The 69,259-nt window shown below is 45.3% G+C and overlaps 2 protein-coding genes across 4 annotated transcripts; one reads left to right on the top strand and one right to left on the bottom strand.

Annotated features, from left to right (window-relative positions):
- The first annotated feature begins 2,041 nt into the window (after positions 1-2,041).
- LOC117428989 (cortexin-1-like) lies at positions 2,042-9,822 on the top strand. Its single transcript, XM_034048071.3, has 2 exons — positions 2,042-2,197; positions 8,337-9,822. Exon 2 carries the CDS (start codon positions 8,817-8,819, stop codon positions 9,078-9,080), a length of 264 nt encoding a protein of 87 aa, XP_033903962.1. The 5' UTR covers positions 2,042-2,197; positions 8,337-8,816; the 3' UTR covers positions 9,081-9,822.
- Positions 9,823-11,118: 1,296 nt separating this feature from the next.
- On the bottom strand, positions 11,119-68,195 carry LOC117401413 (fibrillin-2-like). 3 transcript variants are annotated; one of them, XM_059015266.1, is made up of 65 exons: positions 68,070-68,195; positions 65,986-66,325; positions 60,719-60,801; positions 59,969-60,067; positions 53,577-53,672; positions 53,104-53,199; positions 46,675-46,872; positions 45,702-45,827; positions 43,240-43,365; positions 41,422-41,574; positions 40,248-40,454; positions 39,646-39,789; positions 38,906-39,025; positions 38,344-38,469; positions 37,832-37,954; positions 37,091-37,366; positions 36,696-36,749; positions 36,275-36,400; positions 35,840-35,965; positions 35,549-35,668; positions 35,301-35,438; positions 34,799-34,849; positions 34,555-34,680; positions 33,664-33,891; positions 32,992-33,117; positions 32,619-32,747; positions 31,455-31,580; positions 31,071-31,196; positions 30,859-30,981; positions 30,228-30,353; positions 29,770-29,895; positions 29,318-29,440; positions 28,692-28,814; positions 28,057-28,182; positions 27,672-27,794; positions 26,607-26,729; positions 25,997-26,158; positions 25,607-25,675; positions 24,946-25,071; positions 24,227-24,352; positions 23,650-23,799; positions 23,196-23,267; positions 22,976-23,101; positions 22,427-22,552; positions 22,203-22,328; positions 21,895-22,011; positions 21,247-21,375; positions 21,012-21,131; positions 20,441-20,566; positions 20,051-20,200; positions 19,694-19,759; positions 18,950-19,075; positions 18,419-18,538; positions 18,191-18,313; positions 17,966-18,097; positions 17,407-17,532; positions 17,099-17,305; positions 16,704-16,829; positions 16,500-16,622; positions 16,247-16,363; positions 15,816-15,944; positions 15,260-15,379; positions 14,935-15,166; positions 14,304-14,499; positions 11,119-14,095 (listed from the first exon to the last, which is right to left on the bottom strand). In XM_059015266.1, exons 2-65 carry the CDS (start codon positions 66,156-66,158, stop codon positions 13,718-13,720), a joined length of 8,661 nt encoding a protein of 2,886 aa, XP_058871249.1. In that variant the 5' UTR covers positions 66,159-66,325; positions 68,070-68,195; the 3' UTR covers positions 11,119-13,717. The 3 variants fall into 3 exon arrangements, with proteins under 3 accessions (XP_058871249.1, XP_058871251.1, XP_058871250.1); XM_059015268.1 differs by having other exon boundaries at positions 65,986-66,196; positions 68,070-68,176; XM_059015267.1 differs by having other exon boundaries at positions 65,986-66,265; positions 68,070-68,174.
- Between the last annotated feature and the right edge of the window lie 1,064 nt (positions 68,196-69,259).

Genomic DNA, 69,259 nt, shown 5'->3' with positions numbered 1-69,259 from the left:
ATCATTGCAATTGATTCGAATGAGCCACCTGCGTTCCATGACTCCACTAATGATGCTGCCATCACCAACCCTCTCCAGGCAACGAGGTTTACTAGCACAGGGCTGGTAGTGCGTGTCTGTGAGCTGCTTTGTACAGGACAGGAGCTCAAATATTTTCTTGCCTTAGGCTTTGAAATCCATTTTTGCACCCTTTTCATTCCCAATGAAACTTGCTTTAGCACAGGTGATTTATTTTTAGTGCAGTCTGGGGGTGTATGGAGGCTCTGGCTGATTGCATGGTAAGTGACACTTAAATTTTTCAATTCCAGAGAATCGCTTGCCCAATTCTAATGACACTTGCTAAGGAAATTCTTGCCTCTATGTCTGGTATTTATACTCTAGTAGGCTCACATACTACATGATTACAGTTTGTTTCAGCTATCTTACTGATTACAATAGAAATTAGTTATTCAGCTGCAACCAACCACTAACTACCCTATTTTACAGCGTTATTGTGATTTACCATTTTTCTCCTTTCCCATATATTTCTGCACATGCCTTATCATTCTACATCTAATGCCAAGTTGCCTTAGCAACTCTACTTAGTCACCTCCAGCAAACTGGTTTACTGTTTCCCTACAAAGCTATTGAGAGTCATAATCTGGGTGTGTGTGTAAATCTTACATTTTTACATAGTGATCTGTCTCCTATGCATGTAGTGGTCATTAAATGATTTTATTACATGCTGCACAATCACATTATTTATATTAACGCTACCGATACTGTAAATCACTACAGCTGGGCACCACATGCCCTCCTCGTCCAATCGGAGCACATTTGGTGTCACCTCTCACCTGGACCAGCGACAAGGCAGACGGCAGGACAGATGGTCCAGCAGCAGCCCCCCCCCCCCCCCCCCCCCCCTCCGGATAAGACCTGCTGCAAGCGGGAGGCAGTGCGGTGGCGGGCCGGTCGATGATACAACAATTTGGTGCGATGATCAGTGAACGTTTTAATGTTAAAAAGACTGCTGTACATCACACAGGCATGAGGGCGCACACGCACACTGTTCACAAACATGTACCATATCGCATCTTCCATCACTTTCTCTCTTGTGTTAATCAGTAACTCTCTCTGTGTCAAGGGGCAGAAGCACCAGAACGCACTGGTTCTGTAATAGGCTGGCAGATGGGCGAAGCGCTGTTTAACAGATGGGAAGCCCGGTCTAATTAAGGGGGGCAGCGGCTAATGAAACGTGTCAGTGATTTGCAGCCGGTGCTAACTCTCTCCTCCCGGGGAACCCCGCAACACCGCCCCTGCACGCACACGTGCATGACACCAGCACCCGCACACGCGTGTGTGCACACGTAACCGAGCACCTTCACACACACACACACACACAGTCACGCACTTGTATTCACATACACCATGCCACTGTACCCTGATGGAAGTTTACTACAGTAAGGTCGCACTGTAATTTTGCAATTTTCTTTGCTGTTACAATACAGATTTACCACGGTTAAATGTGATTTGCCATGATCTCTGTATTCATTGGGTAAGCGTTTACCTTGATAAAGATACACGCATGCACATTAGGAAGGCAAATGCAAACATATGCAATACCTTGAGGTAAGCATTGGGCCACATGAAAACATGCAGAATTTGGGTGTGGCATATTATTATTATTATTATTATTATTATTATTATTATTATTATTATTATTAGCATTGCAAGTTTATTTTATATTCACAAAATAAGACTATGCACATTGTAATATTGAGCTAAAATGAGCGATTATGTGTTTAAAAATATGTGTTCATAACAAATATTTAAAATAAACAATTTGACCGTACTGTAAAGAGGATATATGTGCATGTATGATTAATGCATGACCAAAGACCGCATAATAAAATACGGCCTTTTTAATGTTCTAAAATAATACGTTTATTCTGATTTTGTATTGGGCACTGTGTTGTAACAGAAATGTAGCGGTTTCTTTAAGGGGCTGGCGTTTGGGCTGCTCTTTCTTGCTGAACAGATGACCCCCCCCCCCCCCCCCCCCCCCCGTGCAGCACTGTTTGCACAGAGCTCGTATTAAAGCGCTGCCCTGCACACTGAGGCTGGAAAGTTTGGAGACTTCTGGATACCTAACCTGCCCAGCGAAGTTCTGCACGTCCCAAGACAGTTTTACCAGTACTGAACCCACGCCTGATCCAAGGTAGGTACCGATTAACAGTGCGGATGATAAATACTAGAAATTTTTTTTTTTAATTTTTTTTTTTTTTTGGGGGGGGGGGGTCTGTTATTAAGTAAGCAAGTGCAGGTAAACAGCGAAGTTTATATGATTATACAGCTGTTTCTAAGGACTTCAGGTTTCGGAAAAGACGCTGTTTGGGACACAAATGACAAGCGTGTTTGTGTCTGATTTAAAGCGCATGCTTGGCGAGTTACCTTTGCATGTGCGACATTCGGTTTTATAACTAGACTGCAAATGTTATTTATTTCATATTGTAATAGTAACAATTGTAAACATGCTGGTCCAAAAACATATGTCTGTTTATTAGTTTAACTTAAGAATTCGGGTTCATTACGGATATGTGTGCTGTCAGAATTCTATTTCAGCAGAATACCGTGCTTATAAATCCGATCCAACCGCACACCAGACTAATGCAGATCAGTATTTGACTTCTTAATATCCTCGATGAAGGTTTTATTGAGTTAATATTAAGTGCATAATCATATGTATATATTTTTTGTACAACAGCTAATAAAAACCCCTTGTGTATGTGTAACTAAAGCCTTGTTTTTGTAACGCAGCACAATCGACTTGAAAAGCTGGAAAACATTTAGCTCATCCCCGCCAGCTCCCTCCAGTATAAAATACGTTATGGAACACTATTTTCTACTTGTACTGCTAAGAATGTATTTTTGAATAAATCTGCTGGCTCACCAATGATAGTAAATCTCTTCTGTTTTGAATGGGCGGGCTCTGAGTACTTCGTTGTCTTATGATGCATTGGCTTTGCTTGATCTCAGATCCCTAGCAATACCGAGTTTCCAATGTATTGACTTTTGCAAAGTTTCAGATCCCTGCTGTCTCTAATGTATTGCATTTTCGCTCTCCTATCAGATCTCCAATACCGAGTTCTCTGTAATATAGTGTGTCTGCTGGCTCTCAGATACCTAATACAGTTTTCAATGTACAGTATTGAATTTGCTGGCTCTCAGATCCCCAATAACGTTTTCAATGTACAGTATTGAATTTGCTAGCTCTCAGATCCCTGGTACTGACATTTTTTCTATACTGTATCACATATGCTGCTGTGATGTATTTATAAATATCACACTCCTGTGTCTTAAAATACAGTGTATTCATACACTCTTACCTTGCTACACTGCGAGTTACCAGACATTTAGCTTGCTTCTCTACACTGCACAGGGCACGGGTATCCTGCAGTAAAGTTTAATAAGGGCATGGTTGTGAACAATGCTGAACAATGCCACACACGCGATCCCTCAGAGACAGAGGCACAATGAGATGCAGTCGCCGTTTCAATACAGTGTAGCTAACACAGTTCCAGAACAGAGTTCTTGTCTTGTTTTTGATCCCTGGTGGCTGGCAGTCAATCACTGCAGGCTGAAAATGAGTTATATTTGTTCTATTATCCCCTAATGCTGAATTTTTAATGCTGTGGGAGCAGGCGGACGCTGAACAACAGATGTGAGTGAGAAGCTATAGAGAGGGCTTCTACAAAGTGTTCATTAAAATGCACTGAATGAGCTGGAAGTATCATCCTTGGTTGTAAAACAGCTGGTTTGCAGAAGGCTTATGTTGTTGTTGTTGTTGTTATTATTATTGGAAGACATGAGATCATCAGATGCAGGTCTCACATTGACCTAAATGTGTTGCCATGGGCGACCACTTTTTATTTGATTTTTTTATAGCTGTTACCACCCACTCAGAGTTGAAAGGTCACGTTGTCACATGATTTGAATGGACTGAAGAAGGCTGTTCAGTCCCCGGCACTTAGGATTCCCCAGGCAAGCCCAAAGCTGGGTAAAGAACAGTTGGACAAAAATCATGGAAGGAAAAAAAGACTCATTGCGTACCAGATTTACCCATTCTAGGTTTTAATACGAGCTTAATTATAGGTAACAAGCTCAGGTGTGTCTTATTTATGCCTAGTACAATCAGGAATGGATCAAACTGCTATGGGAGTCTTGTTGCCATCCCTGAAAATGATAATAGTTAGATATGAAAGCAACAGATTACAGAACTAGCATTTCACTGTTCATTTCCATGCAGGAGTTCAGTAAGTTCTTGCTCATTTTTTTAATGCTAAAGTAGAATCTTTTCACGTTCCTCAGTATTCCATTGAACTCCATTTGGGTGTGGTAGGGGAATTTCTCTAGTAGTGTCAAATTGTTACTAGACAGAAACTGTACTTGCATTGAAGGCCACTCGTTTGTGTATTGATCAAGTCTAGAAAAACCGAGTCCTCTAAACCGTAATGCATGATCATGTAAAGATGGTAAGCCAGAAGAAAGAAGTGATTTTGTTTATGTAGCTTTATCAGTAAGCATGCAATTCAATCTTAATTACTGTTCTGTGCTTAGCTGGATCAGCACAATGCTGCTGGATCTCGGATAGCAAACGCACTCAGTCAGTGTGTCGCTGGAAGTTGATCTGTCACGTGAACCCCTGTTGTATATTTTCACTAGTCTGTGCAATGTGCACATTCCCCCTCCTCCCTGCTACTGTGGTCTCTGCACTGTATTGAATCTGTAGATATAAAAATGAATGGAAGTTCAGGGCCAGGCTGTCAGCTTACAGCAGATGCCTTGTATTGAGCAGCCATCCCTGCTCTCTCAAGACCAGATGTCTTTATTTATTCACAATAATTGCTTTTATGATGCCACTTATGAGAAGCCATGCAAGCTGTAAATCATAGCTTATCCCTGATGCCTTCGTAGTGCTGTTGTTTAGAACAGCTCCCATATATAAAAGATAAGACTGGATACCTGCTTAATACCTTTTTTTTCCTAAATGAAAACAAAACAGCGATGCTTCAAATGAATAGTCCATTAAACAAGGATCTTTGCAGGGATGGGAATAAGACTCCTATTTCAGAGCAGGTTCACCCGTTCCAGGTTTTATTACAAGCTTGATTAGCCGCAGTGTCTTATTAAACTCCTCGTAGAACCAGGAATGGATCAAACAGCTACGCAATGGGAGTCTTATTTCCATCCCTGCTTTGGCATTCTCCTTGCCTTGGCAGTTCTGTATCATTAGCATTTGCTTCATAAAAAAATGCTTTGTGAATGCGGCCCTTTTGTGTGGCCAGTCTGTCCAGGAGTTTAGTGAAAAGGTAAAGAGATTGGGAGGGGTTCTGGGTTTGAATCCCATCTCAGCTACTGACTGGCTTCAGGGGAAACTGAAGGCACGCATTTACCGCAGTGCTTAACTTTGCAGCAAAAAAACAAAATGCTAATGTTTTACTAGCAAGAAACCACAACCGAAGAGATACAGGCTCTCTTAAACGAACCTCTGGTGTAAACTTAGCACTGGGGCAAATGCTTTCAGAGATGGAAATAAGACTCCCATTGCATAGCTGTTTGATCCATTTCTGGTTTCAGAACATATGAATATAATTCAACCTCTTTAGTCTAGAATTGAAGTTTATACAATCTTAAAGGGGACAGAGAAAATGAAACAGAGTCAAAATTTAGCACAGGAAGTATACGATTTTAGAAGGCTCTAGTTGATTTTAAAAAGTGTATTGTTTATGCAGATAGCAACAAACACACAGAATAGCTTCTTGGGTGAAGTTGTGCTGTAATAGCTAAAACCATAACCACAACAATTAAACCAAGAAACATATTATTATTAAAGTGATTCTGGCCAGACGTACTGTATGCATCAAGGAAGACTGCAATTCATTTAGTAGACCGTGTTCATTTCATTTGGATTAGAATTGACTTTTCCACACTCCTTGGCACTCCTTGCTGATAAGACAAGACTTTGACAGGCCTGACTGGGATCCTATTTTTAGGAGGCTCCTGATGTCCGGGCCTGGGAACCCCATAGCGATGAAACCAGAATTAATCAACACTTGCTTGCTGCACTATATTGAGTTCCTCTGTAATAAGCCAGGCTGGGGAGGGTCTGGAGAATGTGTGGCTGCTGCACCAGCTCATAGAAACGTTACTGTTAAACAGAAGCATTCAGAAAACATTTACCTCCAGTTAGCATAACCACATGCTCACAAAGCATAACCGCATGCTTCACCCAGAATGCAAAAAAAAAATAAAATGTATTAAAAAAAAAATAAAAGAAAGTTAGGACTTCCAGCCTGCTTTTGCTTGTTTGGCATTTCCATTTTCTAACACTAAAAATATGAACCAATAGGCACTAAAAAAGCTGAGCTGCATTTTTCCCCTCAAATTGATTTACTGACTGGTGTAAAATATTGTGCTTTCAGTACTTTACAGTGTGTCAGTATATTAACAGAGTCCTGGCAATGCCAGCTACAGCCCGTGGGCACAAAGCTTTTCTCTGAGCACACTGGCACAGAAATCGCTGACGTGCTGCAGGAGTCGTACCGATCTCTGTGATATTCATTGGCTTCGGGTACTGCTGCTCCCTGGAGGTGGGGAGAGGCAGTGGGATTTACTGTTATCTTTAAATAGAACACTGTCCGAGGGGTAAGACTGCTACACCAGCTCAGGTAGGGGTGCAATTGGGAGCCAGTGTCTAAATTGAATAGCAAAGAGATAAATATGAACCATCGTCAATGCATTATAAAACACTTTAATATAGGAAGAAGCAGGATAGCCTTCAAATACAACTGAAAATGTTAGGGGTGGAATGGGTGAAACTACAATGCAACAGGAGTCTTAATTCCATCCCTGATTTTTATTTTAGACTCCAGCCACCACACTACAAGTTAAACTTTCTTGTCCAGATCCACTTCCTGTGGGACACCGTTTTCTTCCTTATCTCCGTGTGATACCTGCAGCGCAGGAAGTAAACATCCTCACATTTAGCGACCTGCACTAGTATTGACTGATGTTATGCTTGGAAGAAGATGTCTTTTTAAAGAATGCTTTTAAAGTTTGAATACTAAATGACAGATCTGCGGAAATAACTGTGTTCAGGACTATTATCCTGAACAATTAAGACTGGGTGTCGTATCCGAGTGGATGTTGTTGCACATTAATAAACATGCTTGCTGACACGCAGCCATTGTACTTTGCTGTTTTCTTAATATCTGAAATAGCTGGGCTGGGAATTTCAGAACACAGTGCTGTGCCAGGGCCATTATTGAGGTGTCAATGTCATCATTATTGTTGTTCAGATTTAAATCAATCCCTGCACCTCCCTTCCTAGGGAAATGAGACGGAACCCAGCGGTCTGCTAGACTTTTCTCTGCTTACTGAGAACCTGGGGCTGGCTTCCAAAGGCATTTTATAGGACAAAATACATTGAAAGAACATGCAATGGGGATCTTTTTAATTATGTGGAATAGCTGAGCAGGTTTTATTTAAACGTTTTCTGGCCTGAAACCTGGGTTTGTGAAGCCGGTAGACAGCTGACAGAGAAGATATTTTTGTGAGCTAGAAGCTGACATGGCTTGCAAAACTTGGCCCCCTGAGATAAGCCTTTTGCTATGTTGGCAGAAAATATCTATACCAAAAAAAATGAAATGGATATGTACAGCAAAATAAGCATAGTCTATTAAGTAAAAATAATTAATTCAATTAATTCATTGATTTAATATATATAAAAAGTACACATTCTATTGCTGTTTATTTAATAAAATCTACTTGTGGTATGAAAAGGTCTCTGTTATTAGATTAAGAAGCGCGGAGTGGAAATAAACAGGTTGAATTTACTGCCTGAAGTGTCTCTTTCTGGGAACGGCTGCCGAGGAAGGCAGCGAGGCCCGGCCTGTTAGGTGACTGCCCAGTCTGGCTGAGTTATTACGAGAGACTCTTAATAAGAAGCTGGCAGCTTCACAGCTCTGCGCTGTATGGCGTGCAACTCGGAGCTCGTAAATCCAGTCTCGCACAACGCCTACAGCACAAAAACTTATTGATGTAGTCATTTATTTAGAACAAACACTATTTTTGTTTTTATTTATTTCTTTAAATTTTCCTTACACTCTGCTTTATACATTATGCAGCACATTTTTTTACTGGTGTCCTAATATGAGTAATTAGGTTTTGGATCATGGCACAGCTGTATTACCAAAGCCATTGACTTTACTGCAAGCGTGCGGATGCATTTCCAAGAAATTGTCACAGCAATGCAGTGAACGTCTGTTTTTTTTTGTTTTGTTTTGCTTTATTTTCAGTGTGCATCAGTGTTCGTCCGAGGAGTTCTCTCTACATTAAAAATCAAGGAACTGAAGCAGGAGTACAGCATCCCATCGGAGGATCCTCGGAGCAGCCTTCTCAATCTATCTGCAGGACGAGTGGGGATTGGGCAGGGAAGCAAGCCTGACCGCTACAGGAGATGACCGGACCTGGGGTCAGCTTCTAAACGGACTGCAAAATATACCTTCACAGTCAGGAAGTTAAAAGCACAGACCTTGAACAATCAGAACGGTCCTTACATATATGAAGTGTAAATATATGTAGTAAATGGAATAAGAAATTTCACACATGCATAGTCAATCGATACATGAATACCAAACAAACAGTCCATACAGTCTCTACACACCCAGCCAAGGAGGAGCTTGCAGCTGTAAGGCCGCTCCCTACACAGAGGCAAGCTGTATACACACAGCAGAGCGCGAGACTTCTGTAAGTTCTGCCGCCTGGCCCCCTGGACGATGAGCGATGCCCCCACCCTGGACTACGACCTCCTGTCCCCAGGGCCCTCGGACGGGGCCCCCACGGCCGGGCCCAGCCTCCCGGGGGACGCCGAGCAGAGGACCGCCTTCGCTTTCGTAGGCCTCCTGCTGGTTTTCCTGGTGGTTCTAGTGGTGCGCTGCTTTCGTGTGCTTCTGGACCCCTACAGCCGCATGCCCTCATCCTCTTGGGGCGAACGCAAGGATGGGCTGGAGAGGGGTCAGTTTGACTACGCGCTCGTGTAGCCCTTCCCCCCCCTCCCCCCTACATCCGCTCTGAAACCATATCTGCAATGCCTTGTTCTAATGCTGCGTAGCCTTCAGTTTCCTAGGTTGGCACAAGGGGGAGAAGGTGGGGTCTGTTGTACCTGCATTTCCAGGACTGGCCACCCTGCTAAATGCTTCTGAAATTTAGTCGAGTCTCCTTTTCTGTCTTGTTTTCGCACTGTCCAGTTTGAGACGCACCATATTACTAATATGCCACGTTTCCATCTAATCTGCAACCGACGTTAACATGAAGGTAAAGGGACGCCAATAAGTACCTGTTCGCAAGTTCTTTCACCTGCATTAAGTAATTCCTTGAATCAGCATTCTGCATTCTGCACTTTGTCGTTGAATACCTGCCTCTAGTGTCCATTGCACTGAATACTTATTGGATAATTTATTCATCAGAGCGAGCTGGGGAGATGTTTTAGTTGCTGGCTGTTTCCACCAAAGCAGTTAGAATTGGGACTTGAGTGGCATGGATCTCTGATCTCTCCTTTCTAATGGAAACGTGGCATTGGAGTCCCATTTCACCAGTTTATAACTAGGGCTCTTTGTTTTTGGTTTTTATTTTTAGTCCCTTTTTAAGTTAAATTGAGCCGACTCGGTTTCTTAATTCAACTCTTGGAAAAGCGCTGATTGTGAATCAAGGTCTCACTTGTTTTTTCTCCCATAACTTGAACGAGACTCATAATTACGATTAAATTCAATCTTTTTTTTTTTTTTTTTTGCATTATCAATGAAGCGAACTTGGTGCCCAATCAACGATTTTCCAAGAGTTTACTTGAACAGAGTCAGCTCAAAAAAAAGGGACATCACGTGATCAAAAATAAAAACCAAAAAACAAAGAGCCCTAAGTATCAGATACTTGCATTGCAGGAAATGCAGGGGCTAGAAATATGGTTTGAAATGCAGACAGTTTATTCTGTTAAGCAACGTGGCTCAGTGGTTAGAGCTGATTGCTGGGAGCTTGTGGATTCTGTTTCCAAGCTCTTTTCCAAGCTTTTGGACCCCTCTAGGGCCCTCTGAGTGTGTGGGGCCCCTGTGCAGTTGCCCTGGTTGCACGGACTATTCCTCCGCTGCAGCAGAGTATACTAATTATAAATCATAATGGGAAGGAAAATTGCATAGAATTGAATTGGGACATGGAATGGCATGCCTTAGGTGACCCTGATGGCTATTGTAACACTGTGAGTTTCCCTACTGTACAGCTTGATCAGACGTGTGTGTGTATGTAATTATATATATATATATATATATATATATATATATATACACTATATAATAAAATGTCTGTTTTTTGTCTCTGTAATGGAAAGCCATATGTTGAGAACCTTTTTTGTATAGGTGTTGTCTTCTGTCTGATGAACTTTACACTGACTTGAAGCCTATTTGAGGAGACGTTTGTTCTTGTGGGGGTGGGGGTGGGGAGATTTGTAAGTAGTATTTTTTTTACTCTGCCTTTTGTTAAGTTGGTTCAATACTATGAAATAAAGGGAAACTATATTTCTTCATCACCAACTGCCTGGGTTTCTAGTTCATGCTGTCCTGCTTGCATTGCTTTAAAATATCATTCTGAAAGAAGGCGGACCGTCGCTTTAAAATCCGGCTTTTTTATGAACAGCAGCAACATTATCACGGGACTTTTTCTTATTTTGAAGATGATTTTCTTTCATTTCAAATGTGCAGATATCTGAAATATGCCGGATTAAAGGCTTCCTGGTACTTCCTGTTTTGTAGGTCACTTTCACTTCATTTGACACAATGCAGTCGGATCAGTAAAGCAGTGTTTACGACTCCTGCAGGCTGAAACATAAGTAGGTGGTAGGAGGTGACATCACCGACTAGAAAAGGGATGGTCAATCTCAGAGTTAACATTTTCTTAAAAGTGGCGATTACTTTTTTTTTTAACTCGGCTAGTATGTTTTACCACTATTAGGAAGAGCGTGAAGATATCCTGTTTTATTAAGCAAAAGTTTGTCATGTGTTCTTGTAATAAATTACAACTCAGACCACGATGTTTAAAAATATAACCCACAATCCTTTTATTGCCAAAGATGTTTCCGATACAAAATGTAAAAAGAAAAATATGATGGGCAATAAAAGAGGCAGTACAGTTTCAAATGTATGTGCCCAAACTTAACGAAACCGCAGTAATCTCTTCATTTTTCCAAGAAATACACGATTGTTTATTTCCCGAATAAAAAGGACGCACGCTGAAGGAAAAGCCTCAGTATGACTTGTACAGCTCAACCCAGGCGAGTTTTTACCTTTTAAAAAACGAATAACAATAATTATTAAAATAAAATACAAATTGGCCAATTCACAGGTCTGGAGGCCTTCGTTCAGGTGCTTCCTGAATTTGATTCATAATTCTCAAAAATTCCGTTGGTGTCTTTTTTTTATTTTTTTAAAGAGACAGTGTTTTCAAGTCTGACACTGAAGCTGAGATACAGTACACACATTCTTTACTTACTAGTTAGTGGCAAGTAAAAAAAAAAGCTACAAGCATACAAGTTCACAAAATATATATATAAAAAAAACAGTTTACAAAAATTGGTTATACATAAATATAGCCAAGGCTGTTTACAGTGCAGAAACCACTGTGTTCAAATACCATTAGCACTGTAGGTTACTGAGCACAACAGAGTTAGCAACCCACTCTACTTTGCTGAATAGGCTTTCTCTGGGCAGGGGGTGAGGTTTGCATTACCACTGGGGTGTAGGTGTAGAAAGACAGGCCAGGCTTTTCAGCGAAGGGCCATCTGAGAGAATTTGAATACTGCGTTTAAAGCTGAGAGAGCAGAAAACCGCTTTGCACGGCACACCAGGGGAGACTTGGGGTTTGATACAGCAAAGTGGTCTCAAACTAGGTCTCCTGGAAGCAGGTTTCAAGCCGCTGTTCCTGAAAGTGGCTTCATGTTCCCTCAGGTTAAGAATAAACCCAATCCTTAATCTTAATTCAGGCCGATAATAAAAACTTAGATTTTCACAGCTTTGTAATATTACAAAACTAGTACAAAACACAACTTACAGAATTAGATTTTTGAACCATTTAAAAAAAAAAAAAAAAACAGTTTAATGCTAAAAAATATAATTTTCTGAGCAAAACCGCAGAATAAACACAAACGGTACCCCACTCCCTAAAAAAAAAGAAAGACTACTTCTCAGGCTAGCGCTGTATGATTCAGCAACCATGTTGACAACAACAGAGATCTACAGTTCATTAAAAAATATACAGTTTTATTAATTTTTTTATAAAGCAGGTTTTAATTGGCCGTTGGCATAAAAACACAGTTAAAAAAACAAACAAAAAAAAGTTAAAAATATAACAACAAACATTAAAAAACAAACAAAACAAGCCCTAATAGAAAATGTCACTCTTAGCTGCAATCAAAATGAAACTGTGAGGCTGCATTTCCAATCCCAGTGCTCAGTGGAGCTTCGAGTTATTTAGCACCATTGTTCTTTTATATAAAGAAACACACCTGATACAATACTATTCAGTGAGGTTGGACGTTTTAGTGCAGTTTCTGCATGCGTGCGTGTTTATCTGAATGGGTGTGTGAGAGAACTAGAGGAATAAATATGACTGAATGTTAATGGACACGTACGTGCGTGCATATTAAAATTAAAATAAATTAAAGCTGTTTGTAATAAAACTAAATGGGCCTTGTGGATCTTCTGTAAATTACTGTTGGACTGCATAGTAACCCAATAGCACCCTCTGCTGCACGAAAGCAGCGTTACAGCGGGTTTACAGTAGCAGTTTCGGAGCGTTTGAGCTTATACAGTGAAATGGGGTGAGGTAAAGATACACCACACGCAAACACAAAAAAAGGTGCACTAAAACTGTGGTTTGACAAGAGATGATGTGTAACAGTACGAGCCAGTTATTGCACATGTTAGGAACATTTGCATTTTAAAACCTGAAATGTAGTTTTCGCATTGCAGTCCTTCGTGTGAACATTTTTTTTTTTTTTTTTTTTTTTTTTTTTTTATAATACATTTTTAGATTACACAGAATACTGAATGGAGCAGAGAAACCTTTGACATTGCACCTTGAACCCCAGGGTCTGAACCCGCCCCCCGCAGCCCCCATCATTACAGTAAAGAGGGCAAAAATCTGGGCCACATATACACAGCATGAAATGGGAACAATGCACGTTTTCAAGAAATCAACAGAGGTAATCTGTTTTTCTGGCATTGCTCCTGTGAAATAGAGGACTTCCATTCATACAGCGCCCTTCATCCACAAAAGCAATGTAAGAATTGTACAACCGCATCATGAATTGAGAACATGCACCCCAACCCCCAGCCCCCTTAGATATTCCAGTGGGAACCACAGAAAGGCGACTGGGGGGTCATTGTAGCAGTAATCCCATTTTAACTAAACGGGTTGCCACTAGAAAGTGTGAATATTACAGTTAAAACTGAGGATTTGTGGCCCAAACCAAGCTGCCCTCCTATTATTCAACTGGAGTACTGAGATCCGAGTTGTAAAAATCTGATTTCTTTTTTTAAATTTCAGCTTCTCCGACGTGTTTCTTTATTCTAACACTTGTGTGTCTAACGAGCGGGGAGAGGCATGGCGGGGAGGGCGGCTGCGTCCTGGATCTCTAATGCAGGTGGATGTGCAGTTTGATTCGGAGCGCGTCCCCGATCTCTCCCAGCAGGTAGTCTGCGTCGTGCTCGTCCTCCAGCTCACGCAGCTCCCGAGGCCCGAACAGGGGCACGCTGGCGATCTCCAGGCGGTACGTCCCGGGGCTGGGGGTCTTGCGTCCCAGTCGCAGCACGCTCTTGCCGTCGCGCCGCTGCAGGATGCGGAAGTGGGCGCCCTGGTTGCCGTGGGAGATGACGTAGCGCACGTGGTGCTCCAGGGGTTCGATGGCGGGCAGCAGTTCCAGGATGGGCTCCTTGTTCTGCAGCGCGGCCAGGCTCAGGTTCAACGGGATCGAAGACTCTGTGTCCACGCTGGCCAGGCTCAGCCGGGGCTCCTGGGAAAGGAACACCGAGAACGCCCAATCAAAAAGCTGCCCATGTTTCCGTTGAACGGCAACGCCCAATCAAAACCGCTGCCCACATTCCCACAGAACAGCAAAGCCCAATAAAAACACTGCCCGCATTCCCACAGAACAGCAACACCCCAATCAAAACCCTGCCCTCGCACCAGCCAGGCGCAGCAGGGCGGGCTGGTTCAGTTACCTGCTCGATGCCGTTGTCGTCCAGGCTGCGTCTCTGCCGGCCCTTCTTGTTGTAGTTGCCGTTGATCTTGCACTCGTAGCAGCCCTCGGTGGACAGGGTACTCTCGTCATCCTCCTCGGGCTGGGGGGAGAGGTACTGACCCTGGCCCTGGCCCTGACCCTGACCCTGGCCGAACCCAAAGCCGGCGATGCAGTGTCTGTGACAGCAGAGAGGGTGAGGGGGTCAGCACTGAGAAACTTTGATACGGCCCAATCGCAAAGACAGAACATCGATTATGATTCTCTCCAAAACAGCACTGTTGAGTTTCAGGACTCTGCAGATTCAACTATGAATGACACTTTATCTCTGATCTCCCTCTCTAGGGATGCACATTCCCTGTGAAGGTCAACAATGAACCGTCTGTGACGTTTTCTATCTGGGCAAAAGGTCTGCTTAATGAGAGGCGCCCTACACACAATGCATTAACTTACAAATCCCCAAACTGATACTGCAGCTCGGAACTACTGTTAAACACTACTGGACTGTCAGATGTAGCTGTCAGTTGCATGCACAGGACCTGCACACAGGATAATTAGTGACGAGTATTAACTGTTATAATGCTAATGTGGCCCCCGCTCTCCGCGGCACTCACCCCTGCCCTGCTCTGAAGAATCCGCCAGGGCAGCCACACAGGTAGCCCCCGTCAGTGTTGGAGCAGCCGTAGCTGCAGGGGTTGCCCCCCATTGAGCACTCGTTCACGTCCTGGCAGCTCGCCATGCCCTGGTCAAAGTCGAAGCCAGACGGGCACACACACTTATAGCTGCCCAGCGTGTTGTAGCAGGAGGCAGAGCCACAGGACTGCTGGTTTGAGCACTCGTTCTCATCTGGGGGAGAGAGGGAGAGGCAGCTGTTAAGCGAGGATTTGCACAGCTAGCTTTGTATAGTCTTTGTGTAGCAGGTAGGTCGGCCCCACTCACCCACGCACTGGTTCCACTGGTAGTGCTGCATGTAGCCCTGGGGGCAGCCGCAGCGGAAGCCCCCCATCATGTTCTGGCAGCCGTGCTGGCAGCGGTGATTACCGCCACACTCGTCCACATCTAGAGGGGGGAGGGGAGACGGGTCAGGAATAGCCTGACAATCAATACAATTTCTATCGCCGTAAGATCTTCACAACATTCCATAGAAATAAATATTATGTATTGCCACGTGTAAAGATTTAAAACACTATCCGATAGGGAGGACATGCAACACTGTGCATTACGATCCTCGAAAGATCTGGTTACTGAATTCTAACAATTCCGAACGGAATTTTACAGTTTTAGAAATATTACAGTTAACTCTATGGAGTTCGAGAAGTTGCCCTGAAAAAAAAAACCCAAAACATATATGCATTATAAAATAGATACATAGATCGGAAACCTAACATGGTGCACACAGCGACTGGACGGGTTATATTACCTTACTGTAGTAAAGCAGTTGGGTTAAGCTTCAGCAAAACAAACAGTGGAGCTATGAAGTAGGAAGTGGCTGTACCTTCACATTCATGTCCAGTCCCGTCCAGTGAGAAGCCCTTCTCACACTCACAGCTGTAGCTGCCCGGTGAGTTCTGGCAGCTCCCCTTAGAGCCACACACGCTGGACTTGCCATTGCACTCGTTGTTATCTGGAGAAGAAGGAAGACACAGCAGCCTTTAAAGCCTCTGTTTGACCTGCAGGGTCTCTCTAATCGCTAAATCAAGATTAAGGCTTCCAGCAGCTCTGTCCTAAAGATGATCTACAATACGCTGCAATCTTGTCTGGAAAATAACTGCCTTCTCATCGTGCACAAATCAAGTTCCGACGCCAAACAAAATGGCCTGCGAGTCAACTCAAAGCATTGCATATGAACTGCGTGCTTTTCCATTTTGGCACAGGATTGCAGCAGCACTTGTGTGTGTGTCTGTGTGTGTGGCTCTCTGTGCTCACCGATGCAGGCAGTCTGGTGCTGGGTGAAGCCGGGGGGGCACTTGCAGTTGAAGCCCCCGATGGTGTTCACGCAGAGGAACTGGCAGTTGTGCTGTTTGGTGGAGCACTCATCCAGATCTGTGAGGGGTCAGGACCGATGTCAACGTCAGGGGATAGGCAATAACATACAAAGCATGGCGTTGAAGCTCAGATCTGAAAACTGCACGCTATACCAGGGTATTATAACTTGTCGTGCTGGCGCAGGGCTCTTTACCTTTGCAGGTCTTGCCATCGGGCTGCATGATGTACCCTCTTGGGCAGGAGCACTGGTAGCTGCCCTCGCTGTTCTTACAGATGAAATTGCAAGGCTTCGGAGACTGGGCACACTCGTCCAAGTCTGAAATGAAGAGAGCCAGTGAATGAAACGTGGACCTGGAGCTGTGTAAGAGAGAGAAGCCTGTGAGCCCGCCTTACTTACCCACACAGGAGGTACTGGTGAGGTCGGTAGTGTAGCCCAGGTTGCAGTGGCAGCGGAAGGAGCCAATGGTGTTGATGCACTGGCCGTTCTTGCAGAGATTGGGAAGCACACGGCACTCGTCAATATCTGAAACAAAAGCGACAGGGATAGTCGGAGCAAGCTCACTTGGATTGGAGCATGCTTCTAGAAAATCTGAAATTGAAATTGAACCGCACTGCATAGGAAGCCTGTCCTTGAATTCTGATTATTGGCACAGACTTGTTTTTAGCTCGGAGATTCTGGTGGCTGGAGTTGCAAAGCAAGCAACAGCTGTGTCTCCTAAAAATCAGGCCACTGCAAGATTCCAGCAGGCAGAATAACCAGAGTTAAAAAAAAAACAAATCTGTGGTTCTTACCTCTGCCATCGGTGGTGTAGCCTGGCCCCAGAGGGCACAGCTTCTTGTACTGGGTAGTGCCAGGCAGAGGGCAGATCTCGCAGTGCGACCCCCAGCCGCGGCCCCCGTTGCAGCAGCACTCGGACTTGGTGACAGCGTTGCGGTTGGTGGAGGACTGCTGGCACATGACCTGGAGAATCTCGGTGAAGCAGAAACCCTGACGGTTATCTGGGGAGGCAATTGCATTAGTTATTTAACATGACGAACGGGAGACGGCGAAGCGCTGGCCAGGAGCGTTCCAGTGTCTGCAGATGGGGAGTGGTACTCACCGATGCACTCGGTGGCCGTGGAGCTGGGCTGGAAGCCGTCGTTGCAGTCGCACCGGTAGCTGCCGACCGTGTTGATGCAGCGCCCGTTCTTACAGATGCCCGGTTTTGTGCGGCACTCGTTCTCGTCTGCCAGGAAAACAAGCTCGGGTTAGATTTCTGGAAGGGTTCACAAAGCTTAGCCCTCCTCCAATGTAGTGGACTGACCGCCAATCTCTTGACTTCAAAGCATGGTTTTCAGCACTCCATCTTGTCACACCTGGGCATCTCCCACCCTGTCTAACCACTGTAGCTACTGCCGTCGTACGGATCATTGACTGTTTAAGACGCGTAACCATTCGAGACGAGCACTACAAAGCTTAATGACTCTCCTTGCTTTCTCAATGCAAAAAATGTACAAACAAGAAACCTTATGCACACTATCTTACACTATCTGGAGAAAACTGAGACACACACACACACACACAGGCCAATTCCCAGGATGACCCAGGAAGGCGTGTCCTTTTTGAACCTCCCGTAATACCTCCTCTACCGTGACCCCTCCCTAGAGCCCCCAACTCACCCATACAGCCCTCTCCATCCGGTCGGCGCTGCATGCCTGGGGGGCAGATGCACATGAAGGTGCCGATGAGGTTCTTGCACATCATCCCCTGAGACACGCAGTCATCGAGTCCATCCGAGCACTCGTCCTGGTCTGAGGAGAGACGGAGAGAGGGACTGAGTTCCATGCAGCGAGGCTGGGATAAAGAGACGTTTAACCGACAGGCCTCCAGAGCGCCCCTCTTACCTCGGCACATCCGGTTGTCGTCGCGCAGCACGTACCCGGCCGGGCAGGTGCACTCGTAGCCTCCGAAGGTGTTGATGCAGCGGAACGCGCACAGCAGAGGGTTCTGGGAGCACTCGTTGATGTCTGCGGACAGAGAGACAGGCAGGGTCAGGAGGACAGCGGGACGGCTCAGCAGCTCCTCCAGAAGAGGCGCAGGACTGCGCCCTGCGGATCTCTGAACACACTCACCCTCGCAGGTCATCATGGGCCCGGGTTCGAAGCCTTCGTCGCAGGCACACTCGAAGCCGCCCACCACGTTGCTGCAGGTCCCGTTTCCGCACGGGTTACCGATAGAGCACTCGTCGGTGTCTGGTGGCAGAGGAGGGGGTCAGACAAGCTCCGATGCAACACACACACACACACGCGCACGTTCAAATCAGTAACGCACTAGAAAAGAAAGATCAACAACCAGGAGCTGTGCTTTTCTGTCCTAGTCACCGTTGTTGCTGCTTGTGCAATTACAAGGAGCTTGTCGGTGGACCGTTTGGATGTGATGTCTGAGCCAGTGGCAGGCTGGCCCAGATCAATCTCCAAATTGAACAGCTCTCAGATATAAGGAGCTTTGACCTGGAAAACCCCTCAAAGCGGAAGCCCTCTCGCTTCCAATAGTGCCGGCACAAGCAGAACTGGGATAATCAAAATCTTTCTCTCCAGTAGAGATCCCTGTTCCTATTCCAGTCTAAGCTATTCTGTTTCCACTTTGCAGACGGGAAGCCTCACCGACGCAGTTGACCCCAGTGTAGTCCAGGCTGTATCCGAAGGGACACTCGCAGCGGAAGGATCCGTCCGTGTTGATGCAGATCCCGTTCACGCAGATCCCGGGGTTATCCAGGCACTCGTTCACGTCTGGAAGGGAGGGCAAAAACAAGTACCTCCGTCAGGGGGAAACTCACCCCAATAAACCCGCACCAGCCCCTGGGTAGTGTGTAACTGAGCAGTGCTAGATCACCATACCCAAGACTGCTATAAACATTCCAAGGTTCTACCACTGTCTCAAGGCTACTGCAACCTTCACACTAACTGCTCTGATATAACTAATACAAAGTCTACTGCGCTGTCATTCTGCAGCAGGGGTGTCCAATCCCGGTCCTGGAAGACAATTCCACTCCAGGTTTTACAGGTAAAATGATATCATTCACTATTTCAGGGTCTGGACTGAGGTTTAATTGGTTCAATTAAACAATTTAGAATAGGGTTGGAACAAAGACCAGGAGTGGAAGGGACCACTTTGGCCAATCTACAGCCTCTGTCTTTCTTGCGTACGAGGTTGCTGTCCTCTCCTGCAGGGATATCATTTTAATTTCCTCCTCCCTTACAGAAATAATAAATAGGAACGGATACATGTGTTCAATTTTAGCCCAGTTAAAATGCACGCGTCTGGTCTCCAGTGTGTAAGGCTGCTGCCCGCTGTTCTTGTGTATTAAGGCTCTCTGCTGTAAAGTCAGGGTGCCCGAGGGTACCCACCTTCACGGGTGTTTCCTTTGCCAATGATTGTTCCATGACCGTATGGGCAAAGGGCATGGAACGCAACTGAAAGAAAGAAAAAAAAAACAGAAAGGAAACTTTATTAGAAAAAGGAACAACGCTGCAGTCTGGGAGAGCTAAAATCCAATAAAACGTTTTTATTAAACAACGCCAGCAAGACTATCTTCTCATTGCCTTACTCCTTTTTTTTGTCCATCCTCTCTTTCCTGTTAATAGGGGGGAGTATTGTACTGTTATTTCTGTTTTTGGAAAAAAAATGAACCGAATAAAAAAAAAAAGGACAGCTATCTGGCTAGCAGGTGGTTTGACTGTGGGGGTCCCTGGATGGGCACGCACCTCCTTCCTGTGGGCACAGGTCGCAGGGGTCTCCCCAGCCCTCGCCCGGCATCGTGCTGCAGCAGCACTTGTCCTTGGTGGTGTTGAAAGCTTTCGGCACCGAGCACTTGCCAGCGTCAAATCGAGTGAAGCAGAAGCTCTGCCGGGTGTCTGCAGGGGGAAGAGTGTGGAAAACAAACAGAGGAAGGATTAGCAAACTCGCTGTGCAGTCCCACGCGGTGGATTGAAATTTAGCCTGTAGAACATTCTGCATGTGAAATTCTGCACTCTGTAATAATTAGGAATGTGGGATCATGTTTAGCAGTAACATGTTTTATCTCCGTGTGATTTACAATAGCAGGATGCTCGCAGATCGGGTACTAATTGCAGTTGGAGTGTTGCAGGACTCACCGAAGCAGCGGCGGCCGTTGTCGGACAGCACGAAGCCGGGCTGGCAGATGCACTGGAAGCTGCCGGGTGTGTTGGTGCAGGACCCAAACAGGCAGATATTGGGCTCTTCTTCACACTCGTCGATGTCTGCCAAGGAAAACAGCACTGTTAGCAGGCAACCCAGCCTGTCACACCAGGGTATCTCACACCCAGTCTAATCACTGTAGCTACTGCCGTCGTACGGATCACTGACGGTCTCAGATGTGTAACGAGCACGCTTAATTGATTAAGAGTTACAAGCAACTTGCATGCAAGGAGAGCACTAATATATCTGAGAAGGCTACAAAATATAAAAACGTTATTAAGACTATTATTATTATTATTATTAGTGAGGTTTCTAATCCCACTCGATGTTCTGACCTCACTATGTCTAAGCCTTGTGTAGCCCAAAAAAAACTAATGCAATGCTAAGACTCCAGTGTTTTGGAAGCAGTAACTCTGCAATGAAAAAAAAACACCTTTCATTAAAAGGCTAGCTCCACGGCGCGCACAGCGAGACTGTGTGCGCCTGTGTGTCTGGCGGCGCGCTCACCGTTGCAGTTGTCGTTCTGCACCTCGTACCCGGGGGGGCAGATACAGCGAAACGAGCCGTCCAGGTTCTGACAGGTCCCGGGGGAGCAGGTCCCAGGGAAACTGACGCACTCGTTGATATCTGCAGAGGGAACCAGGAGAAGATCTCTGATTAGAAAAACAGGCATGGAACTTCACGAGCGTTCCAGTTGAGAGCAGCCCGTGTGACGCGCTCGTCTTCAAAAGGAGTGCCGTACCGACGCAGTTCTTGCCGTCCGCGGTCAGCTCGTAGCCCTCTTGGCACAGACACTGGAAGGAGCCCAGGTTGTTGATGCACTGCCCGTTCCGACACACCTGCCCAATGAGAGCGGTGCACTCGTCCACATCTGCAAGAGACAGGACAGCAGCCAGCGGTTATTCAGAGTGCATATCTACAGCATACACCAGTGCCATTTAAATAGCTTGCAAAACAAAATAAATGACGCGGATCTGCTGTGCCTGGTCACACATATCGATGCCTTTCATTCACATTTAGGATTGGAACTCTACTTCAGAACTGTCTGTGTCTCAGTGTTCTTAGAACATTCATCTGCAAGTCAGCTTTCAAACTTAAACAGCGACATTGTTTCTAGCATGCCATCTGAAGAAAGCGGAAGATGAAACATTGTAGCTAATTATTAAAACAGTGCGTTTTCAGTTGATCAATTGCTTTTCTTCTTCGTAAAGTCTTTCTAGCGATGCATGAGTATCCTGTTGGATCCTTGGACAGAGAGCTGTGCGCTGGGTTTCAATGCTCTGTATCGATGGATACATGTATATACTGTATATATTGTTTAAAGATTCTTCAGCGATAACAAGGCGCATCTGTTATCCACAGTGTTACTAGAGGCTAGTGCTCTCCGTACCCATGCAGTCGTTGTTGTGAGTCAGCTCGAAGCCAGGGAAGCACAGGCAGTTGTAGGAGCCCACTGTGTTCTTACAGGTACCGTTTCCACAGTGCTGCCTGTCGCACTCGTCAATATCTGCGGAGGGAGAGAGAGAAACACAATCACTATAAAACCTCCCTTATTGAGACCCTGCAGCCTATATCTACCTCCCCTTCTCAAACCCCTCAGCTTAAACCAGCCCCAGCCCGGCTCCACTGCCCTATCACTCCTCCTAACTGCCGGCTGCTGGTGTACAGAGCTGTGTGGCGGCTGGGCTGTGTTCTTACCCATGCACATGGTCTGGTCCGCAGTGGCCTTGAAGCCATTGTGACAGAGACACCTGTAGCTGCCCTGCGTGTCGATGCACTCGCCGTGGCTGCATGCGTTGGGGATCTCCTGACACTCGTTGCGATCTGCGGGGAGAGAGAGAGCGAACGGGAGAGGTAAAGACAGAGACCCGGAGACCCGGAGAGGAATGGGTTTGATTTGGGGTCCAGCCCCTGGCACTCACCCACACAGGCACCGCTGGGGGACAGTTTGAAGCCAGGAGAGCACTCGCAGCGGTAGCTCCCGGGGATGTTGATGCAGTTGGCGTTTCGCTGGCACAAGTTGTCCCCGTTGTTACACTCGTCAATATCTGCAGAGGGAAAGAGCAGGTCAAGACAGGCAGCTCCACTCTCGATAGCCTCATTGAACCCTTTCAGTCCTTATCTTAACACCGAAAGAAACGTTGACAAGCGACCGAGGTTTCTGTATCGTAGTGACAAAAGCCAAGTAAGAATTATATCAGCTGTGACTACAAACATGTTTTGACATTCCTTGACTGCAATCATACAAGTTATTTTTCAATATGCGGGGTTCTTAAACTACTGACGGGACATCTGTATTTCTCCTGTCCTATTCTCAAAAAAGGAGTTTTTTAATTATATTACTTAATTTCGTATTCTTCAGCTCGACAGAAACAATGCAGGCCTGACTGAGGGTTTAAGCACAGGCCCTGGTTAAATGGAAAAGCTCGACGGCTCCAATCCGACCCCGTGATCCAGACGCCCAGCCTCACCTTCGCAGACGAGCAGGATGTTGTTGTAGCTGAATCCCATGGGACACTCACAGCGGAAGCTGCCGATCTGATTGATGCACACGCCGTTGGCACAGATTCCAGGGATCTCACGGCACTCGTCGATATCTGCAGCGGCAGCCGTGAAAACAACATCAGTCACGATTAAAAAAAAAAAAAAAAAAAGTTTAATTTTTTTTTTATGAATACCACTGTGACTTACCAATTGGTTTTCCAGTGTGGATGTCAATGATAAAGCCTGGAGCCTGGTTCCCACAGAGAAGCTGATACTCGGCTGCAAATGAACAGAGACAGGGTTAGAGAAGAGGCAGAGAATACATGGATAGAATTAACACAATACAGGGATAGAATTAACACAATACTGGTGGCAGGACAGTAAAAAAAATAAATAAATACATGAGCGATTCTTTCAATAGATTAGCAAGTCAGGTTTCAGCTCCTTGAAAAAGCAGTACCTTTATACGGTATGCGTAATGACTTCTTTTAACAGTTTCATGAAACGCAAAAAGGGGTCACCATGACCTAGAATCTTAAGCGTTGACCTAGATGTCCAGGCCAAGTTGTGTATTGTTTGCTGACAGGGACCGCGATAGGCTGGAACTTGGAAGGAGGGTCGGTGGCTAGCTAGCGTGACTCTCATGGCTCGTGTCACTTACTGGTGGCGGGGGTGGGGCAGGACTCGCAGGGCTTGTTCCACGCTTTGCCCACGTTGTAGGAGCAGCAGCACATCTTCTTGGTCATGTTGAAGGAGAGCTCGTTCTCACACGTGTCGTTGAAGTTACGGTAGCACACGCTCTTCCTCATGTCTGCAACACAAGACACGAAGACAGGAGGGAGAGGGAGACAGAGAGAGACCTCCGTCAGGGACCACTAGACACACGGGCTTACAGACACACCGATGGCTCTGACAGGGTTCCAGTCGTGAGTGGACAGTTTTATAATAATGATCTTTACTTTACCTCTACAACCTCAGGATCCCCTTGTAAATGACGCCTTGGTCTCAATATGTAAATCTCCTGGTTAAATAAATGAATAAATAAATGGTTCTCTCCCTCTCCCGCCTGTACCCACACAATAGTTCTGTCTTCCTAATGCAATGGTCCTTTCCAATACACGCTTATTAAACCGCTTCCCACTGTACTCCCCAACAGCCCTTTGCAGTAGTTGCAATAGTGGATGCTATCTCCCAATACTGCCCACCCCTTTGTCCAGGGCCCCTATGGCCTTACGTACCCATGCAGTTGTTGCCCCCGTTGACCTGCATGTACTCCGGAGGGCAGACGCAGGTGTAGTTGCCCAGCGTGTTGTAACAGGTGCCAGGGCCACAGATCCCAATGTGGACTGTGCACTCGTCAATATCTGCAAAAACAGAACGTCCCCAACGCATTAACACCATATTCAGCTAGAAAAGTACCAGCGTGTCTGTAGCTACTGTTTTACAAGCTGTTAAACACTCCCAGTGAGTCCCAGTATCTACATGCTAGTGTCAGTCTCTTCCAGGGTACAGAATCATATTCAAATACGCATGATGAACAGCATAGCATATTATGCCCTGCAATAGAGATTATACATACAACTGCGTAAATCAGGGTCTAAAAGAATATCATTCTGCAATCAGCCAGTCCCCCTAGTCTCTCCAGTTTCTTCTAAATCCTCCGGCCCCCCTCTCTCCCCAGTTCCCCTCTCTCCAGCCCCCCTACAGCCTCCCTTTCCCTAGCCCCCCCTCTCTCCAGCCCCCCTCCAGCCTCCCTTTCCCTAGCCCCCCCCTCTCTCCAGCCCCCCTACAGCCTCCCTTTCCCTAGCCCCCCCCTCTCTCCAGCCCCCCTACAGCCTCCCTTTCCCTAGCCCCCCCTCTCTCCAGCCCCCCTACAGCCTCCCTTTCCCTAGCCCCCCCTCTCTCCAGCCCCCCTACAGCCTCCCTTTCCCTAGCCCCTCTCCGCCCAGCCCCTCACCCTCGCAGATGCGGGTCTCCTCGTTGAGGTGGTAGCCGGCCGGGCACTCGCACTGGAAGCTGCCGAAGGTGTTGACGCAGTTCCCTCCCTGGCACAGGCCTGGCAGCTCCTGGCACTCGTCGATGTCTGCGGCACAAATGCAGGGTCAGCTGTGACATCACCAGGACTGGAGAGGACTCTCCCTCCCAGTCACAACTTACCCTCTACTCATAACCAGGGCTGCTGTGCTTGGTTAATCCCAATGGGAGCAGGCAGGGGAATGCATTGTCCATATACTGGTATGTGTTGTAAGGCTACTTATATTCATTTTCATAGCGTAGCCCTAAGCATTTGATCTATTTAAGACACACAGTGTAAACAGGAGTAGGTCTAACTGTGTACATGCATTTCTTTCTTTCAAGTGAACACCCCTGTGGAGGCTTGATGGTCTATTCCACTGATAGCATTCAATATGGAGGTGACTAGTAAAACTGCAAGATCTGGGGGAGTATCCGTGACGTCAACAACCCGTAATACTATTTTACAGACATATGAAATATTTAGTTTAAATATATTACTGCTTTCTTTTCTATTACTGTAGTAAAATACTCATGGCAGTCAGACCGATAAGCTGTGCTGCTGAATCCCAATGACACGAGCCTTGCCTGAGCTGCGCACTCACCCTCCAAGATGACAGTGATGGGGTTGGGGCGGAATCCCTCTCCTCCGGGGCACAGCGTCTTGTACTCCGCTGGAAGGGAGAGGAATGGGTTGAATCGGGACACTTTTTAATGAGGTTTTTTTAAATGTGTGCTGTACAAGATTCTGCAGCACAGAAACAGATCATGTCAAGTATTCTGTTGCATTCTGTTATATATTTTTTCTGTGTGAAGCGCTTTGGGATCCTTGTGATGAAAGGCACTATAGAAATGTGAATGGTATTGTATTTGATATTGGAGAGTATTTCGCACATGAGGCAGTGCAGTCAGAGTGAGTCAGGTATTCTATTGCATACGGTGTAATAGATCCGATATGTAATAGTGGAGGGTATGTCACACATGTGGGTACGTACTGGAGTTGACAAGGGGGCACAGTTCACAGGGGTTTCCCCAGGCACCCCCAAGGGAGCAGCAGCAGGATGCCCGGGTGACCCCAACACCAATCTCCGCGCTGCAGGAAAGACCGCCGTCACCGCGTGTCAGTGTGTCCAGGAAGCAGTTCCCAACACGCGTGTCTGAGAGAGAGAGAGAGGGGGGAGAGAGAGAGGGAGGAAGAGGGAGGGAGGAAGAGGGAGAGGGAGAAGAGAGAGAGAGAGAGGATTAGCATTTAGACTCTCATTCAAACAAAACCCCTGCAGGATTGGACACTTTTAACAGCTAGCAGCTTCACTACAGAAGTAGTGAAGACCTTCACAGGCGAAATACTGTAACAGCATATCTTAATGTTCAATTCAGCCTCACTGCTACTTTTCTGATTAACGTGTGCAAAACAATGAACTGCACTTCTGTGACTTCTAGGCAGGTATTATAATAAGCTTCTGGGTAATAGGAAAGACAATCTAACAATACTATTTCGAAATGTATGTTTAATTCTGAACTCATCCCCCCCTTCCCCTTCCTCTAGCACTGTAAGGATGTATCAGTGCTGCACTACCAAACCCCTCCAGCGAGAGGCGCTCTTACCAACACAGCCCACCCCGGTGGGGTTGAGCTCGAAGTCTGGGGGGCAGTTGCACAGGTAGCTGCCCGGGGTGTTCACACACAGACCGTTGATGCAGTTCACAGGGTCGGCACATTCATTGACATCTGAAACAGAGCGAGAGAGAGACAGCCAGGAACACGGTTAGGGTACCAGTGTCGCCCATGCAGTATGTTATAGCCTATATAGCCTAAAACAAATCTGAATGTTATGCACAATGTATTCTGCTGAAGTTCAAGCATAACACCTGAAAGGTAAAAGCATGTCAATTCAAACATGGTCAGTAAGTAGCATACATATACACTGAAAAAGCTAAGTATAGAGATAGACTTGGCGGTCCAGTGGTTAAAGAAAAGGGCTTGATACCAGGAGGTAGCCGGTTCTAATCCCGGCTCAGCGGCTGACTCGCTGTGTGTGACCCTGAGGAAGTCACTTAACCTCCTTGTGCTCTGATCTTCGGATGAGACGTAAAACCAAGGTCCTATTGTAAGTGACTCTGCAGCAGGTGTTGATGCATAGTTCACCCCCTAGTCTCTGTAAGTCGCTTTGGATAAAAGCGTCTGCTAAATGACTCATTAATAATAATAATAATAATAATAATAATAATAATAATAGAGAAAGACAGGAATAATGCATGAGGGTGAATGGCATAGCATGACTAATCTGTTAACATTGCCACTAGGCTTAATGTTCTGTGAGCAGCTGGATGTAGAACAGGGTAATGATTCATGTGGGAAAACCTCCTCATTAGACCTGAGACATCTGGGATCAATTGCACAGATACAGAGGTCCCACGGAAGGATGCTCAATGTAAAGGGTAACCATTGTACAGGCAGTTAAACCAGTAACAGGTGAGAGGTGTCCCCCGGCAAATAGGAATCCTGTTCTTACATTCATGTTGCATTCTTTTGGAATGCAATATGAATGGCAAGTTCTGGATTGCTCTTCTAAACAAAATGGCTTAGTCAACAAGAATGGCTAAAGTAGATGTTTTTTGCATTCTTTTTCAGTGTGTTGAATAGTGAAGGGTACAGGTGGTCTGGACTCACCTGTGCAGTTTCCTCCGCTGCGGTCCAGCTCATACCCGTCGTCACAGATACACCTGAACATGGCCGGCAGGTTCTGACAGGTGCCGAACACACAGATGTTCTGGAAGGTGCACTCGTCGATGTCTGGGGGAGGGGGAGAGAGAGAAAGCACATGCAGGAATTCACTGAGCAGGTGAGCGCGACTGAAGGGCAACATCTGTTAGCATGCAGCCCTCATGTTGCACAGCTAAGCATTGAGGCCATCACTTTCAAGATATACACCATAGGAGGCTTGAAGAGTATACAGCTTCTCAGGTGTCTCGGTGCACAGGCAGCTGGTGTGATTGCAGCACGCTCTGCTCTGTTTCGGAAAAGCAAACTTGAAAAGGGCTTGCAAGAGACTCACCCTGGCAGGCCTTGCTGTCCTCGGTTGGGGTGAAGCCCATCTCACACTCGCAGCGGTACCCCCCGGGCGCGTTCAGGCACTGCCCGTTCTCACACAGGTTCACATTGTCCGCACACTCGTCCACGTCTGGGGGAGAGGGAGAGGGGTGGGAGTAAGCAAAGGCGGGTTTGAGGAAAGAAGCAATTTGTTGGTGCCGGGAGACTTTTACTAGTAAAAATAATGAAGTATTCCCACTTTTACGCTTTTGTTAAAAAGTTTACCTACAGAACTATTAGAAAACTCAACTCTTTAATTACCCTGTAATTACAAATGTGTTGCTATTTAGCTACGTGTATAATTACAACAAGAAAGATATAAGGTACTAAAACTTGACTCCAATTTCATTTGCACGTGTGCAGTTCAGAAATGGACTCCTATTGCGTAGCAGTTTCACCTATTCCAGGTTTTGCTACTAGCTTGATTAGCCACAGTGTATCGTTAACAAGCTCAGGTGTGTCTTACTAAACTCATAGTAAATCCAGGAATGGATCACACTGCTATGCAGTGGGAGTCTTATTTCCCTCCCTGCAGTAATTGTAATTACATTTCCTAAAGCTGTCCCACCCTTGCCCCCACCAGTAAGGGGCGCTCCTTACCTGAGCAGAAGAAGCCGTCCCCGCTGAAGCCGTCCTTGCAGGCACAGCGGTAGGAGCCGGGGGTGTTGTGGCAGTTGGCATTGGCATTGCAGTTGTGCTCTTCAGTGGAGCATTCATCCACGTCTGCAAAACAACACAAGAAAGATCAGCACAGTGCTAAAGAATTCCTTCACCCCAATGCAACAAATAAGTGTTGCAGAGAATGCATGCTTTTGCTAATGAAGTAATAATTTTCCTACCTTATTGCATACGTAAGGCTATGGCCAAAAGTTTAGCATCACCCTATAGAATTAACTAATTTTCATAAAGGTCGAATGAATCCTGCTGAATAATGTTACGTTAACATACTGAATTACATACCGCTTTATAGTTTTGCATATAAAAAGTGACACATTTTACATTTCAAAATCTATCATGAAACACTGTACTGCTATTATAGCTTCTGGCAGACTTTTGCGATATCATTTTGTAGTTTCTTTGATGATGTCTATGTCTCAATCCTAAAATTCTTGGTGATGCAAATCTTTTGGCCATAGCTGTATATTTCCACGCCATTGCTTCCCCATTCAGGTATTTTGATCTCCATGCTGCCCAAATCTAGCCCTCCCCATGCCCACCTCACTTACCCACACACTTGAGCCCGTCCCCTACCCAGCCATCGCGGCACCGACACTTGAAGCTCCCTGGCACGTTCACACACGCGGCGTGCATGTCGCAATTGTGCGCCCCGATCTCACACTCATCGATATCTGAAACGGAAACACAGACGACGCAATCAGTTTCGCTATTTTATTTTTCCAGCCAGCGCACAGCAGAAGGAGGCTGTTATAATAAATCCAGCATAGTCTAGGCTGAGGCAAAACTTAAAACTACTTCAAGCAGACAATCACTCTAACACCTTCATCAGTCCAGCATTACAGTAGGTATTGCCTACCTTGTGACTTTTACCCTGCTTTATCTGATGTTAATGTGCAAGGGTAATGCAGCAGCTGGTGCCTGCTTCTGCTAGCTGCAATGCCTTGAACCCATGATAGTGCAGCAGTCATTGAAAGGCAGTGTGCCCATGCATGCCCTGTACCTGTGCACCCTGTGGTTCCTTTCTTCACAAAGTAGCCCAGCTGGCAGTGACAGATGAAGGAGCCCTTGGTGTTCTCGCAGTCGCCATGGAGACAGATGTTGGGGTTCAGGTCGCACTCGTTCACATCTGGGGAAGCCCATTGAAAAGTCAGTGAGTTCAGCCCTATTCTGGCCATTTTGGAAGAGATTCGCATTCTAGATACAGACGTTACGTTGTTACAGAGAAGTATAGATGGGTTGGCTGGGGGATCTGTTGAAGGTAGGTGTATATAGGGGAACAGGTGGCGGTCTCTGTCACGATGAGGTATGGAGAGATAGAGATCATGGGAGAGTTGGAGACTCTGCTATAGTAAGATACAGGTGAGTTTATATTATAGTAAGGTACACAGCAGTGTACAGTAAGGTACAGAGGGGATCTGTGGCATTGCTGTGCAGCAGAGTGGACAGGGCAATGCTTACCGATACAGGTCCGCATGTCCATGGACGACATGAACCCATCGAAGCAGAGGCAGCGGTACTCCCCGGGGATGTTGGTGCACTGGCCCCCGTCACAGATGTCAGGGTTATCCTCGCACTCGTCGATGTCTGCAGCACAAAGTAACGACGCGTTAGAGACAGCAGGGGGCGCACTGGAGCGAGAGCTGGAGGTCAGGTCAGCGGAACAGCGATAGGGAGGTCTACTTTCCAACCATCATGTAGAACACACTGTCAAACTTCTTCCACCCCTTCTCAGGTACTAAAATACTGTATACAATACAGTGAATAACTTAATTCAAGGGGAAAAAAACACAGTTTATAGTTTGGGTAACTGTTATTGTTTTGCTTGCCTTACAGGCATATTCCCAATAATCAAACACAGTCCAATGCTGCAGCCGTGGATGACCGCTGTCAAACAACCGCACCAAATCATACGCTTGCAGGGAAGCAAGTTGAAGTCTGTCTTGCATCTCCTTACATGTAGAATTTCTCGTCTCCCAACTAATAACATCAAAACTTACAAACCCATCTATTTCTCATCTGTGAATCAGTGGGCGGTACGCTGTTGAATCTACAATGCAGATGAGCGCTGTTTAAGTGTAGGGGGTCTCACCTGCACACGTCCTCTTATCAGGCATCAGCGCGTAGCCCCCCGCACAGCTGCACTCATAGCTGCCCTCCGAGTTGGTGCAGTGGGTGTCACAGCCTCCGTTCATGATGGTACACTCGTCGATATCTGAAACAACACAGTGACGATCAGGACTGGGGCACTGGGTTTGCTGAACTTTAAAAAGAGATGGTTCTGCTGGGATGGGGGGTGCTTACCGACGCAGCCCTGCCTGTCTGGGGTGGCCTGGTACCCGGGTTCACAGGAGCACTGGTAGGTGCCAATCATGTTGACACAGCGGCCGTTTCTGCACAGGTTGTCACTCAGCTCGCACTCGTTCACATCTGAAAAAATGACCAACGCAGCGTTAGGAGGGAAAGCAACACCATGTACAACACTAGGGCTTTTCATCAGCAGTTAAAGATCTACATTTGGAAAGTGATCCATCAGATCTTTAAATATTCTAAACATAAAACCCTAAACACACACAAAATAATAGTAAAATGCTATTAATGGACCGTACAGTGTTGCCATTGACCCTGCAATAGTTTTTGATTGAACCCAGGTTTACAGAGGGAGATATTGTTGTTGACGAGCCTTACCCACGCAGGACGTCCCGTCTGGGGTGAGCTCGTGACCGGGGGGGCAGGTGCACTCGTAGCTGCCGTCGGTGTTGATGCACGTCCCGCCACGGCACAGCAGGGGGTCCCTCTCACACTCGTCGATGTCTGCCCAGGGAGAGAGAGAGAGAGAGCATGTTAGAAAGATATTTGACATATTCATTAAAATGCAGCCAGACTTTCTGCCTGTGCAAAGTCCTTTCAAAGCTTTCAGCTGCGCAGCGATAACATTCCAGATGAAAATCCATAAAGAGATTAGCCTGACCTGACAGGTTATTTATCTATCGCTTTACACACTCACTTGTAAGGTCTTCAGTCACGCTGAAAGAAAGTTAAGGTAGATAAGCATTTCAGCACAGTGTATTTTTCAATGACTCTCAAAAAGAGCCCTGAGAGAGTGTTAGATCTGCCAGCTCCAGAGCCATATGAATCACGGTGAGTTTATGCTCTGATCTTGTCTGTGTATCAGATGTACGGTACTGTACTGATCTCTGTGTGTTATACGCTCTGATCTGTGTGTGTTATATGCTCTTATCTGTGTGTGTTATATGCTCTGATCTGTGTGTGTTATATGCTCTGATCTGTGTGTGTTATATGCTCTGATCTCTGTGTGTTATACGCTCTGATCTGTGTGTGTGTTATATGCTCTGATCTGTGTGTGTTATATGCTCTGATCTCTGTGTGTTATACGCTCTGATCTGTGTGTGTGTTATATGCTCTGATCTGTGTGTGTGTTATATGCTCTGATCTGTGTGTGTTATACGCTCTGATCTGTGTGTGTGTTATATGCTCTGATCTGTGTGTGTTATATGCTCTGATCTGTGTGTGTTATATGCTCTGATCTGCGTGTGTTATACGCTCTGATCTGCGTGTGTTATATGCTCTGATCTGTGTGTGTGTTATATGCTCTGATCTGTGTGTGTTATATGCTCTGATCTGTGTGTGTTATATGCTCTGATCTGCGTGTTATATGCTCTGATCTGTGTGTGTTATATGCTCTGATCTGCGTGTGTTATATGCTCTGATCTGTGTGTGTTATATGCTCTGATCTGTGTGTGTTATACACTCTGATCTGCGTGTGTTATATGCTCTGATCTGCGTGTGTTATATGCTCTGATCTGCGTGTGTTATATGCTCTGATCTTACCCATGCAGTTCTTCATCATCATAAAGCCGCTCTCGTAGCCCTCAAAGCACTCGCACTCGAAGCTGCCGGGCGTGTTCACACAGGTGCCGTGTCCACACAGGTCCGGGGAGATACGGCACTCATCAATATCTGTACACAGAGGCAGAGAGGAGGGGAGAGATGTCACTGTGCCATTCATTGTGTTTCCATAAGCACAAAGGGCTAACTTTCATTTATCTGCTAAGCCCACAATCATCAAATTATACAATACAATTCAGAACAGGGTTCATGTGAGTGGTCACTGTAGACAGGCGGTCAGCACTGCAGACCAGCATAGTTCCAGAACAGTTAAGTCCCAGTTGGTGCAGTAAAAAAGCTCCTTGTCGCCTCCTACCTGTGCAGTTCCTCTCCTCCATGTTGAGGGCGAAGCCGCTGCTGCAGCGACACCGGAAGCTTCCGATGGTGTTCCGGCACGTTCCGTGAGAGCACAGCCCGGAGAACACCTTACACTCGTTCACATCTGCGGACAGAGAGAGGGGTGGTGAGACTCATACCGATAATAGTCGATGCTTTCCTGGTAACTTCTACTGTAGGTCTTGTCCAGTGATTTGGTTTACAGTGAGGTAGATCAGCCTGTATTTCGCTGTTTATAATACATAAACTTGAGGATAAGATGGGCTTACTTCAAATCAAGCAATAGAGCCCTGTATGAAAGGCTTGCCGCCTGTTAGTTGACGGAATAGGAAGGTAAGAGTACAGACAAGCTCAACCCCCCAAGTTAATGTCAGGTAATCAGGGTTTCATTACGATTAGAAACCATTGGCTTTACTGTTATTTCCATTTCGCTTTTTATAAATCGCTACAGCTAGTCCTATCTGAAAGTTCCGTGCTCGACTACCAATCGGTATGGGCCCTGCAATGCAGCTTCCTAATTGGCTGATGAAAATTCCAGAGCATTCTAATAGCCATGACATCAGTCCTCACTGATAGATGTAAAAATAAAAGTTCCTGTTAAGATGGACTGTGTACCCTGTATAGCAGCCGGATCCTTCCCTCCCCCCGGTACCTTTATAAAAGGCTCGTCCCGAGAGCACATCTCCGCGGTTGGCGAAGCCCGGTCCTCGTGGGCAGATGGTCTCGTACTCCTGGGTCCCGGGATTGGGGCACGCCTCACAGTCGATACCCCAGGCAGCCCCCACGGAGCAGCAACACATGTCCACCCGGAACTTCCCAGGCAGGGGCTCTACGCATTCATCCTCCTCCCACTTCATATAGCACTGCTCCACCCGCACGTCTGCACAGAACACAGCCGTCATTCACAGCGCAAGGAGGAACTATACAGAGCATTTTAGAGGGAGTCTGTAGTCATTTTTTTTATGATGTTTACTACTAAAATGATACTCAGTAGCATGCATTTTCAACTTTATTGTGTTAAAATGTATTTAAGTTAAATACCCTGGCATATAGGGGCATGCAATGTGAAAAATAAACATTATTTAATCTGAAACAGCTACAGATTATCAAATGGTCGACTGAATCTAGAATACAAATTTCAAACATTATTTAACCAGGATTGAACAGTAATACAAAATGGAAGCATAAAAAACAAAACAATTGACAGGATTTGTAACTCTGGTCAGATTGAAAATACATATTTATGAGTGATTTAAAAGGTATTGTGAAGAGGCTGTTCAAAGGCAATCAGTTCCAAAGATGGGATGCCTGATATACAAAGGCACGCTGGCCCATACTAGATCTCAATGTAGGGATTTTAAAAGTAGGCGCATCACTTGATCTTAGCGCAAAGACAGAGTTACATGTAACAGATCATTCCCACCTTCTAAACATCTGTACATCTACAACCAGCAAAGACAGCCTCCCCCTACCCAATGCCATGGAAAGGGAGAGCTTTCTGCTGTTTCTACAGGATGCACCGAAATCCCAGCGCCTCGCTTACCAACACAGGTGCGTCCCGTCCCGTCCAGGGTGAGCCCCTCGGGACAGACGCACATGAAGGACCCCTGGTTGTTCACGCAGCGCCCGTTAGTGCACACGCCCGGAAACACCTCACACTCGTTCACATCTGGGCAGGCAGGGGGAGGGAAAACAGCTGGGTTAGAGCGGGGTGTTCCGGTAAACCAAATTCCAGATGTTGAAAAGCAGCTCCACACTGTATATAGTAGATACCCTGCAGGACTTACCTTCACAGACGACGCCCTTCATTCTAGCAAAGCCTCTTGGGCAGGCTGTGTCTGCAGAGAGACACAGAGAGAGAGACGATCAGCCCAGAGCTAAGCATACCTCAAACACACTAGCAGTACACTGCGGTGACATATATTGGTGTTGCAATTGAAATTCCTGCAGCGCATCCTTTAATATGCTTGTGCTCTTGTTTTTCATCTGTTAATGTGATATAGTAATGAAAATTCAAGACAAAAATATTTAAATGAAATGCACTGGAAACAAAGCTTCAGTACATTTTGGTCTTTTAATAACACATTTCCTTTTTTTTGTATGTGATGCATTGATGGTTTTGTAAATGTACATACAGATGTAATCATGGCTTTGTTATATTCTGAAACTGGAAAAATCAATAAACCGAGTTTAATATATGCTTATGCTGGTTTCGCCAGTTTTTTTTTATTAAGGATTTATGAAGGTTTCCTATCGCTGGGTTTGATTATTGGTAAAAAGCCTCCTCACCGATCTCACAGCGGTCACAGGGGCTCCCCCAGGCCGCCCCCAGAGTGGAGCAGCACTCCGACTTCAACGTGGCTCCGTTGATGTTCACCTCGCAGCGGCCATCGTTGATGTTCAGCCAGCAGGTACCCTTCATGCTGTCTGCAGAGCAAGAGAAACACAGGCGGGTTACACACCACACACAGGCAGTGCTGGCCTGTGATACAAGGAAACCCTAGAAACAGGCAGGCAGTTTTACAGACGGCTCTTACCCACGCAGATGGTGTTGGTCGAGTCCAGCTTGCTGCCGTGAGAGCACTCGCAGTTGAAGGACCCGGCCGTGTTGCGGCACACCCCGTTCACACAAGGACTCGACTCGCACTCGTTGACGTCTGAAACGCAGGTAAGAGTGAGGGGGTGGGGGGAGAGTGTAAGAGGACAAAACCACATGTTGACACAAAAGAAACGGACAGTCATTTTAAAAGAATCCAGCCATACAAAATTAAAGACTCTTGGCACACAGCAGACTGAGACAGGGCTGGCTGTAGCTAGTGTAGACTCACCCTCGCAGGTCTCGGAGTCAGGTCTGAACACGTAGCCCTTGGGACAGGTGCAGGTGTAGCTGCCAGGGGTGTTACGGCACAGGCCGTTATCACACAGCAGCCTGTTCACAGCACACTCGTCGATGTCTAGAGGAACAGGGGTGGATTAAACCGACAATATACAATACAAAACAATATATCTATTCTATCTCTATATATATACAGTAGTGTGCACATGTATCAGAACACCCCATTGCTTCTGTTGTAGGAAATAAGTAGACCGCCTGGAGTGAATATATCGGAAAACCTTTCAAGCAGATCAATACCCTGCAAAGTGCCGTAGTCCTACCCTGCATTCACGGGACAGAGGAATTCAGCACAATACGCAAACACGTGCTTGAGGCTGGTCTGAGCTGCTGTTACAAAGGGGTGCCCGCGGGGGGCGCTGTGACTCACCGATGCAGTTCTTGCCACTGGGGTCTGACTCGTAGCCCGTGTTGCAGATGCAGCGGTAACTTCCTCTCAGGTTCTCACACATCCCGTTCTGACAGATATCTGGGTCCAAGGCGCACTCGTTAATATCTGAGGGACACACACACACTGAGTTCAAGAGGCCGGTCTTGGTGCTTTACTCCATATACATTGCAATCCAACTTAGACTTATATAGCGGCTTTCAACGAATAAACCATCTCATTAAAATGCATTAATAAAAAGCAATGATAAAATAAGTATGCGCCATGATTTAAGAAAATACTTTATGATTCGTGTTTCAAATGTAACCGATCTACTCTTTTCTACTTGATTCCAATCCCGTTTGCGATGCATTCCGCACATATTCATGTGGAAAGCCCTTTTCTTGGCAAAGCATAAACCCACCTCTCCCGTCAGCTGTGATTCCAATGCCACTGCTGCAGAGTGCCTGGAATTCGGCTGGAGAGACAGAACAGGACAGTCAGGGTTAGAGACAGACAGTGTCACAGGCAGGGGAGCAACACAACACTGCAGTGAAACGCAGGTCATCTTAAACACGGCACAATACACATGACGGTCCTGACGAGCTGCATTGCCTTATAATTATAAAACACTTAGTACACTTTGATGAGCATCACATTTGACCTGCACTCTAAGATCCAGATTCTCAAAGCTGTTTTACTCCAATACTTACAGTACAGTTACAGTTCCAAAAAGAATAAGACACAAGACTATTCTCCACAATGATACTCCAGGAGAAGCTTTGCAATGCAGTGTATTGAAAGGGTGGCGCTGGTTACCGGAGTTCCTGGCAGGGCAGGGTTGGCAGGGCTCCCCGAAGCCGTGCTCTTGGCTGGCGCAGCAGCATTCGGACTTGGTGACGGCGCCAGGGAACGGCCGGTTGCAGGTGCCCTTCTTGATGCCGCCGTAGCAGGTGCTGCGCATGTGGGTGTCCACGCAGACACGGCCGTCCACGTCGATGGCCAGCCCGGGCAGACACTCGCAGCGGAACGAGCCCTCCGAGTTGATACAGCGGCCGTTCATGCAGATCCCCGGGGTCTGGCACTCATCGATATCTGAGGAGGAGCATGGAGGGAGAGAGGAAGCAGAAAGGCAACCCGTGAGATCAGGCCAGTCCCACGCAAGGCGCTTTTTATCACATTGCAAGGACAATCTGTACTCGAAATGCTTAGAAGTAGAACAAATACTGAAGCTGTGCTACTCTTTAATCGGTCAGTGATATTTTTTTTTTGTGTGTGTGTGTTTTTAGATTAGAAATCACTGATAATTAGAATTGAACAGCTCTACATTCAATGAATAGGCAAACCTCAATTCATCATCATCTGTCTACAAGTGTAACTTTCCTCACACGTCACCAAGTGTCCTCCTGCATCTTGACTGTGTAGCCCTTTAGCACCATCTGGTGGTAACTAGAGTTATGGCAGCAGAGCTCCTCCAATATCGCACGCTCGTTCCCAAGTCCACCCCTGTCGTTCTCCCCCACCGCCCTGGTTCAGCCCCGCTCCCCCTCCCAGTCATACCCGTGCAGTAGCGGCCATTGGGAGCCAGGACGAAGCCGGGTTTGCAGATACACTTGAAGCTGCCGTCCTCGTTGATGCACATCCCGTTGAGACACATGTTGGTGGTAGCGCACTCGTCATGATCTGAAACAGAGAGGGGAGGGGGTCAGCGAGCGAGCGAGCAGCTGACCGCTGCAAGTCTGATTCTGTATTAAAAGGTACAGCAGTAAACCGTCATTGATCAACTGGTAAGGCACCAGTGACCAGTGGGGCAGCAGTGTGGTATAGTGGTTAGGGCTCTGGACTCTTGACCGGAGGGTCGTGGGTTCAATCCCAGGTGGGGGACACTGCTGTTGTACTGCTGCGACAATGTATGCAATTTAAAAAGTCAAGGTGTATTCTGATCGATTTTATCATGCCCTATTGTTTTCCATGGTGCAGACTGCAGGTATGCATGTCTGTAAAGGAGTCAAGGGACAGCGTGCCCTCCATCGCCCCCTCTAGGAGAGGCGCGGTACTGCGGGCGCACTCACCCACGCAGTTCTTGCCGTCGGGTGTGAGCTCAAAGCCAGCGTTGCAGATGCACTGGAAGCTGCCGTCCGTGTTGACACAGCGGCCGTTCCTGCACATCACTCCGTTCATGATGCACTCGTCGATATCTGTGAGGAGGAACAGCGAGAGTCAGGCTACACCGGGAGCGTCTCTTCAAAACCTTGCAGGTTGCAACCTTTGAATAAAACCAGCTGCATATGTATTTAGCTTCTGAGACTTCATTTGGTGCGTTTTTTCTTAGGAAATAGTGCTATTGACAATATATTAAGGAGATGCAAAAATTATTCGATTAATTGCTATTGGATTATATTTTGCGAGCCGCAATTAAACGTGGCAGTGTAACAGCGAGGATGATAAAGGATGGTATTTATTATTGGTCATTTCTAGTCATGTGATTTGTGACATGAAATCGTGATTATAGCACGATCCTGTTAATTTTTTTTTTTTTTTTTTTATCTAAAAATGCATTTTACCATAAAATAAATATTTCGCATTTTTGCATGACGGTTTTAGAAACCCCTGTTGCTGAGAGACGGGACATACCAATGCAGGCCTGCTTGGTGGGGGTGCTCTGGTATCCCTCGTGGCACTTGCAGTGGTACGACCCGGGGTTGTTCACACAGTCTCCGTTCACGCAGGGGTTGCTGGTGCACTCGTCTACATCTGAGCAGCGAACAAACAAGAAAAAACAAAATCGGTGAAACGGCAGGCTGTGATAGGCTGGCAGGAGGGCTGCTCTGACCCCTGAGTAAACAGCCAGCTCCAGCTGAAACAATCTCCCACTCTGAGCCCTCGATGGGAGCCGGGGGGCCTGCTTGCCTGCCTGCCTGCCTGGCGAGGGGAGCTCAGAGCTGGGAGTTTATCTTGGCTCTATCCCAGCCAGGATAAACAGCCCCTTCCTCCAGAGACTTCGCCTTGGCATTGGGGCAGGGAGAAGATCCAAACCAGCTTCCCCAATTAACTCCTTGTGGTGTGCTGGCTGGCTGGCTGGGAGCCATAATTAACAGAAATCTACCCCTCCTACTAAGTATTTAAATATTGTTTTGGACGGTAACCTTGTATTGCCCTGTAACACCTGTAAGTCGCCTTGGATAAAGGCGTCTGCCAAATAAATTAATAATAATAATAATAATAATAATAATAATAATAATAATAATAATAATAATCCAATGATTTAGTAGTGCAGCTGCTGTGTGTACGGGCTGGAGTATGAAGTGGGAAACGTCTTGCTCAGAGGAGTTGCGATGCTCATAGGTGTGCAGTGCGGAGAGTCCTCTACCTACCCACACACTCTCCACGCACGTCCTGTCTGAAGCCCATGTTGCACTCGCAGCGGTAGCTGGATGGGGTGGGAATGCAGCGTCCGTTCAGACACAGGTTCGTGAAGTGCTTGCAGATATCAATGGTCTGGTTCAGGGTGGCTGTGCCTGCAGACACGACACACGCAAACCAACAGGAGGTCAGTTGACACAACTTCAGTTCCATAATAAGAAATGCATTTGTTATTTGTGAAAGACAAACATACACAACAAGACAAAAAACTACATAGCTATAGGGGCGTATTCACAAACCTTTATCTTGATTAATAAAAGAGCTTTATTACTCTTTGCTGTGCTTTTACTATGGCAGGGGTGGCCAACCCTGGTCCATGAGCCGCAGGGTCTTCTGGTTTTCGTTCCACCCGAGATACCTAATTGCACCAGTTTTTTTTTCCATCGGTCAACACTAACATTTTCTTTCCAGGTGTTTAGCCATTGAGGATTTAAAGACACCCAGAAAACCTGCAGGATTGTGGCTCTCCAGGGCCAGGGTTGGCCAGCCCCGTACTATGGTAAACTTTTATAAGGGTAGAGATGGCTAAATAATAAATCGTGATTCTGCTTACCGATGCTGGAGCTGGGAAGACCGTTGCCCCTGTTACCCCCGATGCCTCCGTTTCCCCCGTTGCCTCCGTTGCCCCTCTGGTCGATGTAGCCCCCGTTCCCGCCTCTGCCCGGCCCGTTGTTGTAGTTGAAGTTAGGAATTTGTGGGAACCCCCCATTGCTCCCCCCACCATGGGGAACCCCCGCAATACACAACCGGTGAAACTCATCTGGAAGAGAGAGGGAGACGGGTTTGAGATGGAAACTTACCTATTGGGTTGCAATTTCTCTAAGTTACAGTTCTTTATGAAGCGGTAAAGAATGTCTAAAGCTGAAGGAACACAAAGCCACTTTCCAGGAGAACGGGAGACCTAGTTTGAGGTTGCTGTATCAAACTCCAAGTCTCCCCTGGTGTGCCAAGCAGTGTCCTGAAACATAGTCTCCTAAAACCAAGTTCCAAGCCTTCATGTTCCCTCAGTTTAATGCCTTCAGTTGTGGTTTTAGATACCATGTAAGCAAGCCCTTTGTGTGTGTGTGTGTGAGAGAGAGACGAGTTCTCAAGCCCAGCTCTCAGCAGGCAGCGGCCTGGAAAATGTCACTAAAGAAAGGGAGGCTGCCGTTAGCTCTCCCCCAAAACAGGCCTCCTTTCCTGACAGGGGGGAAAGAAATCAGGGGACTATTAGAGGCCATCGACTCTGATTTCATCTCAGGGGAGTCTAAAGCATTAGCGAAAATTACCCTCGTCTTTTTGTCAGGAAAATGACCGCTAAGCATTTTAATAGTGTCACGCAGGCTCTTGTAATCGCTCCCTGTTTGATAAGCAAGCTGCTACAGGATTCAGCTCCCCTCTCTTCCTGGTGATAGCTTAAACAAGCCCAGTGCAGGAAATGACCTCATTTTTAACACATTTCTCATTGTGAAAAAAATTGTACTTTATTCTGCAACACATCACCAAATCAACAGGTGAGCATTGTGTATTACGTCAAAGAGTGGGCTTAACTGTCCAGACAAGGTTTCTTAATTCTACTAACCTAGACCACTAGCTTTTGTCAATAGAGATATCTGCTGTTGAGTGTATTTTTCTGCATTGAAATACACATATGCAGTTCTCCTCCTGTGTTAAAAGACTGCACACTGTGCTCTGCAGTCGCAATGCCTAGGGGCCCTCGCTGTGGTCAGTATCAGAGCTCTACTCACCGGAGCCTCTCACTGGACACATCTCAGGGATCTGGACAGCTGCCCAGCAGCGGCCTGTTTCACAACAGCATTGCATCTTGGTGTACTGTCCACTCTGCTCCCCCGCACAACGGCCATTGGCCAGAGAAGAGAAACAAGTTCCCACGCGTTGATCTGCAGAGAGAGAAGGGCGAGGGCACAGGTTTAATAAGAATGCCACATCAACAAAACAGCGCTCTCAAACTTGAATGCTACTGTAAGACAAGCAGACACATTGTTCAGCAGCTGGGGTTCCAAAATACGGATGCTAGTTTCCGTTTTATTCCCTGAACTTTAGGATTGAATGCATTTAAACAGTCAAGCTTTATTCAGATTTTTTTGTAACCGAGCAAAGCTGTCACTTAGAGGGCTGGTCCTTTTTTATTATGTACAACATACAACATAAATATGTGCGAGAGCTTGTGCACAAGTGTGTGTAAATGGGAAAGGCTTGGAAGAAATATCGAACAAATCCTTTAAAACTGCACAATATAATGAATCTCCTCCCAGCGGCTGATGAGTTAATAATACTGACATCAGCATAAGACCCGTACTTACCTCTCGGCTAGAGAGCTTGCTGTTTAGTTGAATGGTAAGTCGTTTGTCTTTGAACCTTGCGGTTCGTGGTTCACGTCCAGCCCTTGTATTTCCAATTCAGTGGGCTGACATGCCAATTCATTACCGTGGCGCCCAAACAGGGTCTCAAGGGCTGGATGCGAACCGCAAACTGTTCGGTTCAAAGACAAATGACTTAGCATTCAACAGCGGGCTCTCAGTCAAGAGGTGTGTCTTATGCGGATGTCAGTATTATTAAGTGATCAGCCGCTGGGAGGAGATTCATTAAAACACATCGGACTGCATGTACACTGATTATCTTCACTCTAACGAGCCAGCAGTCTGGAATGAATCAGTTTCATGTGGATTCATTGAAAGCTAATTACATGTAACATGGAAAGCTATCTGTCTGGCTCAGACACAGTGCGTTTTAACTGCTCTAGACTCCTGTGTCTACAGCACGAGAGAGAGAGAGAGAGAGAGAGAGAGAGAGAGCGAGAGAGGCGAAAGGAGAGAGAGAGAGTGGGGCCAGAAACAATATTGTGTGTCCTGGACTTGGCAGTGCACTCTGCGTGGAATGTTAGCTCTGGGAAATAGCTGCTGCATGATGCATTGGGACCAGGTTCCGTCTCAGTCTGCTAGTGGGGCCTGTAACACTGGAGTTATACAGACGGCATGCCGGCTCTCTGCTACAGCACCAAACCTGCCCAGTAACTGCACAGAATGACTCTCTCGGGCTTAACCCTGCGTGTGCCGGAGGCAACAAAGAGGGCCATTGTGTTAGCCCAGTCCAGGTGTCAGCTGTGCAAGCTCGCTTGGCTTTTATCAATGTGTCCCTCGCTTTCCTCTGCGGTAATTCAATGCAAACACTGCTCACACACACACACACACACACATATGTTTGCATTCCTATATTTGTGGGGACTTCTTATTGACTCTCACTATATTTTTATTTACTATTTCTAACTCCTTTTTTTTAAGGCATGGTTAGTTCTTAAAAAGGTGTATCACAAAGTGGGGACGTCCCCACAATGTCGTTTTTTCAGGAGTTACTATCTTTGTGGGGACATTGATAGTAATAGCTGCCCACACATACACACACACATACATAGACACTGTCACAGCGCATCATTACACCACATCAAGCCAAGTTGAATTAATGGGTGCCGTGCCTCAACATAGCCACAGTATAAAGGCATTTCCAGGTACACTGCCTCAAGGTTGCAGGGCGTCTGTCCCACTTACCCATACAGCGCGTCCCATCAGAGCTGGTGATGTAGCCCCGTGGGCATGTGCACACATAGCTGCCGGCCGTGTTAGTGCACTCTCCCCCGTCACACACTCCTGAGATAGTACTGCACTCATCGATATCTGAAACAGACAGGAGAGCACCATCAACCACAAACCTAACTCTCTCTCATACTGCAACAGAGCCGACTCTCCCTCAACCTGTACCCCTCTATACTGCAACAGAGCCCCCCAGCTCTCCCTCAATCTGTACCCCTCTATACTGTAACAGAGCCCCCCAACTCTCCCTCAATCTGTACCCCTCTATACTGCAACAGAGCCGACTCTCCCTCAATCTGTACCCCTCTATACTGTAACAGAGCTCCCAACTCTCCCTCAATCTGTACCCCTCTATACTGTAACAGAGCCCCCAACTCTCCCTCAATCTGTACCCCTCTATACTGTAACAGAGCCCCCAGCTCTCCCTCAATCTGCACCGCTCCAGACCTCACAGTGACGGGTGCCTCTGCCGTAATGTACTCTGCAATGTGTATTCTGCAGTAAGACTTTAAAGGGCAGTTCTGTGGTAGAGACCTCATTGCATGCAGTGACCCATTCTCCCAGGCACTGCTGCCGCTCAGAGGTCACCACGCAGCTAGACAAACCCAGAGTCAGCATTCTCAGTGAATGGGACCAGACTTTACCCACTGCGGACAGACAGCTGTATAGAAAAGGAAACATCTGGCATGTGGATAAATGGCCACTTAACTTGTGAGTTTCTGTGTGTGTGTGTGTGTGCTTCTGCATGTGTGTACTATATGTCTGTGTGGCGGGGGGTGGGGGGGTAGTCTGATTTATGATAAGCAAACCGTTCTTGCTCACTAGCATTTGACTGTAAATGTACCCATTCTTTTTTGTCTTTTTTTAGTGTCAAAACCATAAAAAACTTCCCCTGTCTTTCCGAACCTCGCCTATCTGCCTCTTTTCCTCTCTCTCTCCCTCCTCTCTTTCTCTTCCCCATCTCTCTCATTTCTCTCTCCTCTTTTTCCCCTCTCTTTCCTTTTTCCCTCTCCTCTCCCCCCTCTCTCTGCCACTCCCCTCTCTCCTCTCAGCTGAATGGTGTCAGTCCAGGCCAGAACGAACAGTAACACTAAACAGCCTTCCAGCTGGTAGTCTGGGGCCGCTGCATCACAGTCTCCCTTTGTCCTGTAATTACACCTCCCTCGCTCCTGGACAGCTTCAAAGACCAAAGCGCACCTTTCCACAGCGCGGTTACAACAATCCGGCCTTTTACAAGAATGACCAGCTGTTCAGGAGTCTATGACTGCCTTCTTTCTTAATTAAAGGACTGGTCCTGAATGCGTTTCTGCTGACTAAACCGTGACCCTAGACATTCCTAACCTATAAAGGTTTAACCCAGGCCCCTATACGGACTGATCCCCTATAGGGACTGATCCCCATACAGACTGATATCAAGCAGCGTGTGATTTGGACCACATGGATAGACGGGCAACCCCCTCTTGTACGAGTGCACCTCCTACAGCGAGCAAAGGAGACCCTATAGAGAACGAAAGCATCCCAGCTAGAGGCCGACGCTCTGCTCCCAAGGGCCCCTTATAGGAAAATCATCCACAACTGTAAGAAAGTAAATCAACTAGAAAACAATTTGGCTAGTGCCTTCTCAGTGTACTGCTGCACTACACTGCACTGCCAATTAGCACACTGAAGAAGGCACTTGCCAAAACCTTGTGGTTACTTTAATTTTTGTTTTTATAGTTTATTCCCTATAGGTACGGGCTAGCTCCATGAAGCTGTTTCCAGAGCACGCACACGCACACACGCACACGCAGACACACACGCGCACACACAGCAGGAGAGAGGGGCACCATGAGAACCATCTCTTCAGGCAGCTAATTAGAAGCTACAATTCTGTCAAATACAATAATTAAGGAGACCTTGTGTAACTATTCCCCTCCACACACACACGCACACACACACGCACACACACATGCACACACACATGCACACACACACGCACACACACATATTGAGGGACTTCTGCAATACAAACTCATTTAATTATACCTCAAAGAAACTATTGTCTTCATACTAAACCCTCCCTGAAAAACCATGTAAACCTAATGAAATGCACTTTCCCAAAAAGACTATTCAAGCCCTGAAAAACAAACCCTGCGGTCTAAATATGCAAGTGAGGCATATGGACGGACAGAAAGACAGACATGTTTTGTTTAAATATATTTTTATACATTTGGTCACTTTCCTTTCATGGGCCATGGGAATTTGCTCCTCACTCCCTGTCTTTTTGCCTAGCCTTCGTAACACTGATGGATTGGTCAGTCTCCTCGAATAAGTGTCTTTTACCCTCAGAATGTACAGCTGGATGTTAGAAGTCATGGATGCTGCCCCATGTTAAGGGCGTGTGGTATCCTGCCCACAGCTGGCATCACGGCTTGACTCACCCTCGCACTTCTGGTTAGTCTCACTCTGCTTGTGCCCCGCGGGACACTTGCACTCGTAGGAGCCCACAGTGTTGATGCAGTTCCCTCCCTGGCACAGTCCTGGGATGGCCTGGCACTCGTCCACATCTGAAACAAGAGACGGGGGACCCTGTTACAGCGGGCATGGCAGAAAGAGCCCCTTGGGCCAACTAGCATGTGGAGAGAAGCCCGAGCAGAATTGCTAGACGCCGACCAAACGACAAGGCAGTTTGGAGCTGAATGCATGAGTCTGAGGCCAATCCTCCACGGGCTCTTGTCTCCTGCTTGTTCAGTTTTTTAATTGGTGCGCCATTACATCACTTCCAACCAATCCGGTGGCTCCGTTCCCGGAGATTACCCCATGCGTTTTGGATGAATTGTTTAATTTGATTCTGAATGAAAACAGGCTAATAGCAACATTGCACCCCGTCCAGTATCGTAATTACCTAACTGGGGATGCAGAACCGCTCCTGCCCCCACAGAAACACAGGCAGCATGATCCAGCAAAGTTAAAAGTGTTTCTTACTCAAATGTCATTTTCAATGGCGTAATGGTGCATGTAATCAAGGTTGTTTTGTGTTTAAGGCGGGTAAACTTGGAATTGAGGGCCCTGGCTAAGCGAGACTAGACAAGGCTTAGTCATTGCTTGTTAAAGCTGAAAAGTCTTAGAACTAAAACATGTTACTGAAGTGAAAGGCAATTACTGTTGTCCATTCGACATTAGCCTTGCCAGCCCTCATAAAAGTCTTCTGCAGTAAAAGCATAGCATGATGTAATAAAGCACAGGAAAAACATGGTAAAGCATAGGAAGGCACTGTAAAGAATAACAACATGGCAAATCAGGATGAACTATGCATAGGGAAAAGCATGGTAGAGCTGAAAAAATACAGTGGTAAACTTTTACAAAGGAGGTACCAGCAATGCCTGTGTGGACTAAGCCCACCCGCGCTCTTACCCTGGCATGCTCCGGTGCGGATGTTGGGGATGAAGCCGCGACGGCAGGGGTGAGGCTGGGCCGGGCACATCTCACAGGGGTGGCCCCATGCCCGTCCGATGGTGGCACAGCACAGGGTCTTGGTGCACACAATGCCGCTCAGCTGCCCCTGGCACATCTGGTTATTGACCTGAGTGAAGCAGGGGCCAGTCCGGTAATCTGGAGGAGAGAGAGAGAGAGAGAGAGAGAGAGAGAGAGGGAGAGAGAGAGAGAGAGAGAGAGAGAGAGAGAGAGAGAGCTGTCAAGAATGCAGGGTAAATACTACATGGAAGTGTCGTTGTACAAACTTTGTGGCCTAGAGTGTTGTAGCGTTACGGGCGCACGTATCATGTCTGCTTTTTGTTCTGTTTGCTCCAAAGTTTGTCTCCATTATAACTTTTTTTTTTTTGACAAGGAAAGTTAAATAACTAGCCAAAGAGACTTAGGTTTCGGTAAAAGCAGCAAACAGAAAGCCCATTGTTTAAAATAAAATGACTGCTGCAGTCCCTATAATTATAATATAAAAATATTTAATAGTTAGTGCTATAGCAACTATTACCCAACTGTATACACAATCAGTGAAAGCCAGACCCCCCCCCCCCTCTTTCCAGCCCCTCCCCTACTGACACCTGTGACCTCACAGCGCAAATCTTTTCTTGGACAATTTGAGGAGAGGAATGTTTGAGAGTTTGAGACCTATCAAAGGGGGGGGTGAGAAGGGGGGGGGGGGGGGGGTGGGGGTGACGACACACATCTGGGATTGATCAGGGAGCGTGGCCTCTCACTGCCTCCACTCCAGATGTGACTCAATCTACCCCACCCCCAACCCCAACCCCAACCCCATCCCACTCCAAGGAACTCAAACTTCTTGTTTGAAAATGTAACCTCCCTGAAGTTTGACAAGAATATCGATTAGTTCCATCCAGGTCCTGGCGGAATGCTGCAGTGTTTCAGCAATTTATTCCATTTCTATCGATGTGCCTTCTGCTAGGCCTGGAAATTAGACACCCGTCTGCTCAGTCGTTTACTAGAAACGCAATTAGCCACACCTGAGCTTGAGACCTTTAGAGCGATGGTAATTAGACGTGCATTTACTCAAACGACTCTGCTGCAGTCATCTCATATCCAGCTCTGCTTACACAACTCCTCTCGAAAGTGCTTTTATTTTTTAATTATGTGCGTGCGTCTGTGTTTGTGAAAGTCTAGAGGATGCAGTCTGAATTTGCCTGTGGATTTACTCCAACCTGGTTTCCTTTCGCAGCTTGCATTCCAACGCATCACCTTGATTTTATAGCATTCACTGTGCAACCTCTCCCAAAGACTAGGGAGAGCATTCCTGCATTAACAAAGCATCATTCCGTGCCTACAGTAATTAGGAGCCCATGATCATTAGCGAGAGAGATACCAGATACCTGGGCAATAATGCGTTGTGTTCAGTGCCGCTTACTTTTAAAGGAATTGTGCACAGATTAACATAGCACACAATAAATAGTACTGACAAAAAACTTTGCAATCAGCAGAACTACAGTCATTTTGGCTGGATCTAAAAAAATGATATTATTGCATTTTTGATACGGGGAAAATGTATATGGGTACATGGGTAATTGCTAAATTATTGTGCACCCAGTAACGCAAATTTAAGGAGCTTTTTTTTTTTATTTTGAATACTGGTATTACCTTTTGCTTGATTGCTAGCGTTTAGCATGAATCATGGATCCATAGTCTAAAAGCATGAAGCCTGTATGAGACACAGACGCCATGCCTGGGTAGAACAGGACTCTGTGGACACAGCTGGCCAAACGTCTGCCTGCGATACGTTTCACAGAGCGCTGGGAACACTCTGAAGCCATTTCCACTGGTTGGTTTGATTGCAGTGCTTTTCACATCAAACCATTACGGTTTCACTTCAAGGTTTAGTTTAGTTTCATCCAGACAGCCATCATTTCCACCCCTCGCTTTATCCCCAAATTCAAATTTTTTTTGACATTTAAAACGCATTCAAACTTTCAAGCAGAACGGAACGAATCTACAGTGCTTTGAATACAACCATGTGTTGCTTGTTGAATCCTTAAAAAAGAATGCATTTCCATTCTAAAACGAATCCTGAAATGAAGATAAAAAGAATGCAATATGAATGCAGCTACACAGGAGTACTGTTCCTGCCTCCATATACCATGCCCCTCTCTCTTTCCCTCTTCTTTCTACAGGGCCCCATTACAAGCTATAAAATCTGGTTCGGGGTCAAAGATGTGTTCCCGATCCCTGAATGTCTCCCAAAAAAAATACCAGCGCCCCACTCCCCACCAACCTCTTTTTTCCAGGCTCCATCTGAGCGCGACCCCCTCCCGTCCAATCCCCAATTAAAAAGGGAAAAACAGACTTGCTGGACAGAGAGGTCAAGGCTCCCAGTAAAGAAGGAAACATTAGGAATTCAGGTTTTCCTGTTGGGATTTTAATGTTTCCGGGATTAAAGGAAGCCAGTCTCTGAAAGCGCAGTTGAACACCACATTGAAGTCCCTGCAACTAGAAATTATTTTCATTAAACCAGCAAGAACATTTTGGATTTCCCAGCTATTTCTTGTCACCGTGCCCCCGTAGTTCCTGGGATACCCAGCAGGGGGCAGCCCACCTCTCTTTCCTGAGATCCCTGTCAGAACCAGTAGAGCCTGCTCAAAGCTTGCCTCACGCACCAATCGCATTCCGGTGTTTAACTGCTGCTTGGGAGTCTTCAGCAGGTCTGCTTTCTTAATAAACGTAAAGGGAGATGAATCTGGTGGAACATACGACCCTCCTGTGCACTGAGGTAAAAGACTTGGCAGAAGCGAGGCTTGCATAAATCTCAGCTTCCCCTTTTCTCAAGCACACCCCAGGGATGGCAACTGCCTCTACCGTGGTGGAAGACCAATAAAAACCTTCCACTTGTCATTTCACATGTCATTGAAGACTTCATCAACTTATTTTTTTCCCTCTTTTCCCTTCCTGGAATTGACTACTTTTTCAGGGAGATTACACCACTTGTCTTCAATTAAATTAAAAAAAAAACACTAACAGCAAATTGATAATTCATTGATGAAGAGAGGATTCTGTTTATATAAAAAGCTTCTGGGATCTCAAAAGCATTCGTTTTAATTAAAGCTGTCACGCAATCTTGTTCCGTTTTAAAATACAGTTCCTCGGGCGTCTGTGCTTAATTTGAGTCCTTACGTAAAACTCTACCTAATCTTTCAAGTAGGACGGTTTATGTAGATACAAAGATTTATCTCCCCCTCATACCTACCAGCCACTGTGTCACTCTAGCAGCCTGACAGCACCCCACTTCATACAGACAGGGTTGTAAAAGGCCTCTACTGTACGCCAAGTTCTGCTAAAACTCAGGAAGCAAGCCCAGAAACCGGAGATTCTGTGACACTGATAACATTTTACAGGAAGCACTTAAGAGAGACAGAGCGGGCATTTTCAACACGGGCTTATAAGGTGTTCTGAAGTCCACCAGCACAGAGCACCACTCACCCATAATAGCGAGAAGGAAGAGGGCTCTGATTAGAAGAACAGCCAAACCTAATACCCAGGTTTTCAGTCCACCCTGAACTGAATCAAATGCCTCTCAACCTGTTCCAGACAGTCCTTAAATATGCAGCCTAGACTGGCCTGCCCCCCCTCCGTCTCCCAACCTTCAGCCTGTTCCTTTTACACCAGCCTAATTACAGAGCGAGGAGTTTGTTAGCAGGGTGCATGGCTTATTAGAGTGTGTCTTTGTTCTCGTTTCGCTGTGAGTGTGTGTGTGTGTGTGTGTGTGTGTGTGTGTGTGTGTGTGTGTGTGTGTGTGTGTGTGTGTGTGTGTGCACTTTAATCCAGTTTGATCCAGTACAGCAAACTCTTTTTTTGTAGCTTGATGTACATTTTTGCACACATCTGGTTTGGTTTTTTGATTGTATATATTTCTCAACATGCATCAGATTGCAAATTAGTATTAGTTTTGCTACAGTGCCAAATTACAATCCGAAGAATTTTAATATGGGTGTGTGTGTGTGTGGAGTGTGATGCAGGAAGGCTGCAGACCCACTAGAAACTCTAATTACTGCCAAATGTTCCTAGTTAGGCGCTTTAGGTAAAAGCCAGGGGCTGGAGAATTCTCACGCCAAGGTGGACTTTCTTAAAGGAACAGCGGCCCATTTTTCTCCAGAGGATTATTCTTTTAGTTGTTTCGTTCCAGTCTTTATGGCGGAATTCAGAAAACTTAATTGCAACTTTATAAGAGACTGCAGAGGATATACACAGCATGGTTTTAGTTAAATGCTAACTAAATATATATCTGTCCATTTTGTTCAATGATTGCAAGTGACAAAAATGCATGCATAGGGCTCCTTCTGTCTTTACAAGGGAGCCCAGCTGCAATGCAATGCAGCACTTCTGTGTCCTTGATAAAGTGAAGGACATCGTCTCAAATACAAAAGCAACAGCCCTGGCCACCCACATTGGCTCCAGGAGAATGGAGTGTGGGTTACTGTACCTCCCATTGCTTGCAGGGTCAAACACACTCTGGAGCATTTCAATGTTTACTCAAGGGCTTGCTAACAAAAGAGACTTTAACTGTTCAGCTAATTTACTGTAGTCCTGCCTCTGTTTGATAGTTTCATTTGTGAGTGGTGATGAATCCATTCAGATAAAACGTCTCCTTTGCAAGGATGAGTGGATTGCTTTAGGTCATCTAAAGTTCAGTGACTTGATAAAGTAGGATCAAATATCCAGGCATTTACAGTAGTGTGAGCTGGGTTATCAAAGACATTTGATAATGTATTTATAGTGTAGTTTTCTGGGGTAACAGCATTGGAGATTTAAACAATACTTAATATTTTAAAAATATATATATTTCTATATGTAATTAAAAATGGTACATTCGTATATCAGAGAAACTGGAGAGGAGCGGGAAATTAAAACAAGGTAAAGGCAATCATCCAAATAAAACTGAAGCACTAGCGGAGAACATCTGTACAGCACTGAAACACTACGTTTAAAAAAAAAACAACTGTACTGCTGAACCTCGTCTTCTTTAATATTAGCATCACAAGGGTATCCATGTATTATAAAAAATAATAGATGGGCCTCTTCAGTGAGTTACAGGAAAACAATTCCATCTCGGGTTTCTGTGACCTTCTGTGACCTTTGGTCTCGTAGTTTATGACGTCACAGAAACCCTTGATGGAATTATTTTCCTGTAACTCACTGAAGCACATCTATTATTCTATATATATATATATATATATATATATATATATATATATATATATATATATATATATATATATATATATATTTAAACTCTTATATTCCCCATGCAATTCCAACCAGGAATCGGACACACAACCTTCCGTCTGTACACAGGTAAAACACCAGCCCGTTGTTGTCGGCTTCAAAATGGATGATGCCGCAAACCACCCCGTAGGAAACACCCAGATGGTACAGTCTTGATTTGAACACTGAACCCCCTACTGACTGAACCAAATAATAGGGTAGTAGAGGGGGGTGGGCGGCAGCTCCCCAGGTTTGGTGCGGCTCTGCGTGGTGACTAGACTGTTTGTGCTGGCCTAGCCCAGGCCTTGTGTACACAGCTGGGGAGGTTATTTTGTCTCCTCCTATCAGGAAATGTCCACGGCTACACAAAGAAATGCTCTCTGTCATTACAAGGCCTTTATTTATTGCCAGATGTCTGTTAGTTTCTCCCGAAGCGTTTGTGTTTTTCTAGAAAACAAGCCGGGAGGTGAATGGAAAGGCTAGAGGGGGGTTCAGTCTCCTCTTTGCTAAAAGGGCCCGGGGGTGCTTTTAAAAACACAAAGTAATCTCAAGACATTCTTCTCCTGTTTGCTAGTTTACTTTATAAAAAAACCCTCTCTAGAAGCGAAGTTTGCTTGTACGTTATTCACGTGTTTAATAACAGCTTTTAATGTCTTCTCTTTGCACAAATCTAGGAAGTTTCTGCAATACTGTAATTGCTGTGCAAGGACTGAAGCAGAGACTTCCGTGAGCAGACATAAATCAGATCACATGACAAAAAAAACAAAATGAAACGATTATTAGGGGAGAAGTTAAAGGAGTCCTTTCCACAGAGCGAAGGCACAGTCAACAGCTGGGTTTGAACAACACAAAAAGCAAAGCCAGCCACAAGCAAACAAACACAGAGAAACCGTGTCTGTAAAGCACACCCATAAAGACGATGATGGTTTTAGGTCAGATATGTAAAGTGCAAATGTCCATAAATGGCAGTAAATAACACAATGCACGCCGATGAAACCGAACGTTTTACTGAACATACATTACAGCAGACCTACACTGTTTATCCACAAACACATTTTCAACGCCACAGAGTAGCCGCTGCACTTCAAAGCATGTCGTGTTAAAGAGCTGCGGTCCTACCTCTCTCGCACTGGGGGCCAGTGAAGCCGTAGACACAGGCACAGCGGTTGGGTCCAATACAGCGGCCTCCGTTCTGACAGCCATTTTCACAGACCGCTGCCAAGGGAACACAGCAAGAGAGAGGTTCAGCTGCCATTCACAAACCCAAAAGCGCATGTTACAGTACGGCATGCTAATTTACAACCTGTGAAACCTGGTGATATTATCACCAATACAATTAACTGGATGGGTGTACAGTGTTCAAATTAGCCTTCAATATCATTTAACATCCATCTTTAACATCTCGGCAACACTATTGGCTCACATCTCCAATTAAGTTCCTATTACTAAGGTTGTATTATTTTCAGTTATCACAGATTTTTTACCATGAAAAAAATACAGCCCTAATCATAACACAGTTGTCAGTAGGTGATGCTACATACCGTGTATAAAATGATATTGAAAGCTAGGACCAATGAAAAGAATTGACTCACGCTGTCCACAGTGGGTGCCGCTGTATCCCTTCTGACAGACACAGGAGTCATCATTGCAGCTGCCTCCGTTCATACACCTCACATTACAGGACTGCACTGTGGAAACAGAGGCACTGGGGTCAGGGATAAACTGCAGCAAAGGCATCCCAGCTCAGGGGGTTTCGAAATAACTGAGGTTAAAGGAGCGATTTAAAATGCTGTGGCAACATTATCACCTCCTGTGCCGTAGCTCATCCAATCGTCTCACAGCAATCAGGCCATGTGACCCAACATACCGGCAGTGATTACGCACCAGGAAAAAACCTATTTCCTATTTTTATCAAGAAGAACCTAGAAAACGGATTAAAACCTTGGTTTGCATTCTAATTACTTTACATACATTTGATACAAGCAACATGATCTTTTACGCAACAATTCCATGAATTTCCATTCCCACAGCACCATGGTACCACATCCAGTGTCTGCGCTAAACCAGACCATTGTGAAATATTTTTTTGCCATTGCTGGCAAGGCTGTAAATGCTTTTGCAGTGTGTTACACTGGTATACAGTCATTTCTCAAACTGCTCCGTAAGGGTGATGTCTTTATCATGTCCAGTGTATTCGGTGATGAGCGGATGGGTAGACACTGTAAGCAGTGTCAAATATGCAAGCTGTTGCTTGCAGTGGGAGGTCCTGCTTCAGACTGTAGTCTAGGAATGTCAAGCTCTTGGAAGCGCAGAGAAGGTGGTGGACCAAAGGAATGCAACCCTTTCATTCTTGAAGCCATAAAATACCCCCTGCAAACACACAGCTTGTAAATGTGTCTGGTCTGTGCGCTGGGGTTCACTGCAACCTGACTACACTTGGAAGTAGTTGCGTGTGTGTGTGTGTGTGCGTGCGTGCGTGCGTGCGTGCGTGCATGCGTGCGTGCGTGTGTGCGTCTGGGGGAGATACTTTAAATAGTTAAACCAGCGAAGGAAACCAGTTCACCACATATTCTACATGGGTTCCAAGTTTCATCCACAGGAATGCAGATCCAGTCGATTTTCTGCGGATGGGGATGGGGGGTATCCCTCTTCCTCGAGAACATTTTGTACAATGATAATCTGGCCTCAATTATTAAAATAAAATTTGGAATCAATAAAAGAAAAAAAAGAAAACCGCAACATTGGTTCATTTAAAATGATTTGCAACTTGAATTAAGAATCCATCAATGACTGGAGTGTGCATACAATCATATGTTGATAATGACACATTTCTGTTTTTTTTTTTTTTTTACATCACCCAAATCTTACATCTAAGTTTTATTTTGCAGGTTGTACAATGACTGTCGCGGGTCTGCGGGTTTTAATGTCAATTAAAGGTCATAAGGAGGATCTGCTCAAACGTTTAAAGCAGCCACTGTTGAACAACGACACTACTAAATGAAACACCTCCAGCAATACCCCATAAATCACGTAATAAACGCCCCAGGAAACACATTCACTGTTACCGGGGGCAGCATGCCAACGTTTTACACAATCGTACAAAAGTGGGATTTGAATTGCATTACATTGCAAGAAAAACAGTATGTATAAACTCAAAACGCAGAGCATAATGACAAGAAAACAGTCGTGGTTTCTGAGAACATGGGAGCTGGCAAGAGAGCCAATTGTTCCAGGAAGCAGGACCCTTTGTGCTGAGTTGACATCGCGCCCGAGTGCCTCACACAGAGACCCGCAGGTTCAGCGGGTGTCCTCCGATCCCACGACGAGCCCGCGGATGTCAGCGAGCTTCCTGTCTCTGGAGGGCAAAATAAGCCAACCCTACAGGTGTCTGCCTGAGCTCAATAGGCGCCTGGCCAGCAAGGTCTGCTGAAGCACGATGAGAAGAAACAGTGCCTGTTGGTTTTGCTTCCCTAACCCCCTTACAACCATGCTGTTGATTTTCAGTAAGTCTATTGGGGATATGAAGTTCAGCTTTCAGGCTCTCCCTGTTTGCTCAGAGCTTCCATGAATAAGGAGCATGGAAAGCGTTTGGCTGCATCTCCCAGCTAATTAATGACTCAGAAGAAGGAAATGTAGAGAGCAGGAGACGGCAAACCGTCAGCAGTGTGTGTGCGGTGTTCTGTGAGGCTTTAGCGACCTGATGTTCCAGAGTACATCTCATCACTGTATCATAAACCCAAAGCATGAATCTGCTCAGCTGCACGTACCACAGCCTCTCCATGGACAAGCGCTGGGCCTCCGAGCTGGAATTAGTCACCCAGTCCAAAGATTACGAAATATGAATCTTGCTATAGTTCATCGAGTTAAATGTAACCCCATACTGCTTTTGCAATTACAATGTGATTATTGTCCAAAGGAAAAAGGTAACACTTTACATTAAGTGTCTCTAATTACTGTGTATATACAGAGTAGTTACTTAGCAAATGCATGTGTACTTACGTATAATAACAATGTTATTATGCATAGTTACAATGTATTTCATTTTTTGCATGATATAATCCTAACCCTATCTCTAAACCTGACCTTTAACCCTAACTCTTTTCTGATACAAATGTGTACTTACATATATCATGTACATGTTAAGTACATTGTAACTATGCATAACAGCATTTCCATTCTGTGTATATATACACGTGTATTTACTATGTAACTACTGTGAAGAGACAATTCATGTCAAGTGTTACCAAGAAATAGTTAAAGATGTACTTATTAGTGTAAAACACCCATATTATAAAGGGTGGCTTCACGTCACATTGGCGTAGTTTTACTGTCCTATTACCTTTTTATTAAGCTTCTGAATGGAATTTCTCAAATGCTGTGTTTTTGGACAATGGCAGACAGCTGCTCCTGTACTAAAAAATGATGAAAATGCCATTTGAATCTAATTAAAAGTACCAGCGCTTGTGAAGTAGGCACATTTTTGTTCCCATGTTGGTTGCAGTGTCACGGTGTGGGTTGGGTTTAGACCAAAATGGGAGTGTGGGGATCCTGAAACCCAGGACACTGATCTCACAAGCCTGTGTCCGGCCAGAAAGACACAGGAAGTTGCTGGAGGGAAATCCTGCTCTTTGGCTGATGCTGGTTCACTGATGTCAGCAGGAAAGCATTCGCAAGGCTGACTGTGATTTAGAAACACATACAGTACTGTAACCTGCAGCGTCCCCTGTGTGGCTGGGGCTCGTTTTATAGCGCTGCACTGGGGTCAACCAGGCAAGACACTTTGGAAGGGAAGAGGAGTCTGTTTCTGTGGAGTAGACAGCAGCTTTAAGTGATCAGAGGGTTAGTAAGATCTAAACAATTCAAACTGGTCTCGTGGGGAATTGGTATGAAGTATACTGATAATATGAAAAAAAGAATACTATAGCGTACAGCTGCTAACACAAAGTGCGCAATCGGAATTCATTGTGTAGGGTATTGTACAGCAAGTACAACATGATTCATTATATATATGATCGGACGACTGCTGCTGTTAAATTGAAGGGGTCCCTATCGGATATTTTCCAGCAGTATGGAGTAGTGGTTAGGGCTCTGGACTCTTGACCGGAGGGTTGTGGGTTCAATCCCCAGTGGGGGGACACTGCTGCTGTACCCTTGAGCAAGGTACTTTACCTAGATTGCTCCAGTAAAAACCCAACTGTATAAATGGGTAATTGTATGTAAAATAATGTGATATCTGTATAATGTGAAATAATGTGATATCTTGTCACAATTGTAAGTCACCCTGGATAAGGGCGTCTGCTAAGAAATAAATAACGATAACGATATTGTTGCAGATAAAAAATACACTAATGAGACTCATATGCACAGTTAAGAGATATTGGTACACTTTGAATTAACTAAACCGCCACTGATTAGATCAATACTGCACTATTCTGATCCACCCTGTTGGAATTTGTTCAGAGTACTGATCGGAATTGGAACTAAAAAAGACGCCTCGTCTGTTTTTGATACTTCCATTCCATCAATTAATGAGTAATAACGTTTTGTAAAGCAGTCAGCAGCCTGGGTGGATTGGCAAGAGTCTGCTGTATAAAGAGCCCAGTGTGTGAGTATTAATAACTCCCCAGTCTTCATATATGAGGTATCACATTTGCACACCACTGACTGCCTGTTTCCAATCCGACAGACTGAACTGTTTAAGTTCAGCTACGGGGGCTGCAGTTGCGTCACTGTTTTCAGTCCTCCCCCGTGCAACAGAGTCTCACAAAGCATTACTGTTCACCAACCCGGCCCAGAACAGGGAGTTAGAAAAAGTGCCCAGGGAAATCCACAGTGCAGAGATTCAAAGCATTCTTTTTTGTGTGTGTGTGTGTGTTGCCAAATCTCTCTCTCTCTCTCTCTCTCTCTCTCTCTCTCTCTCTCTCTCTCTCTCTCTCTCTCTCTCTCTCTCTCTCAGCCAGCTGGCCCTGGCCTGCTTTACTTATTGAACATACACGGCTGCTGTTTATTTGTTTGTTCATCGCTGTTTTTAAGTAACCGAGAAAGAATGCGAAGAGCAATTAAACGAGAAAGCGGGCTGATCTGTGCAGCTTTTATTCAACTCCACAGGATGCCCGCAGTGAGCCAGCCAGCAACGCTGCCTTTTTGTTTGGTATACAGCTTTGTTACTGGGTTATAAACATGTACCTCCGCTGGATGTGGGCTAAATGCCTATAAAAGTGCCTAATAATAGCCCACACGGCTAACAGTAGAATATTAATAGACACCTTGAGTATTGTAAGCAAGCTGTGGCATTTCCTAGAAGGGCAAATCAATTTGTCTTTATTGCATACAGCAGGGTAATGAATAAGGGAGCATTTGGAACTAGTTTTAAATGTGTATACGTTATTAAGTGCTGGGGGAGTTAAGGGCAATACAATGTGACTGAATATTAGGCGACACTACCTCAACCACATATTTAATGAGGCCAAAGCTGCTAATTGTACCAAAATCCAAACCGTATCGTAGGGATCATAGTCCAAATGAGGCATTTCTACCTGTACTGTTATGAAGAACAGGTCCATTCTATTCTCACACTTATTAAAGCTATCTTGACTGGGCTCTGGTCCCAGGGTATCTCTGTTGTTTATTGGTAACATACTAAGTAGTCCGCCCCCGCCCACCCGCCCCCCCCCCCCCCCTTCCCCACCAAACAACCATTACAACTCGCAGTGCTGAGCGGGAGCCCCGGGGAGAGCAGGATCTTTCAATTAGCCGAGGGTTTGGACAGCGCTGTGCAATGGAAAATGACTTCATGGGGATTCGGAGCTGGTTGCCAGAGGGAGGTCTCTTTTCCAGGGAGAGATCCGCGCTGTTCTGGGATGAGGAGGAGAGGCAGTGTTTCCCAGCACGTAAATCCAGCCCGAGCTTCCCCTGGAGCTTCGGAGCATTACAAGAAGTTCCTCTTTACACCTCCAGGTCAAGCGGACCAGAGCTGGGAATGTGTGTGTGTGTGTGTGTGGGTGTGTGAGTGTGTGTGTGTGTGTGTGGGTGAGTGTGTGTGTGTCTGTCTGTCTGTGTGTGAGTGTGTGTGTGTGTGGGTGAGTGTGTGTCTGTCTGTCTGTCTGTGTGTGAGTGTGTGTGTGTGTGGGTGTGTGTCTGTCTGTCTGTCTGTGTGTGAGTGTGTGTGTGTGTGGGTGAGTGTGTGTGTGTCTGTCTGTCTGTGTGTGAGTGTGTGTGTGTGTGTGTGTGAGTGTGTGTGTGTGAGTGTGAATTTTACCCAAATTTGGGCACCAGGAGAAGTAGAGTTCCATTGAGTTCATGTAACCCTCTCAACACTTAACCTCAAAGGTCGCACAGCAATGGAGCAGGTAATCTAACTCTTACCAGCACACACAAAGTGTTTGGACAGCACTGTCTGAGCCACAGGGAGTTTAGCATATTTCCTTTTTTTATTTGAGATTCAGAGACGCTCCCTTCGATCGTGTTGTTTCCTGTTTTTCTCTATCCATCTTTTAACAAGTTGATAAATAATCAAATCCCTATTTTTGCAGTGGCAGTACATCCCCCTAATTCGCATTTAGCGCTTTTTTGGTAACAGCACGGAGCGTTGCATTTGTTTACTGCTAAAAACCAATCCTTAACACAACATGCCTAGAACATAACTGATCATTTGGCTTCAGCTTAGAAACGGATGTGCACACTGTGCTTCTGCACTCCAGACATCACTGCAACACAAACCCAGAGCACTGAACAGCGATTAGGCAAAGAGGAGCAAGAAACTTAACACGCAAGCTTTGCTGGACGCTCCCTTTGAGTTTCCCTCTCCGTGCATCTCTAATCATAAGCTCCAGTTCAACCATGGCTCTCTAGCGCTGATTTAACCCTTTTAGTCCTTCTCTTAACTGTTTCAAAGAACACTGTGGCCTGTGAGAAGGAAAGAAACGTTGAGAAGCCCCACTCCCTTGGCTGCAGTTGTGTAAAACTCTACAGTCTACACCCTTACCTCCTTGAGATCCGCAGCCTGGAGAGAGCTGGCCGTTAGAGCAGGTGCACATGTTGGGCCGAGAGCAGAAGCCTTCCCCACAGGTGCTCCTGCAGATCGCTGTGACAGAGACAGACAGACAGACAGACAGACACTGAGATACAGTCGTGTGCACATTACAACACCTCATGTATATCCTTTATATACCTGCATGAAAACCCCGGACAGTTATCAGTAGCAACAATAGGCCATCATGTGTGAAAATGTTAGACCACTTTGTGCTTTAAATAGACATCTTAAACAACTTCTTAAAAGTCTTTTACCACGTGTGGCTCTGTGTTCCTTTTCTCTTACTATTTTAAATTAATTGCATGTGTGGCCTATTAAAGTCATCAATTACTAATCAAATACTAATTTGCCTATTTTGATAATCTTCTAGGATTTTCACTTCCAGTGGCTTGAATTCACACGCACTACAAATCAAACACAGCAGAAGAAATAGGGTGTTCTAATAGATTTGCACACTCCTGTATATATAGATATAGATATATAGATATATGTACTGCAGAACATCGTACAAGGGGTGAAGAAGGAGGCTGTGCATCAAGTGTTGAGTGTGATTAAATAAAATCAAATGCTGTCAGATAATGCCCTTGTCACTATCTTATTGCAATCGTAAGCACTGGTATGTATGCCTGACACATGTTTGGTTGATTTTGAAGATACTAAGCTACAATATAAAACGGCTCACAGAGTCTGGAGGGCACTTACGGACGATACACTGGTTCCCTGCAGGAAGCGTTTTCCACCCGGGACAGCAGTACGAGTGGAAACGGGAACCGCACACATTGGGTCTGCAACAGAGAAACAGTCAGGGCATTAGAGTTTCACTGAGTCCTGAGAGCGAAGACCGAAGCACCCAGCACTGTGCTTACTGAGCAGCCTGGCTTCCACAGGCAGCGATTATGAAGTCCTTAACAAACATGGTAAATTATTATTATTATTATTTATTTCTTAGCAGACGCCTTTATCCAGAGCGACTTACAATTGTTACAAGATATCACATTATTTTTACATACAATTACCCATTTATACAGTTAGGTTTTTACTGGAGCAATCTAGGTAAAGTACCTTGCTCAAGGGTACAGCAGCAGTGTCCCCCACCTGGGATTGAACCCATGACCCTCCAGTCAACCATTCCTGGTTCCGGCTCGACTACACCACTGCCAAAGACCCCCCAGTGTTCATTTAAGTGACCCCATTTTAAAATGTATTTGTACAGTTTATCCTGTGGAACCCATTCCACTAGCACTAGGCTATAAGGAAAAACACAACCTCTAAACTATGCCTCCTAACTCCAGCGCTCTATATAAAAAACACCAAATCGTGTCACCAAAGCTGCTTGCTTGTTTTATCGTGTCAAAACACCATGTGCCATTTATATAGCTTTGCTGGGATGAAAGACACAATTTCAGTCAAAGAATGGTTTCAAGCCACTTCCTGAAAATGTGTCTTTGTGTTCCCTCAGCTCAAGCCAAGCACACAAAGGTTTGGGTGCGCGCCTTCATCGCTGGACACTGATGAAACACTTATTTGTTTTTCCACTTCAGACTTCCAGCACACTGCTAACATCCTGATCCCCATTCACCCTGGCAAGACTTAAGATACTTAGAATCTGACTGAGACCAGTAACTGCAGTCTAATAGGAAAACCAGGCCAGAGGGAACAAGGAACTAACCCAGAGGGACCCACTCCAGACTTAAGAGGTCCTCAACACTCCATACCCACGATGCTCATGGTTCTTGTCTGCATTCACATACCCTCCAACATTTGACAGATGAAATAGGTACACTATATTGCTGATATTAGTAGTAGTAGTAGTATAAGGTTAGAGTGCATTTAAGGTAGTAGTTTTGTTTTTTTAAACTATAAAAACTCAACTTTAAAAAATACAGCTACAGGCAGCAATGCAGCGTTATATTTTTCAGAATTGATCAGTGTTTATTTCATGGAGGGGGTTTAGTGGAATGAAATGATCACGTCATGTAGAGACGGCCCTAACCACTTTGAGCAATTAACAGGTTTCTTTACCTTTTCATTAAGAATCTCGTTTGGCTCAAAAGTAATCAAATACACCTCGAAGGACCTTTGACCCACCTTTAGTGCAGTCCCTTAACTGCAGAATTAAAACTGTTGGAAGCAACAAATGGGGGTTATACACAGCAGACGCACCGATATTTTGGGTCATAATGTATTTGACTACGTCTTCAACCAAGAAAGTGATCATGTTGAGCTCTCTTGCCAGCAGTCTGCAATCCCTGCTCGCTCGCGGATTTATCTCAGTATTGGAACGGCACTCAATTTAAAAGGGATTAGCCCCTCCTCCTCCTGTCTCTTAACATTCCGCAGGCCCTTTGATGTAACCACTGAGTCGCTGGCTCTCCAGCTCGTTAACTTTAATAGAATCCTTTGTCACGTATTTAAAAAAAGAAAAAAGAAAACATCATATCCAAACACAGCCACCTCATCAAAAACCCAGAGGACTGGGAGAGAACATGCTGCACAGTGCACAGCTGAGGTAGCCAGGCAGGGGTGCAAATCGATTGGAAAATTGTTGCTAAACTGTTTGGAAAGTTTAGCACCAGAGAGCTTACTGGTGTTAAATTATCAAACCCCTCCCTAATCAAGCCCCCTCCCCCACTCCGCAATAAGCTTTTAGGGTTTTGTGGATGAGTGTGCAGGGGGGGGGTCATGTGACATTCTGGATCAAACGTCAATGTGCACGAAAGTGGATGTCGTTCATTATTGGAGTGCGGGAAAGCTACACAGAGAGCTGAGAAACACAAACATGTCAAGCAACATTCAATATATAAATATCCCCTAACCACAGACTGTCAAGGATGGGAGAGCGCTTGCAAAAGACTTGTCAGTGAAACCACAGTAAAACAAAACCACATTCACTCCCCTCTACCAAACTGCAAGTAACTGAAAACACCTGATTTTATTATTATCAGGGATAACCAATGAGTCTCCCCTCCTTATTCACGCAGCCTATATCATTTCGAAAACGCAACTGCTAATGAATGGCAAGCCAAGACGGTTCAACATGTGTTGATCGAATTGTTGACAAAATACATTTCACAGGCTAAACAAATGCAACTGTTTATCCACGCAATGCTTTATTTTAAGGCAAGTAGACAAACATGCCTTCAAACAGGCTTTCATCAGTGCTGGATCTCAATTCTAAGGGTCCATAAACACAGGGGCTACAAGGCCAGAGGCTGGACATCAAAGACTTTGGAACTGCTGCCCTAAGAGCCATGGCAACGATGACCCGTTACCAACCACAGCTAAAGGTTGAAGGTCACCTCATTGACAGCTCACTCACACAGTTAATGGTGAGTCTGATGCTTAATTCCCTGTGGCACATTCAGCCCCCCTGGGTCAGGGTGCCTCAGTCATGTGAGACTCTTAAAGGCTTAAAGACCATGAGGCCTCTTTGTGTCACCTTTCTGGTCTACACGGTTCATATTCGATCCTTTCCGTCTAGACGAAAGCTGGGGCCACGGCCTTTCTCCTTCAACACAAGGAGGTCTCAGTGACTTCTCAATATCTGTGGGATTTATCTTTCCAGCTTTTTACATTATCAGACGCTGCGCCCTTAATGGAGTTTGTACGAAGCAATCCAGCATGGTACGTTACACAAATTATTCACGTCAAACGCTTAAGCTGTTTCCTCCAATACCATTTCCGTCAGCTGTTTAATGCTTTACAAGCTCTGACGTTTAGTATATAATGTAAAACAGTCAGTTCAGACTGTCAGGTCGAGTCACCAGGTACATAGTAAAATTACAATCGAAAGTTATTAACAGCTATTACAACGGGATAGATTTCCTGTTTACTGCTCATGTGTTCTCAATGCAGCTGCCTGTCCCATACTAGACTACACCTCTACCAAACTCCTTCTGTGTATCAGTTTGACACATTACAGGTTTTATGGTGGGCTTTATCAGCCAGTGTCTGGGTAACAAGCTCGACTGGAATGGCTCAAACTGCTATCTATGCAATGGGAGTCTGATTCCCATCCCTGCCGATTAGTGGTAAGAAAACAGAACTGGCGGCAGAAAACGCTGAACAAAATCTTCTACCTTCATTAATATCGCCAAGCAGGGCAGGCAACATCCAAAACATCTCCCCAGTGAAGAGTGCTGGCTCCCTCAACCCGAGAGCCTGGAGCTCATTCAAGCATAAAGCCTTAAAAGAACAGTACACATTCTGAACCATGCTAGCTGGCATGGTAAGCATTATAAATGAATTATCATAATCCAATGAGCTCATGGTTTGGAGGGTTTGATTATTACAGGGTTGTGAGCTTAACCAAATCCCTTCGATTATTGACACTGCCAACTTCAACAGCTCTTGATGTAATTTACATTTTCCTAGAGAGAGAGAGAGAGAGATAATGGTTCCCTCTCTATAAATTACAATATCCTCTAAACCATTGTTATTTAGCATTTTACAATTTCCCCTAAAGTGCATGTAGGCCACCAGGCCCAACAAGACATCTTGTCTTCTCAAACTTTTTTTGCCTACTAATCCCTCACCCCCCCCCCCCCCCGCCCCCTCTCTCCTCCACCCAGTCCCAGGAGGGCTGAGGTTTTCCTGCTGGTGTGAACTCCTGCCCCCACCCCCATACCTACCCCTCCCTTGCAGTTACCTCAGCCTGAAACCATTGCAACATTACATCACTCCTTCACACTGGCCTTAAAGGGCCACGGGCTTGCTCTGAAAGCATAGCTCAGCAAAACTGGCTGGGGGGTTGAGAATGACATGGACGCAAGGAAAGGTGGGCAACTAATAATGAAAGCTACTAGCTGGGAGAGTGACGTGTGCGTTAGGGGCCGTCTGCCATTTGATAGCCAGTAACACATTAATATACAATACAAAAAAATTAACATCATTGACATTTCTTCTCCTTTTAGTAAAAAATAAATAAATAAAGGCAAAATGATCGTGATAAAAAACATGAAAGCCCCTGCATGAGCCTGTTGTAATATATTACAACCGGAGATACGCTGTGCTCAGGATTATGTGGTTATAAATCATGAATCATCTACAGCTATGACCAAAAGCTTTCCACCACCCTAGAGAATGAACTCATTTTGCTCCATAATGTCGAATGAAACCTGCTGAATAATGTTACGTTAACATATTGAATTACACACCGCTTTGTAGTTTTCCATCTACTTTGAAATGAAAACTTGAACATAGCTTTGTTTTTTAATGATGTCTCAATCCTAAAATTCTAGGTGATGCAAACTGTTGGCCACATCTGTATACAATGTTGTTTCTTTTTCCATCTGTTGTGTATTGACTCATTACCCAGCATTCAATCCTTCCTACAGCCAAGGAATATGGCCTTCCCTCCCCAGCTTCATGTTTCCTCACTTACTCAAACACAATCTGGAACCACCCGAGGGTCAAAGCAGCTCTAGGTAACAGCCAACAGGCTCAATGTTTTGATTGGTTTATCAGTCAATCACTTTCAGAGCCCCAGCATTTTCAAATCCATTACAAACACTAGCAATACTCGGCCCTATTCAAATTAAGCTTCAACTCATGAATGTTTTTTTTATTGGTTTTTTTTTGTCTGTTTTTATTAATAAACTGCAGCTTGATATTTGCTGTTCTAGACACAGACCACTTGACCTACACCAAAGGAAAATAGCAAGTCAATAACCAAAAGGTTCTCGGTGCAATAAAAGTAATGCGGATGTAAGATTTTTTCTTTTTTTAAAGAACTGGCTGGAGATCCTAACTGGGTTTACAGAGCTCGCTCCAATTTGGTGGCCCTACCTCCACGTTTCAAAACCAGAGAGCCGTGGATACGAGAGACATTAAGACATGTGTTGTGCCTTTAATGCAGGCCTGCTTGCAGTTGTGAGGGTAGCTGACATTGCCAGTGCTTCTGCTGTCCCTGCTTGGTGTATAAACAGAGCTCCCAGTGTAAATTAAAAAATATCTAACAGTCCGCTTACCCCCTGAGAGACTCCTGCCCCCTCCGCCGCACCCTGTTAGCGATTTCTCTCTCGTCCGGCCCTGATGAGAACCTGCTGGCCTGGAAAGGGTCTTGGCCGTACACCGACGGGCTGGAGGCCCAAAACACGGCCGTCCATCCCAGCAGTAGGTTGCTGAGCCACCACGCCCCCATAGCCGCTCCTGTGCTTGCCGGGGGTCTCCTGAAACACACTGGGAGAAGGGGTTCACTCTCGAGGGACAGTCACACTGCTCCGCTCTGCTCTCCTCTGCCCTGGTCTCCTACAAACAGTGAGTCCCTGTGTTAATAAGCTCCAGTCCTGATGAAATCCAGTTTGGTGCCTGAAACATAAATTAGGGGGGCGGGGGGGGTAGGACTACAGTTAGTATGAGGAGCTTCCAAAAGTATTTAATATCCCCCTTGGGGAAAATGTTCCAGGAAAAAGAACATGCATATCCCCTAGTAAACATGACGTGCCTGGATAACCGTTAAATTCAGGTACATGTTTCCCAAAATATAGGCTTCTTTAGCCCCATTGAAAAGTGGGGCACCTTACCTATTGACAAACTAAACTTGAAACATCAATTATAGGAACACTCCTCTAATTAAATAATGAAGTAATCAATCAATCAATCAATCGTGGACTGATACTGGTAGTAGAAATATGATTTTCCTACTGGCCTTTTTTTTGGTGTAATTGACTCTTTAAAATTAAAATTAAAAATGTCACACACACACACACACACATATAGCACTGCGAGTTCAGTGTCTATTATCTTCCCCCGTTACACCCTGTCTACAGTGGCTACGGTTTGTAACAATCAATAATGAATTATTTGCAGTATAATATTATTGCGACAGTCTCTCAATGTGTAAAAGTACTGATTTAGTTTGACAATTAAAAAAAAAGAGACAAGCGCCTTCAAAATTCTGTCAAACATGTTAACAGAAAAAAAAAAAAGTTTTTTGACTTAACACAAAGGTTCCACGTGATGTGCAAGTTATAAAGCACCGTGTTGCAAAAACGATAAAATACTGCATACTTTATGTCTGTGTGTGTTTTATTATTATTATTATTATTTTAAAGCAAATAAATTTTGGTAGGGCACGCATTTTGCTGACAAGAGTCTTCAGTAGAGGCCACATGAGATTGGGTGAGTGGGACAGAACAAAACAGCCGACTGAACAAAGGACTGTGGGCGGGTTGACGGAACGGTTTTGTGCTCGGCTCAGGTATCAAAATTGTGTCACCGAGGTGCAGTTTCAGACAGCAACTTTATCCCATTTTCAAAACTAAATCCGCCTTCCAGATTTATTGTGCATGTGTCACTATGGTTTTAACATTAAATAAATGAGACCAGAGTTAGATTATATATCTCTGGAACAAAGCGAATAAGCGTTGTAACTTTAAAAGACGATTTTTGTGCAGCATCTCCGAACCACAAGCCGTGGTTTATTTAAAACATTTAAATGAATAAAACGACGAGAAAAATCGTCCACTTGATTTGAAAAAAAAAATGTATTCATTTTTCCGCCATACATGAAAAAACCACAAAAAAAGTTGTTTGAAAAGAGACACGGCGATTTTCTTTTTTTTTTTTTTTTTTAAGCAGGAACTTACATCTGGGATGTATTGTCCAAGTAGGTCTACCGGACTGGAAAGCACAGTACCGTACATAATTTATCATTTCATGATTACACAATATGAATTAATTAAAATAAGTTGTAAGTAACAAAAGATCACACTGAAACAGAAATTGTACAGAAAAAGGTTACACCCACGTATACGCTAGATCTTCAATGAACAAATCGGTGTACAGTAAGTTTAAAATATTAGCCTGTATACAATAATAATAATAATAATAATAATAATAATAATAATAATAATAATAATAATAATACATAAAAACGTATTTTCCTTGTTTGTTTCAGTCAAGCTGATCAGACAGCTATAGGGGAAAAAACTTTTAAGTTTTGCACACACAAAAAAAAATCCCTTTGCAATTAAAAGTTTAGGATAACTTATGTTGTTGTTGTTCTGTCATTCATTTGCATAGAAAGAATCGAAGAGAATGAATGCGGTACCTTCAGATCCTCGGGGCGCCTTTTCCAGCAAGCAGTTGTGTCCGGCGTCGCTTTTTGGAATGGGGATGCGGGGTGTAGAGAGGGGAATTAAGCTGTCCCAGTGTGAGAAAGGGAAAAAAAAACGTAACGATTTACCCAAATTGGGAGGAGGGAGGACCTTCTCTCTGCACGAGAGCACAGGAGACGGACTTCAGGGCAAACCCACCGCATTCCTCAAACTAAAAAAAGTTTTAATTCTGTAGGGGGGTGGGGTAGGACGAGAGGTTAATTTTGGGAACAGGGATAGAGTGAGACAATAGACATTATTACTAGTTTATATACAGTAAGTGTTTTTTTTTTTTTTTTTTCAAATTGTGTGGTCGATGGACTCCTTTTTCCATATGTTCTTACAAAGGTTGTTGCACTGCATATATTTCTGAATTGGGGGGCATGTGAAGAAGTGCATTAGTTACACTGCAAGCCGCTGGCGTTTGCTCTGCTAGCATATTGCATCAGGACCCAGTTCAGTAGGGATCACTGTGCTCAGAGATTGCTGTCACTGCAATCAGTGGTCTGTCAGAGGGAAATGATGACATTGCAAAGGTATGAACATTGACAGCCGTTCATGTTCGCCCTTGGAAAGCTGTGATGACTTTACTCTGTTAAACCGGCTGTACATAGAGTCGTGAGAACTATAGAGCGTTACCGTAGCGATCATCCCAGTCCACTTGGACCGGTTCTGGTTGTAGATTCACAAGGGGGTCTGGATCGCTTAACGATGAGCCAGACATCCTTATACACCCCCATTCTATTACCTTTTTGCAACTGATAGTCTCTGCTTTTTATCAGGACAGCAAAAGAGCATGCAAACCTGGATTCTTATAACATCTCAAAAGATAAGCAAAGCTGGGCTTGATCAATACTTGCAAGAGTGACTTCCTCAGAATACTAGTTGCTGCAGTTTACAGCTATGGCCAAAAGTTTAGCATCAGCTTTAGGATTGAGACATAGAAAAAGAAAAACTATATAAACATCATTTAGATATTTTATTTAACGTCGTGTAATCAAAGAAACTACAAAATGATATCCCAAAAGTCTCCCGGAAGCCATGGTAGTGGTACTGTATTTCACGGTAGATTTTGAACTGTCACAATATTTTGTCAGTTTTTCGTTAAGTATATGGGAAACTACAAAGCGGTATGTAATTCAAT

Source organism: Acipenser ruthenus, chromosome 49 (assembly GCF_902713425.1).
Source record: "Acipenser ruthenus chromosome 49, fAciRut3.2 maternal haplotype, whole genome shotgun sequence".
Classification (NCBI taxonomy): Eukaryota; Metazoa; Chordata; class Actinopteri; order Acipenseriformes; family Acipenseridae; genus Acipenser; species Acipenser ruthenus.
This window is presented reverse-complemented; position numbering and strand designations above follow the sequence as displayed.

Bases quoted from the DNA above. Each gene is read 5' to 3' on its own strand.
- LOC117401413 (XM_059015266.1), bottom strand. From the start codon at position 66,158: ATGGGGGCGTGGTGGCTCAGCAACCTACTGCTGGGATGGACGGCCGTG. The intron at 33,118-33,663 runs GTACCGGGGGGA...CTCTGTCCGCAG, and splicing joins GGGACGAGCCTTTTATAAAG to ATGTGAACGAGTGTAAGGTG. The intron at 29,896-30,227 runs GTAAGCATTGCC...GGGCTTCCCCAG, and splicing joins GGACATGCGGACCTGTATCG to ATGTGAACGAGTGCGACCTG.
- LOC117428989 (XM_034048071.3), top strand. From the start codon at position 8,817: ATGAGCGATGCCCCCACCCTGGACTACGACCTCCTGTCCCCAGGGCCC.